We start from the raw sequence: 72,089 nt of genomic DNA on the forward strand, positions 1-72,089 counted from the left end.
GGAAATGGTTTTTACAATGGAAACGTGTTAGAATAAGGGGAAATGAAAAGGGATGGGGCCCTTGGAATCAAGAAGGGGAAAAACATTAGGGAATGAACAGTAATGAAGGGGTAATGAAGGGAAATTAATAAAGTAGACATGTAGGGGGTTTAGTGAAATGAGGGAAAATGAGTGAATGAGCTTTAGTATTTAGGCCCAAAATTATATAGAACTTTTTAGGGTAAATACTCAAAGTAATATATGACTTTTGTGAATGTCCTTTTTCTTTGATAATTCCTCCTGCACATGAAACATAGGATTACGCATAATGAAGGTGCATTTGAGCTTGCAACCTTGTGCTCTCCAAAACCTCTTCTACCTACCCTTTATTTACCCTAGCATTTTCTCTTCATTTATTGGGTGAATTTGAGCTTGATGACCCTTTATTTCTTTTTCTTTGATAAGAAAACTATCTAATTCTAATCTTATAACTTCCAATGGCTCAGATTAAACTAATGAGCATATTATTATTTTCTACCTAACTACTAATCTGCCAAGATTAAACAGTTTGGCTAGATCTTTATTCTCTATCTATCAACATGAAATTTAAAGCATGAATGAATCAAGATTAAACTATTTGACCATCATGGATTGTGGCATTTTTGACAAGCTGCACACAATCTTATTTTTGCAAGGCAAAGTAAAAAGTAGTGGCATTTGAATTTGCATCACTTTCAGAATCTATTTTTTTAATCTCTTGGTGGGGTTCATATTTTATTTTCTTTTTTGATCCTTTTCTTTTATTCCTTTGATTTTTCTTTTAGGACTTACCCTCTTTACATTTTTTATTTTTAATATGGGAAAACATTTTGCAGAAAGAAAAAGTATGTACAATATTACAAGACTAATCATAGCCAATTCAAAATTATGAATCCTATTATTATAGGACCCTAACACCTGCGATTTGCGATAAAGCGAGAATGCCTAGTCACAAGGTGACTTGGTTTGATATCTTAAGTTTATCAAGGGTTTTATTCTGAATGGTTTCAAAAGGCAAGATATTATTTGCTAATTTTTTTGAAGGGTCCCCATTTATTAATACAATACTAACTATTTATATAATAAATGGGGGGGTTGTTGAACATTACAACACATCCATGGCTAGTTTGTTGTAGGATTTATGGAATCTTGTACTTTTTATTAATGTTGGTTTTCAGAATCAGTTGAATCTTGAGTTTCCATTTCTTAAATTTTTCTTTCTGCTTAAAGAAAATGTGAGTCGAAATCAGTTAAATAACCATTTACTTGCATGGTTGCATTGGGTTTTTGACTCCACTTGATTGGGAAGATAGTTTTAGTAGGTTAGAGTAGGAAATCACATGCAATAAGTGTGGTTTTTCAACAGTGGGTTTTTCAATTTCCATTTTCAGTATACAGTGTGCAATAGGTGTGGATGAATTTTCTAGAGGACTTGAAGCCCGAAGCGAAGGCCCTAAGTTTATGCTGATATTCATCAGAAAAATAAGAGTTTTTTTAGAAACAATTGTATTTTCTAATTTCAAGTTCAGAGTTTGTAAAATGATCTCTTAAAAATATGAAGTTATATTTCTCAGTCAATTTTTGTTTTAGCAAAATTTTGTAATGGTTGAGGCAACTAGTATATGGAAGGTTCTTGCTGTCATCATTGATCAACAACATCCTTTTGGAGCTAGATATTATCACAATAAACATTGTACATGTTTTTAATTTTTTTGGAAAATGCTGACAGTTGTAGTGTTAGTATTTCAAATTGTAATATATAGGGAAAATTTCTTGATAGCAGGGCTGTCAACATTTTTTGGAAATCCGAGTAAATAAATAGAGAAGTTTGCAATCATTTTCCAAGCAGCAGAAGGACTCAAAGTCTACATCAGATGCTCTCCATTGGAAAGTGTTTTGAAAAATGGACTCCTGAATCAAAAGGTATGACCTATTGACGTTTAAGGGTTTGAATCCTTTGAACAGAAGGAATATTAGATGTCCAAAGCATATCTAAAATCGACAAATTGATGATCAAATATAGGGGGTCTAGGGCACATCGACAATTTCATGTCAGAAGGTCCTACATATCGTAGCATTAAGCATATTGGCAATCGCGTATCGGCACATCGAAGGTCTAGGGCATATCGACAATCGATGCGTTGGAGGTCCAGGGTATATTGACAATTAGTGATTGGTGAATCGACGAATTAGAGAATGTGACACCCTTAAGAAATTGCAATATGAAAATGCCGATAGTTTTAAAACCGCCAGGGAACGCCGATAGTGTTAAAACCGTCAGGGAATGCCAATAGTGTTAAAACCACTGAGGAATGCCGATATAGGTTAACAAAGTATTTCATCACAAAACCAAAGGAGGACGAGCCCTTTTCTCTCTCCTCTTGCAGGATGCATGACAGCATATGATTGGTTATGATAAGAGATACATGGCGTGATATGATTGGTTCCAATAAAGCTACAATTGCATCTGACGTTAGCATGATGTGGAGGTACGAAAGGACATGTGGCATGCAGTTTTGGCATTTTGAGGGGGGCTAAGGGGGCAAATAGGGTGACATGTGTCACCACTCATGAGGTGCCATGTGGACTGGTGACATCATATCAAAGATCGCATATCGGAGGTTGATGAATATCGTAGCTCTAAAGTAAATCTTCTGATTGAAAAGTTCCGATGAGAGGGGATCCGTTATTGGGGTTGGAACATGGTCATAAGAGTTTAAAGAACCTCAGGCGCTAAAGAAATTAACAAAGGAAAATAGCCCCCGACAACAAACAAAACTCCTTAGTGCCTTAAGACTAAGCGACAGGCCACGATGCCTAGTCTTATGGGTTACACTTTTCAAGGGGCTAAACAAAAGGGGACAAGGAACATCGAAACTTTGTTTCCATAATGTTTTAAGAATAAAATTCCCAATGAGTGTAGGCTCCGATAGTGTAACATGGAAGTGTTAACAGATGAATGGGTCGACAACTGCGAGATTAAGCGCCAAGGACTGAGAAGTATCGAGGCATTGCAACGATGCAGAAATTCTCCGATAAGACAATAGAAAGAGTTAACTATGGATGAGTCGGCAACTGTTGAATCGCAGGAAGAGGGGATGGTAGTTTGAAAGGGAAACTAACACTTTTTTTCGAAAACAACTTCAAGCACTCCAAATTCAAAAGGTAGAGGATCAAAATTAATGAAACAATTTCCAGATTTGAAGGCTAAAGATTTTCAAGCCAAATTGAAGAAGAATGAAGGAGAAGTTTTGATGGATTGTTGCAGAGGGACCTGTTATGCTAGCAGAGATGTTAAACTACAGTTTAGGGACCTGTTCTACTTTCAAGGGAGGCAGTTGACCAAATAGTTCTTTTTGCCTAAATACAAGCATATTTTCCTATAGTTATTCTAGGAAAGACATAATATTTTTAAGTTTATCTTTGCATACATGAACTTGAAATATATTTAAAATATCTCAGTTTCTGTAATCATGTGATGACTATTATTTTGCAAACTATTATGTAAAGCACCATATAAACAGTTTATGAATAATGAAACAGAGTGAGCTTTGATTGGAAAAACACTTGTAGTCTAAATATATTTGAGAAAATCTTAAATGTATTCACAGTGTTTAATGAGAAGTTAGTAGGAAATTCATGTGCTGCTTCTCCATGTTAGTATATTCTATGTTATATAATTGTCTTCTTCCATGCCTGAGAATGTTAGTTTATGAGATTGGATTTCATTGATGCTCCTCTCTTAAATTATCAGCGATTAATATTTTTTATTCTAGTAATCTATAAACTATTGTTTCCTTCAGTTCCCTTTCTTCCAAATCTCCCAAATAGTCAAATGACTTATGACTTTCATGATTTGTATAAATTTCTCATTGGAGCTATGATCTCATTTTTTAAGAGTTGGACTCCATGCCCAATCATTCTGAAGATCACTCAACCAATTTCATCCATAGATCTAAATCTGGACACCTAAACTCAATTGAAAAACCTTTTACTATAATGACCATAGGCTAGTTGAGTTTTTATGGAGAGATCCCTCTCAGGGTTGAAGGGCTAGCTTCAACATAAAACAGGTTTTGAGGTTACCTCAGTTATTTCCTTCTACAACCAGGGAAAATTTTGAGTGATAAAAACCAACACAAATATGCATAAATTATCGCGGATCACATGGTTCATGTAAGGCTGGAAGGTCATTGGTGCATTGGTTAGTCCAAAGGGCATCACCAAAAACTAATAGTCCCCGTAGTGGCATCTGAACATAGTCTTCAAGATATCCTTCTCTCTCACTCGAATCTGATGGTATCTCGAGCGCAAGTCTATCTTAGAGAAGTACTTGGATCTTCTAAGCTCATCCATTAGTTGATTAATGAACGAAATTGGGTACTAGTTCTTCAGTGTCTTATTGTTCAATTCCCTATAGTCTATGCACATGCGTAGTGTCCCATCCTTCTTTTTCACTAGCATAACTGAAGAAGCAAAGGCATTGGCACTGGGCCTAATGTGCCCCATTGGCAACAGTTCCTGAATGGACCTTTCAATCTCATCCCGATATTTCTTGGGATGCCTGTAGGGAGTGGTAATGATTGCATTCACTTGCTACAAATCAATAGTGTGCTCAAAACCCCTATTTGGTGGATGACCTGGTGCTTCTCCAATAATTCCAAAAAATCTGCATGTGGTGGTTGCTCCTTTCCTCAATCTGAAATGCATAACTCTACTGCCCATGCTATATCTCCATGTCTTAAACCAACTTCCATCTTGTGAGCTAACACTATCTGTGGTGGGTATGAATGGATGCCTCTGAGTACTACGAACTTCCCATCATGTCCAATGAACTCCATCTCTAGTTTCTTCCAATTTGTAGTGACACGTCCCAGAGAATATAACCATTGGACACCCATCACCACATTGGTGTCCAAAATATCAACACAAAAAAATGGTTTGTCACAGAGTAATTCCACATGGTCAGGGTCATACTGGGGACATATCTCATGTACTGCATGGTCCTCTCTCCCAACACTAATACTAAAAATCCCTCAAAAGCCTCTGTGTGTATGCATTTATGCTCCACCAACTGCGCATCAATGAAATTGTAGGTAGACCCACTTTCCACTGACACTGACCATCGATGCCCCTATACTGTGCCCTTCATCCTCAATGTTAGATACTTCAGAACTCCTCAAAGCAAAGTAATAACCCATCCTATAGGTATTGGTGGTCGTCCTCCTCCAGATGGTGGGGGTGGTCCTCCTCCCATAGTCTGTGGGCCGAATCTCCCCCATCTATCTCTGTATCATCCATATCCTCTGGCTCACTGTCAAAAAATACCTTTATGTAATGGGACTTTCCCTTAGTGCATTAGTGCTTTGGTGTCCATGGCTCCTGGAAAGTAAAGCCTAGTTTCCTCCTCTAAAGGTCTCTCCTAGTCTCATCATCCAACTGTCCTCACCCTGTCGACTCCTTTTGAGGAGGTCTCACTTCCTTACCTTTCTTGGGAAAGTTTGTTGGGTCCCTATAATACTAGTGATTACCCCATTACTATTGTAGTTATACCCCTTATTTATATTGTTGTGCCCCCATTGCCCCCATATTGTTATTAATGTGCCCATAGAATCCCTCTATTGTTATTTTTGTGGCTTTATATTATTATTGTTAGGTCGGCTGGATTATATTGTGACTCCTTAGATTCCTATATATAGAAAGGAGGTTTTGTCATTTGAATCATCAGAGAATTGTTCATTTATGTAATGTAAAGGAGGTTGCCCCCTTGAAGAGGTTGAATTCTAAGGCGTTGATCTATCTTTTCTATCTTTTCTTGAGCTGGTTTCATAATATTTGGTATCAGAGCTTTGGATTCTAGGGTTTCGCTGCTCCAAACAGGTCATCGTGGAATTTTCGCTATAACTTTTTTTTTCTGTGAAGTTTCAGAAGTCGCAAAAAAAACCCATTTGAGAAGAAATTGCACTGAACCTTGGGTCCAAATTTTAGAGATTTTCATGCGATATTTTCGGAGATATGATCTGAGGAAGTTGGTCTTTTTGCAGACTCCTGAATTACATTCAAAACAGGTGACCTGGGGAAAATCATCATAACTTTCTCTCTGAGGATCGGATTGAAATTTCATAAGAAGGTACAGAAAGAGGACGGACTTTAGTTTCTTCTATGCATTTTTATGATCCATAGGTGGAAACAATGACTTGTGGCACGTCGTACAAGTTTGCTCTACTGAACTAGTCTATAAGCAAGTCACTGTGGGAGATTTCGCATAACTCTTCCTTGGAGAAACCAATTTGGGTCAGACTTGTGGCATTGGAAAGAGGACTTAGAAGGCTACTATAGGTCAAAATTTCAGAACTGGATGATCCGAAATTACAAAGATACATCAGATTCAATATCAGGCTTCTACAAAGTGAAAAAAGGTGTGTAGTTTTTTTTTAAATTTTTGCATAAGCTTGGTTTGAAGGAATTCAAAGGGCATAGTAAAGCATTATTATCGGTAATTGATGCCCCGAGGAAAGAAAATGCAAACACCTAGTAAGGAACCTGAAAGCTCTAGCATGACTCATGAAGAAGAGGAAGAAATGCCACATGATATATCAAAATTACAAGAACAAGTGCAACAAATGTCACGCTCACAAAAGCTAACAGAAGCTAAGATAAATGGCGTGGAATCTAAGATAAATGGTGTGGAATCTAAGATAAAGGGCATGCAAGCTAAGATGGATGATTTGAAGACAGATTTGACAAATTTTCTACAAGAAATACTTACTAATGGTGAAAAGGTTGTAAAGTAAACTCATGATGTGAAGAAAGGAAATGTTAATCATGATTCCATAGACTCTAATGTTGGATCGAAGACCAACCATATTCCAAAAATCGATATGAGGAAGTTTGATGGCAAGGATCCCGCCACATGGATATTACAGATGGAGCAGTTCTTCGATCTCAATAATGTCCAAAACACACAAAAGGTACGTATGGAAACTTTATATTGGAACCAAATCAGTTTGTATGGTATCAATGGCTTTGCTATCGTAAACAATTTATCACTTGGGCAATTTTTACGGAAGAATTGATAGCACATTATGAGGATACAAAAAACAACACTTTTTTTAGCCAATTGATAAGTCTCAAACAAAAAGGGTTCAATAATGGAGCACATTGAGGAGTTCCAAAAATTGAATATAAGGGTAAAAGATATTCCAGAGGAGCATAGGATTGATGTTTTCATAGGGTCTTTAAATGATAATATCCAACATGATGTTTGCCTTTGGGAACCTGATTCATTAGAGAAGGCATTCAGGTTAGCAAGAAAAATGGAAAGCAAAATTATGGCAACAAGGAAGCATACCACTCACAACTATAAAGACGGAAGTGCAGTTTCCCCTAGTCTTCCACAACCTATTAGGCTGACATCACAACAATTGGAAGAAAAAAGAGCAAAAGGGCTTTGTTACAGTTGTGATAGAAAATACACTAAAGGTCATAAGTGTGCTGAGAAGAAATTATTCTACATAGATTGCGAAGAGGAAGAAGAAAAGGAGCAAGAAAGGTCAAAAGAAGAGGATATGCTCCAGGAACAAAGCCTAGATGAAGAACAAATAAATCCGACCATATCTTGTAATGCATTGGCGGGAATTACCACTCCTCAAACCATCAAGATAGAAGGACAAATCTAGAAGAAAAAGGTAATAGTGTTGATTGATTCAGGAAGCACCCACAATTTTATTCACTGTAGGGTAGCAAAAGAATTGAATTGCTTCCTATATCCAGCACCAGAGTGTCAAGTGATGATTGCAAATGGAGGAACAATAAATTGCTCTGGAAAGTGCCATAATATCAAGCTATCCATGGGAGAATATGTATTGACTAGCCCAATGCTTTCCATTCCAATGGGAGGTGCTGATGTTGTACTAGGAGTCCAATGCTACAATCCTTGGGTACAATAGATTTTAATTTTCAAGAACTTTTCATCAAATTTTCTACGGAAGGAAAGGAAGTTGAATTAAGGGGTATTGCAGGGAAACCAGGAAAGATAATTAGCTCTAATGGTATGACAAAGCTTCTAAAAAAGGAGCAAAGGGGTGTAATTGCACAATTATGTTCGCTAGATGTTTCCACATTAGAATCATCTATTTCTCCAGATCTCCAAAAAGTCCTGGACAATCATTCCAAGGTATTTGAGACTCCCAAAGGTCTCCCACCTATGCATGATCATGATCATGCTATTCATCTGATTCCAGGAAGTGTTCCTCCAAACATCAGGCCGTATAGATATCCCTATGTCCAAAAAAGTGAAATTGAACGTATGGTTGCAGAAATGCTAGAGGCTGGTATAATTCAACCGAGTCAAAGTTCTTTCTCTGCTCCAGTAGTATTGGTGCACAAGAAGGATGGATCATGGCGCATGTGTCCGGATTATAGGGAGCTCAAAAGCTCACTATTAAAGATAAGTTCCCCATTCCTGTCATTGATGAATTACTGGATGAATTGCATGGATCAATTTACTTCACCAAGTTGGATCTTCATTCAGGATATCATCAAATCAGAATGAAGATTGAAGACATTCCGAAAACGGCATTTATAACTCATGAGGGTCATTATGAATTTTTGGTCATGCCTTTTGGCCTTACCAATGCACCTTCAACATTTCAAGGTTTGATGAATTCAATTTTCAAACCATTCCTTAGAAAATTTGTGTTAGTATTTTTTGATGATATACTTATCTACAACAAGTCTTGGAAGGATCATGTTGAACATGTTGACAGGGTGCTACAACTATTGGAGGAGAAACAATTATATGAAAAAAGATCCAAATGTTTCTTTGGAGTCCAGGAGGTGGAATATTTGGGTCATATTGTATCTCATGGAGGAGTTAAGGTAGACCCTAGAAAAATTAAAGCCATTAAGGAATGGAAAATCCCCACATCCATAAAGCATCTGCGTGGATTTCTTGGGTTGACAAGGTATTATCGCAAGTTTGTTAAGAATTATGGGAGAATAGCAGCACCTCTAATGACATTATTGAAGAAATATGCATTTTCATGGACTCCGGAAGCAACAAAGGCCTTTGACCATCTTAAAGGGGCAATGTGCCATGCACCGGTCTTAGCTACACCGGACTTCACAAAAACCTTTATTGTGGAATGTGATGCTTCAGGAAATGGAATTGGTGCTGTTCTAATGCAAGATGAAAGACCCATTGCTTTTGAAAGTCGTCCAATCAAGGGAAAGTTTTTAAGCAAAGCTATTTATGAGAAGGAAATGTTGGCAATACTCCATGCACTTAAGAAATGGCGACCCTACCTAATGGGAAGACACTTCAAGGTAAAAACGGATCATGATAGCCTTAAATACTTTTTAGAACAAAGATTATCCTCTGAAGAGCAACAAAAGTGGGTCACAAAGATGTTGGGTTATGACTTTGAAATCATCTACAAAAAAGGGAAGCAAAATGTGGTGGCAGATGCACTCTCAAGAAAGGATGAGGATGTGGAAGCATTGTTGTGCGCTATTTCTATCATCCAACCAGATTGGATAAATGAAGCAAGGGAGGAATGGAAGAATGACGAAGAAGTGTGGGCACTTATTCGAAAGCTACAACAAGATTCCAGTACGTCTGATACATTTAGCTGGAAAAATGATTTGTTATGGTACAAAGATCGCTTATACCTCTGTAAGAATTCCCAGCTAAAACAAAAGATTCTTATGGAATTGAACAATTCTCCCTTAGGAGGGCACTCACGCTTTTTAAAAACTTACCATAGGGTTAAGAAGGAATTTTTTTGGGATGGCCTTAAATCATATATTCAAAAGTTTGTGGTGGAATGTTTGGTTTGCCAACAAAATAAAGTTGAAACAATTAAGACACCGGGTCTATTACAACCTTTATCTGTTCCAAGCCAGAGTTGGGAGGAGGTATCAATGGATTTTATCACAGGTTTACCCAAGTCTGAGGGAAAAAGTGTCATTATGGTGGTAGTTGACAGACTTACCAAGTATGCACACTTTTGTGCATTATCACATCCATTTAAAGCCAGTACAGTTTATACTGCATTTATGGAAACAATTCAAAAGCTACATGGAAACCCAAAGATTATTGTAAGTGACAGAGATCCCATTTTCACTGGAAATTTTTGGACAGAATTATTTTCTTGTCTTGGTACTCAGTTATCTCATAGATCATCTTATCATCCTCAATCTGATGGGCAAACTGAGATAGTAAACAAATGTTTGGAAGGATATCTTCGTTGCTTTGTATCTGATAAACAGACACAATGGGTCAAATGGTTGCCTTTGGCTGAATGGTGGTATAACACTTCCTTTCATACAGCAACAAAAATGACCCCATTTATGGCACTTTATGGGTATCAACCACCATCCATCACATCATATTTAAGAGAAAATTATAAGGTTCAGGCAGTGGAACATCACATTGAACATCAACAACAAGTCCTCCAACTCTTAAAGGATAACCTCGTGTTGGCACAGAATAGAATGAAAAAACTGGCAGATCAACATCACAGTGAAAGAAGTTTTGATGTAGGTGATTGGGTATTCCTACGGCTACAACCATATAAGCAAATGTCCCTCAAGCAAGCTAAGAAGGATAATAAATTATCACCAAAGTATTATGGTTTGTACAAGGTGTTGCAAAAGATTGGTACTATGGCATACAAATTGGAGCTTCCTGCAGCTTCTCGATTGCACCCAGTTTTCCATGTTTCATGCTTAAAGAAGGTTATAGGTGACAAGCTCCCAGTTCAAACAATATTTCCAGAACTTGACGAGGAAGGAAAAATTATATTGGAACCAGAAGCATTTATAGAAACAAGAACTCGACAGCTACGAAATCGATCAATTTCAGAGTACCTTATCAAGTGGAAGAACTTATCCGCTGAAGATTCCACATGGGAGGATGAGAATTTTATGCAGAAGTATCCAGAACTACTCAAGCGTTGAGGACAACACTTTTTTGAAGGCGAGGGGCATGTTGGGTCCCTATAATACTAGTGATTACCCCATTACTATTGTAGTTATACCCCTTATTTATATTGTTGTGAACCCATTGCCCCCATATTGTTATTAATGTGCCCATAGAATCCATCTATTGTTATTTTTGTGGCTTTATATTATTATTGTTAGGTCGGCTGGATTATATTGTGACTCCTTAGACTCCTATATATAGAAAGGAGGTTTTGTCATTTGAATCATCGAAGAATTGTTCATTTATGTAATGTAAAGGAGGTTGCCCCCTCGAAGAGGCTGAATTCTAAGGCGCTGATCTATCTTTTCTATCTTTTCTTGAGCTGGTTTCATAACAAAGTTAGGACTAGAAGGTATAGACGTCCTGGTCTTTGGAATGACATCAAGCATGTCTTGGGTTTGGTTAATCACGCCTTACAATGATATTGGCCTAGAATTTCACACCCATCCACGTAGTGGCTCTATAAGGCCCTCAATGAATATGATAACCTCGTCTCTGATACGTCAGAGACCATAAACAATAGCCTCTAGAACTCCACCATGTATGCCTTAGCACTGCATGTCTGCTTCAAGTTAGCTAGTTCCCTAAATTGTAACTTGAGGTCCTTCCTATCAAATATTTCCACCAATCTCCTCGTCAACGCAATGTATGATGTGATCGATGCATGCCCCAATGTGACCAACCCATGATATCACCACTCTTGCACATCTCCCTCCAAGCGAAGTGTGGAAAATTTGATCGCATCTGTCCCCCTCGTAGGATTCAGGTGGAAATATGTATCTAACTTCTAAATCCATCCCCGGTTGAGCTCCTCGCTGATCCATCAAAATAGGGTAGCATTACCTTCCCTTCCATCTTCTAAGTATCGTGGTTCTTCTTGTGTTTTCCTCCTCTGAAAGGTACTATTGTCCCAAATTTATACTTTTCCTTAAGGTGGCAATAGCCCCAAAAGGATAAAACTCTTTGGACCCAAGGATCCAATGCCTCATACTCATCAAATCCATCGGTAACATATCTTATTAGCTAAAAAAATGCATCCGGTTCCCTCTCTCTCTGGCTCCTCAAGGAAGCGATGCATTGTGGGTTTCACTGTATGGCCATAGGTATGGGTACTATGTTGGTTTGTGCATGCATACACATGACTACTCTCTCCGGTCTGGGACACTCCTCTATGATTGGCCCCTCCTTGTATGTTCTGCAACTTCAATCCAATCATCTGCCTCATCATGTCTATGACCTGCTAATTATGTTCTATCATTTACTGGTTTGATCTCACTAACTCCCCAAACAAAGGGTCTCTATCATTCTGCCTGGGCTACTAATTGCCCTCTTTGTCACCCATATTTTCTCTGACTTTGTCAAGCTCTGTCAGAAAAAGGACCGAGTGCTTCTTCTTCTCTACCACGATAGACCGCTCCACCAAAAGGTCATGTAATCACCTGCTCTTGTGCCCACAACTAACCAAGAACATGTTATGATACCACTGTAATGTTCCTAATTAGGAATTAACAGTGAATATCAAATACATGCAATAGCTACAACAAAAAATAAAATTATGCTAACACAATAACAATCAGTAAACACAAAAAATGGAGCCAAAAGTTTGAGCCATTGTATTAATTTGGAAATGAGAACATTAGAGCTAGAAAATGGAACTTGAGCTTGCAAATGAAAGCATGCAAACACACAGGTGAATAATGTGAAAATCCCAATTGAAAATGGCTCAATATGATAATATGCTATGCCCATAAATTTCTACTGCTGCTGCAGCTGGATGTGAATGGTGATTTTGCCCCTCAAATATGATCCAAAAATTCTGAAAAATTAGTTGTAGGATCCTCACACCCAAACCAACAAAACCCATAAATCTTTTCGACCAATTTCAACTGACCTGGAATGCCATAAAAAGTGAAAATTTCCACAGCTACCCAATATTTTGCCTAACCAGAGAGGATTTGACAAGAAATGGTAAAATCCTCCTGCAAATAGTTGAGAATTTGTGCACAAAATATCCTTCGGAAAATAACAATCTTCCCCAGCTAAAAACCCAAGAAATCTCCAGCTCCAAACCCCTGCAGAAATTTATATCTGTTAACCCCTATACAAGCCCTAGAAATAGAAATACAACCCAACAATAAGATACTGGATCAACTCTGAAAAATGGTTCCAAACTCCTCCTCCTAGCAAGATAAAATCATCTGCAAAAGCCCAGATTCTGCAATGGAAAGAAGTTGCTCCAAATGCACTTTGTATTTCTTCTTGTGTGCCCAGGAAGAGTGAAATTCTGAGATGAATAACTACAATAAACCCCAATGGAATTCCTGTAATAGACTCCCCAAATCCTCACTCGGGAGACACTTGAAGTTCTTTGAATTGAGCTTGAGTTTCACCTAAAACTCTTAAGCTAAATAACCCTACTCCTCTTGTGCTAAATAACTTCCAAGAGAGAGTTTGATCTCCATAAATTAGATTAGAAAAATATGAAAAAATGAATCCCCAATATGATATTTATAGACATTGCCCCCTTTCTCTTGGTGGGTCCCTCCTTTATCCAGAAGTTCAAACTCCGTCCCTTTCTTCTCTTTCTCCTAGTGCAAATTCCTCGAGGGGGTCGATTTCCCTTTTTTATGGACCCCACATTCCACAAAAATATTTCCTTTTTCTCTAAAGTTGATTTTCTCCTTTCTCCAAAATAAAGTGAGCAACTAATAAACCCACTTTTCCTAAGTTTTATTTGTCAAATTTTTTTATAACTCCAAAATTTCAAAAATGAGGATGAGGATTTCAATTACCAAAATTATTTATTGGGGACATGAAAAAGGTACTCATGATTTGCTTCATTCTTCTAGCTCTTCCTTCGTCTTCTACTAAGGCCTAGATGTCCCTTGTCATCAACTTGAAATCTTCACTAGGAGGCCATGAAAGAACAATTATAACTACGTAAAGTATACAAAGACACGAGACTAGCTAAAAGACAATAATAGTAAAAATAAAAGAAAAGAGAGAAAAACCACTTATCTTTTGAGTATTATGCCAGCTACCCCTTGATCTTGGATTCACTATATCCAATGTGCAATTTCATCATTTTCATCTTCAGCATCAACATGATGTCACTGCTTGCTAGGGTTAGGGTTTTTCTTTTAGCAGAAACATCAACCTCCAAATTCTAGATCTAGGGTTCAATTTTCAAACCCTAGGGTGTTCTTATCCTAACCCTTGCTAGGGGTTACAAATCCGATCCTTCTAAACACTAGACTCAACATTTTTTATGGATGCACAAAATTCTATTCTTTTAAAGGATGTCATAATTAGGGATCTTGAGATGACAGGTTCAACACTATCTGGTTCATCAATCCAAGAGTTTTTGCTTCACCCAGTTTTGCAACTTCACCCTTGAGGAGGAACTTGGCCTCAAGCTAAAGACGTTCTTATTAAGATGAGAAGGGTCTCTTTTTCACTGATAAATAGTAGCAATAGATGCACCCCTTTTATCATTCCTCTAAAAGAGGTAACTCGACATAAAATCAATTCCGTGAAGTTTCCTTCAAATTTGTAGTCAACAATCTCCTTAATTTCCTTTACATATTGGTACCAAAAATCCATACAAAGGTTTAATTCAAATTATCTACAAAATATCCAATATTCTGTTCATCTTGTTTTTTACAACACCTAATGTGATTCCTTCATAACACAATAGATATCATTCAAACTTCAGATTTAATCTCCTTTTTTACATATTGTAGAGGGTGAGGGGTGTTCTTTATTGTCCTCATTTTCTTCCTTTGAATACGATTCCAAATAAAAGTTTCTTCATGCTGCTTCAAAGAGGTATTAGGTATGTTTCTTATAATGTATCGAATAGTTTAAACTTCTCCAATGAACTTGTCTTAATTTTGATTTTTGGTTGTCTTCAAAGATAACTTGTTATTCAAAGATAAGCCTTGCATTAGCTATATAAATTGGTTATTAATTGATTATTCAGACTTGGATCATATGATGCTCAAACTTCCTATATATGGATCATTACATTAAGACTCAAACTTGTCTCTTTCCACACAGATAAAAAAACTTGATCTTGACTCCTTGCACAGGTTCAGGATTTGTCTAAAACAAGATTACAAATTTGAGATTGTTTATGATGCAAACCAACCTTAATTTGGGATTCCTTATTATAAGTAACATTTGAAACTTAATCAAATATGTTCCTTCATAATTTACTCATATTTAGATATCTTGGATGTCATGTAGTTTTAATTCATAGATGAATTTTGAGATTGGCACACTTAATTTGTTCATTTCAGATCAACTTTCTATAAGTTCATACTTTTGTTTACAGAGATGCCACAAAGAATTTAATTCCGTCTTCACAGAGTATAAATCACAATATACTTGCCCCTGAACACATATTAAGCCACATAAAATATAGTTTGGATACCATAAAATTATGGTGCCACAGTGAGTTCAGACCTATCCACAAAGACAATGACATAAGGATCTCGATCCCTTTCCATGAGCAGGTTTGGGCTGTCATAAAAGTATTTTGGACCTGCAATGTCACAAAAGAAACTCAGACTTGTCCTACTTAGACTTGATCACAAAGAGCTTATCACAAGAAAACTCAAACAACCTTCAACCTTCAAGAATCTCAGACTAGAAAACTTTATCTTTATTCATTAGAGAACAAAAGTATAGCCTATGTTCCAAAGCGAACCATAGGAAAATCCAATAACGACTCACATAAATAATTCATACCTTAACATAGAGGTTATTCAAACTTCATTTCAGACTGCTTTCTCGAAACTAGCTCTGATACCATGTTTAAATTCATTTGCAAACAATAATTTCTAATCATGATAATTACTTGTGACTGTTCATATATGTTTTTCATTTAGTATTTACTTCATTCATTAGGTCATCAAGCAATTATAAAAGTACAATGCACAAAAAGACGACACACTAGAAATGAGGCCAGAGGCCAGGGCAAAACCCACATGGGGAAATAAAACAATCCTTTCCTTATATAATCTTTAGTCAACATGAGAAATGAAAGTCATAGATAAACTGACCAATAATATTTCCGAAGTGCCAAGCCAGCCCTCCACAGATCTGTTCACAATATGTCACGAACTCGTCCTTTAGATGCCACATACCATAGAGATAAGATGCCTCATATTGTCTATAATCTCATGGCCTCAAAGAGCTCACATTATCACAGTGGTGTGCCTCAGGAAGTTCATATGTCACATAGAAATGTACCATAAATGGCTCAAATAACCACATGAATGTAGTGCCATAGAAAGCTCATCTACCACAGCAAAATATGTCTCAGATATCCAACTTTTTCTTCCATAGATGAAGTTAGAATTGGCTACCAAGTGATGTAGTATAGTTACCAATATATAGTTGTTTGTTTATGTGAAGAGACATGTCCTTTGGGCTAGATGACTTGTTTCCTGGAGGGACGACTTGGTCAACTTGGAGACACAAATAACCTTTTCTGTTGACTAAAATACATTCTTTTTTACTTTTTACAATATCATAATTATGAAGACGGAACCTAATTACAATTTTTAATAGGAAAAAGAGAAAAAAAAAGAGTAAATGAGGAGGCCCCTAATGAGGCACTACTTAAGTTGGTTGGTGTGCCATTGAGTATTATGGAGAATCCGAATAATGTTAATTCAAAGAGTGACATCCCCATGAATGATACTTACTCCTTTGTGTAGTTGATGGGTGCAAAGACCAATTGGTACATTTCCTTGAGGAATGATGCTTACGTTTCACTTGCCTAGTTCTTAGGTTAATGATATTAAGACTCTGATCTATGTTTCACCAATTTGAAAATATGATGAGAAATACAATGGTCATAATAACTTGTTAATCATGATTATATAATTATTATGTTATTTTTGCATCATCACATGTATAATTTATGTTTTATTATGTTACGTATAATACAATTATACATATTATTGGCGTATTCTTATATTTCACATTTCAATGAATTACGTTTCAATTTTCATAATTTTTAATTTTAAATTTTTAAGTATTTTAGGTGAGCTCCCTATGTTGGAGTCCTAGATGTCTCATATGAAGTTCTTCAAAATCTAGGGTGTATGTCCACACACCTTTTGGATTCCCTTCTTCACCTTGCATCCCATGTCTTAGAAACTAAGTGGAACATTTTATGAAATATCTGTAGTCTTTGTAAATGCATTGCTTAACTATAACAATTTGTTTTGGGTCAGAAAATAATTTGTTCAATTTTTACATGCAATCCTCATTCAAGTTAAATTATAAAATCTTTTCATGAGAAAATGTTTATGGAGCAAGCCAAATAATTTTCACACATTGAAATTTTCCTCTTAATCCCATCAAAGTGAATTAAAAGGTCGTAGAATGCAGAGTGTTACAAAAAACCTGCCAAACCTTTTCATTTTCTTATAATCCACTTTATGTTTTTTCCTTAATAAATAAATCATGTTAATTGTATATGATATGATTTTTGATTTGATCATTTCTATATTTACATAAGAAGCACTAATCATTTTAAAAAAAAAATACAAAATTTCACATGTTAAATCAATTTATAAATAAACAATAATAAAGCCTTGAATATCAAGCAAATCAAATATACAATAAATAAGCTAAATAACATGTGAGTACATTAAGTTAGGTAGTGTATAAGGCAAACGCTAATTATTTCATTTGAAAGATATTTAGCAAATAAAACCATTGACATCAATGCATCTAGAGAAAATATTGAGGAAATTTCTTCATAGGGACCATATTGGATTGGTATGAAGTTGACTACAATCACACATCTTAACTTTAAAAGATAATATTAGAAAAATAATGAAAATAAAACAAACCATGCAAATTTTCTCCTCAAGCCTTTGTCTCCACTTCCATTTCTATAAAAGTCAAAGGAAGGAATGGATTCTATTCCCATCAATCATTAACGAATGAGACTTCAACTATATTTAGAGAGACATCATGAATGCTTTTGTCTGAGCCAAAATAGTTTTTCATGACCAACGTTTCTTCACATATGGATTCTATATTAATCATTCCATTCATCCACATTGCATAAGTCATTTGAATATGGATACAGATGAAGTGGGCATATCTGTGAAATGGACATGGGAAAATGAAGAGGAGGGGAAAGGTTGTCGCCTAGACATAGCTATTATAGGTTTTTGTGAATGTAGGTTGTTTCATTGGTTGTTTTCTTACCCATCATGGACCATCACTTATGCTACTAGAAATTGTAAAAATAAGGTGTTGAAACCTCTATCTATAGATGAGGCATAAGTTTGAGCTTTGGCGTTAGCTCTAACTGCCAAAAAATGAGGCCACTCATCAGATTTATTTGCTTAAATACATATTTTGTGCTTCATTGGAAAATGTGTTGATGGAGGTAGAGGCCAAGAATGTGTTGAGGCCTCGAAAATTTCTGCTTCAACACAAGGGGAAAAACACCCGGTCCGGACCTTAAGACAACTCCTTTTCCATTTAAGTAGTGGCTCTGACTGGGGATAATGGGACTAGTTTCCCAATGAAATATGATTGAATGAATGTGTAATGCTTATAGTGGAGTGAAATAGATGGATTTGTAGCAATGAATCAAATGGAAAAATAATTGCATTAATCTATTCTATAACCCGGGATTGTTTAACTTTTATCTAGATGTGATCTATAATGATTTTCCTTAGTAAATGACAATATAGATTGCTCAAACACTAATGGAAATGAAACTTATTTCAAGATGATTAGTTTGATTAAGTAGTTAATCAAAATAATGTGTAAACTCATATCACATTTAGAATATCACAACAAATTGCTTAACATGTATAAAAATATCAATGGCAGCATGATTAGTAGTGAATACATGTAACATTGTTCTTTAAATATCAAGTAATAAGCAGTTTGAAAAGATAAATTTACTATTTACTTATGAACAAAATAGAGGTACAATGATAGAAATACCAGATATACTTCGCTTAGCTCATAAAAGAAATAGCAGCAGTTTATTCCTTCTCACAAAGATGATTCCAGGAGTACAGTAATGCAACTTCTAAAAATTCTTTATGAAAATTCGAAAAACAATGTTCCAGTCGTTTTATTGGGAAAAGTATGAAAGTAAAATAGTGCGAGCTTTCGTAAGCCTTTCTTCATAAAATTCAGGACCCTTATTTACTACAACAACTAAACTTAAATAGTAGAAAACAATTCTAATCTATTGTGTAGAGTGTTGAGGGCATTAAACAAATCCCTTCAACAATGCTTAAAGGAAAACAATATTTTGGTATAAGTTTTTGAAAATGGTCTGTTGTCATCATTAGCTTCATTTGTTCCATCAAATTATTTGGATGTCTGTCTCTCTGTTTGAACTGATCTACCACTGATTAGCACAGTTGTACTACGCGAATCAATCAACACTATAACCTTTTTCTTCTTAATATGTCCTTCTATATTGAGAGTTTGAGGAGTGGTAATTCCTGTTCTTCCTCCTCTTCACAATATATGTAAAATAATTTCTTCTTAGCACACTTATGACCTTTAGTGTATTTGCTATCACAATTGTAGAAAAGCCCTTTTGCTATTTTTTCTTCCAATTTTTGTGGTGTCAACCTTGTAGGTTGTGGAAGATTAAGGGAAAAAACATTTCCCTATTTATAGTGTGAGTGTTTTGTAGGCTCAAAATTTCCGCGTCAACATCGGGGAATAGTGGCTCCAACTGGAAATTATGGGACCAATTTCCCTTGATATAAATTATGAAAATGGATGGAGTATATAGGTGTAAGGCTATGATGTAATTAAAACTGAACATAAAGAATATAAATATTTATCTATCCCAGGAAATATTATCTATATATGTGATTTAAACGGATCTCACAAGCAACATGACAATATAGATTATCAAGTTATTATGAGGTTAAAGCAGATAATGATAACTAATTTAATTAAATAGTTAATTAAATTAGTTGATGAATTTGTTACACATATAAGATTTCATTTTTTATGCATATAATATATTATTTCAATCAAACATATCAATAGTGAAAAATTTATGATTTCTTGCAACACATACATGATAAACGTAATGAAACAACCATTTAACTCTTAAGAAAGAAAATAATAGACAAATAGTAGTACCCGATATATTGTAACTCTGATCATGAGAAAATAGTAGTGGTTCAACTATATATTAATATAACTTGAGTCACAATAATGCAAACAAAAGCTTTCCTTCCAAAATTCAGAACCCCTTCTTATAAAAAAATTAAGGGGATTTATAGTTTCAAAATGAAATACAAATATAGCAAAGTAGAGTAAAAGCATGAAGCGGTTTTAACAAACAATGCTTAAAATAAAATAATAAGACAATTTTAGAATTTGTTGTAACAAATTGACTAAGTCTGTGAAGAGGACTGCCCTCCCATACGATGTTTCAATTCGTAAATATCTGTCATGGGATTCAATTCAGGTGGAGAATTTGGCTGAATCCGCATTTGACTGGTAAATATGGAATCCCTCAATGCTGGAAGCATGTGAGTGGTTGTGTTGGATAGGAAAATGAGAATTAGCCATTGGCTGTGAGGCTTGACTAAGAAATTCCAATGGAATTCTAAGTCAATTTTAGATAGCTTCTCAATTGTTTCAACCTTTTTCTTGGACAATTCCCACCACGTTTTGGTTAGCAGTTTGATATCTGGTAGATTTCCCTCAGGGTAGTCAAAAATAAGATTCGCCTGAAATAGATTATCGCTAATGGTTTTAATGAGGTCATTGGAGATATCTTTTGTATTGAATATTGATGTCTCTGCATGCTTGAGGCAAATCTCCCATTCTCTGAAGACTATTTCTTTGCGTGATTCCTCTATCCTAGGGAGATTAGATAATCTCCCTTCAGCGTTGGCTTTCCACGTTATGAGACCTGTAATATTTTCTTCAATATCATCAAAGTATGTTCTAAGGTCGGATAATTGATCCACCAAGGAACTGGTTGTGTAACACAAATCATGAATGTGACTTCTAACAGAATATGAACTCTTTTTTAGCAAGGACAGTATTTAATTCTCCTTCTTTCTTTTTAAACTCTTCTAATTCAAGACTAACTTTCAACTGTTCAATCTTGTTTTGTAATTCCTGAATTTGAGCAGCTCGGACCCGCAAATCAGAGTTATGTTGAAATTTAAAGGTGTTGAAAGAGTTCTAGAGCTCAACAAGACGTCCTTACCAATGATTAAAAATATTTTTCTTCTCACTCTCAAGACTTTGTTCCAACTGCATAATTTTGTCCTCCTTTTCCTTCAAAAGCTATTGTATCTCAAAGGCTTTGTCCATAGTCGCGGAAGCATATTCTCCTGTGAACTAAGTGAGTTTTACCAATTTATCTGGAGGAGCGGACAATGAACCCTTCCATACTACTTCGAAAGAGGTGTTTCCAGGGACTAAGGCCTGGGACTGGTCAATCTTCCTTTTCTTTCTTTGCCTTTTAACAATGGCCTTATGTTCAGGACTGTAGAATATGTCAAGGGGAGGAATCTCTTCGACCCTTAATATGACCTCAGAGGTCAGGAATGCTAGTATAATTTCCATGTCTTCAGTCTCTATAGGCTTATCAAAGGTATTAATTGTAATCAAAGTCTTCTCTAAAATTTCAGAAGTGTCTTTCAAAATGTCAGGTCTCTTTCCTTTCAAAACTTGGCTACATTGTTCCCATATCTCCTCAAGCTTAGAACTTGGAAAATGACCTTCAGTTTGAGTAGAAGAAGAAGCCCCTGTCTCTTTTGGTTTAAGGGTATCAGTAACCTGTGTAGAAGGAACAAATGTAACCTTTTCTTGAGCTAAGTTTTCCCGGGGAAGATTTAACGCATCTAAAGGTAAATAGGATAGCCTTGCTTCCGTGTATTGGGAAAATGAGTGATTTCCTGTACTGGAGTTAGATGCTCTTCAATCTGTTTAGAAAATATTGAATAGGTGGCAGCTTTTTCAAAGAAGTCATCAAACTGATCTGGTTCATGAGAGAATTTCCTGATGCTTGACTATGTAGTAACCTTCTTGATAGTTCCATGAGGATCGTATTGTCTGTTAGGGATAGTAGGAAACTTAAAGTCTAAGATATATTTAATCTCACCAACTGAATGTTTAAAATTCTCTAATGTATATATTCCACAATGAAAAGGAAAGTTAAGCCATACTTTCTTTTTAGATTCTTTCAATAATTTATAAATTCCATTACCTATGGTTTGGTATGCTATCTCTCGAGCCAACAATTTTTCAGGGACATACAGGGGCAAGGCACGAGGATTAGCAAGATTACCAAAGATCCAAATGTAGGTAAATAACTCCTCACCAAACCAGTTCCCAACTAGGAGAAAGTATGTTTAGGCTTCCAGGGAAACCCTAAGAGTTATCTTATTAAAGACAATTTGATAAATCTGCAACATAACACCTTGGAATATTTTATGAAAATGAGGTTAATACTTGAGGTCCAAAAGGATATTATGGTATGTATGAAGAGGATTCGGGTCCTCTAAGGTCCATTTCCATCCCATGGAGGTAAAATCCATAGTGAATCATAGGGCATCCATAACATAGGCTCTCATATAGAAAGGAGGAATTATACTCTGAACCTGTATGCTTCCTCCTAAAATTCAGAATGTGAGTGACTAAGTTATTAGACAATATGTTTCCCCAATCTAATATATATCATTCTGAGGAAACATCAATTAGTGGAGTCCATTGATCTGAGAATTTATGAGTATTAGGATAAGAAAAATGTCTACATACCTGTTGATAGTGCTGGACCCGCCAACATGTTAGGGGATCTCCCCGATTAGAAGTCCCAACTAGACCTCAGACTGTTTGGTGTAGGACTTCGAGAAGTGGGTTGTACGGTATCGCCTTGACCACGATTGCACGTAGAGGTAAGTGAGATTTCCTTGTTGGTAGCAAGGGTGTGACATGCGCAACAAGCCAAGGAAGGTGCATGAATGGTTCTAACACACGGAAGGTGGAATGAGTGCGCCCCTTGGAAACCTATGTAAACACGTAGCTTGGAAGGGAACAAATGAGAAGATGCATCACAAACTGGAAGGAAGGTGAACCAAAAATCAAAAGTGATGGTTAAAATGACAACACATTTCAGTAATATCCATACATGCATATACAAAAAGAGTCTATACATACATGCGTAAGCAAACAAATACATATATCGTTAGATTAAACAAGTTAACTGAAATACAATAACAACATATGCATGAAACGTGCTAGATCTATTATATTAAGAAGTGAAAGTTCCAATCATACAGTATAACCATGACCAACCACTAGTCTCGATAACAGAATGTTACAGTTACTGTCACCTGCTCCTCCAAAGAGATGTACTAGCTCTGCACTATGGAGAAGCCAAGGATCGTTACAATACTCTCCAATATTTCTCTAAGATACTCCTATCAAAAGCTTGGCTGACAAAAAGCCTGTACAATGAGTTATGAGGTACTATAAATATCAAAGGGTGGGGTGACCCTTGACATTCCCCTTTGTGGTTGTTCACCTACCCTCATGACTCTTATGGCTGTTACATTCAACTATCGACACTTGAACTTCCACTTTACAAGATGTTACGTACAATCTGCACATGTACCCATGTGAGACAAAATAGGCTTGAGAAAGCCATGCAAGACATCACTATGACTCAGACAACTGTGGGAAGACCAACTCTTCAACATCCTCATGATGGTTGACGGTGGCGAACTGATGCCAAACTTGGTAGTCTGCGATGGTGTTTGTGTACTCTGTGGTGACATCTTTCTGGAAATGAACTCTTGCCTCTGTTGCATCTGGGCACAATGATTTGGATCCTCTATCGAACTCATCTGATAACATGTGCATCATTGTCTTGAGTCCTGCCAGACTAGTGACATATTTATGCATAGTGTCTGCACTGATCGTCAAGTTTGCGCTTGTGGCTATGCGCATCAACTAATCAAAGTACGAGTCCAACTCCAGTCGGACTTGATTCTTTTTCTTGGCCTCGGTGAGTGTCCCAATAGATGGGATCACATGCACGCGCACAACAACATCCATGATTCTAAACACCTGTGCATGGGAAGCCTGCAAACTAGTGATGAGCTGCAGGAGTTCCTCATAGTTCTAGATCTAACTCCAGATGCGTGCGTTTAACTCAACTGCCATAGGCTTCATCATCTTGGGCAAGTGTAACAGGGCTTCCTTATATCTCATTGTCCATGTTTTCATGCGATCAACAACAGTATGCAAGTTTGACAAGATATGTGCTCTCCTAGCATAGCGCTACTGCCAACCATTGAGATGGACAATTGCCTTATACACGGTAGAAAATATGGAATACAACGTCTGCATGAATATATCAAGGGACAATACTTCATCTAGTATCAATTTCTTCAACCCTGCTTTAGAGTATGTTGTAACCAATTCTCCTCCCTGCTTGGCCTTCTGTAACACCTTAGCCATTTGCTTGTTCTCTACTATCAAGAAGTGAACATTCGAGCTAGTGGCTTCGGCATATGCTCTGGTAGCATCGACCAATACTGCTGGATGCTTGCGCACATCAGATACGATCACTCGTTCCTCAAACTGTGTAGGAGATGTGTGGACATCCTGAGTAGATACTCTATGTTATTTCACAACTCTATGTTGCGTCTCGTCGAATGATATATTGTGCATCTCTTCTTCCGGATTGTATCCAAGGATCTTAGTATCTCCTTGGTTTCTTAGGAATTGCTCTGCTTCTAGATCGAGTGAAGTTGGTGGGTCAACTTCTTGGTGGTAAGGCATGAGGTCGATGTCTTTCTCTAACTCTGGTTGCTCCATCTCCGTATCCATCTGCTTAAGTACTTGTTCAATCTCTTGAGCGAAGTCCTGCTCCTGCGACTGCTCACCCTGTCTTCTTTGTGCCAGCTTCTCGGATGAGTCTACTACTTGTATGGGCGCAGTGTCATCAATCTATGCATGTTGCACCCCTTGCTGTTTCTATCCCTGCTGCACTTCCTTCTCCTATTTGCGCAGCTCCTGCTCTTTCCAGAGTTGCTCCTTCAACTGTTGCAACTCCTTCACTGTTTCCTCCATCCTCTGTTTATCTCTCAGCCTTTGCGTGGTCCTCTTGTTGTGTTGTCACCTCTTCCCCTCTATCCCCAAAGCTTATTTCTCCACAAGTTGGTCTTCTCTGAACTTGCAACTGTGTTCTACCTCTGTGTTGTCAACAATCTTTCTCTTTCCTTTGTCATGCATAGGTATGTTACCCTCTGCTGCTGCTACTACTAGTGCTCTCCTAGATGCTGCTTCGCTAACCATTCCACAACAATGCCGACCGGTTCATTGGGCCTAGAGAAGTTGTGACTCTCCATGGGTCTTCCTCAACCCAATGATACGTCCCATGGATCCAAGGAAATTGCACTCTCACGCGGTGATCCTTCACAAAGTAGTGCAGGTCGTACGGATTGAATCTTCTCGTACCGAAAGTAAATCTTTTGAAATCTTATGTCTTGAAATCCACATGCTTGAGATTGTGTATCTCGTACAACCCGATCCGCAACAAAAGAGTGGGCCAGGGTGCCTTATTCTTCTGATGCAGTCTAGCTGACAATCCTGCTGAGATGTGGTATGACACTTCTTGCATGACGAGCTTGTCCATGGAAAACTTTGGTAAAACATGCGGAGGCTTCTCTACACTATACATCCGTATGAAGGTGCCAAAATTTTAGGCATACCAATCTTCTATGTCGATCAATGCCTCCATTGCTGTCTTCAACATGCAAGGTGGATCCTGCTCAAATATCATCTTGTACACTGAGGTGAAAAAATGGTCTAACAACTGTGTGATGACTCTGCGGAAGTTGCATTCAGAAAACAGTTTTCAATAAGTGTTCACAGAGGTTTCTGCTGATGTCCATGCCCACTTCAAGCGTGGGAACTTCTTGTTGAACCTCAAACCTGCACTTCTTTACACATCCTCTCAGCCTCCTTTTCCTATTCATTTCCTTCTTTTGCCACTCATTCCCTCCATCAAATTGCTCAAATCATTGTATAGGACTTTTTACATGGTTTGTTAATTATGCTAATGACTGTGTTGTTGGATTAGAATTTTGGTTCAAGTGCTGCGCTTTCTGCAGCTCACACAGGGTTTCCGCAGCTGATCCCGGTTTCCGCAACCAACCCCGGATTCCGCAGCTGTTTTATTAAACGGCATGTTCCAGGTGTCCTCCGGGTAGAAGAGCCACATGGGCAAGTTCATGGAACCAAGGACATGGTGTGTGTCCTTCCAGCTCAGCCAAACCAGTCATAAAAACCCATGGTCAACGAAGGGGCAACTACGGTCAACAGAGGTCATTGGCGGTGGCACGGCTCTGCGTGTTCGGTTTTAGAGCACGTGAAGAACAGTTGGCCTCTTCCTCAGCCACGAAGATGATGGGAAACAAAAATCCAACAGAAGATTTAATGCCCACCACGACCGTTGCCTAAATCCGAGGACGCTGCCAGATTACGTGTTTTTACACAGCTGATAGAATAGCGTAGTTTGTGTTAAGTTAGTTTTGTTTTCTCTGCTATAAATAAATCGTCTCTGAACGCTGGATAGTTAGCGGCTGATATGTAACTTTGAATCCCACTGTACTTTCTATTTTGATACATAATATATGAGAAGACTGTTCTCCATTTGAGCGTGTAATTGATCTTTGAGCTGGCTGGAGTAGGCAGAGGGCCCCTGTTTACTTAAGGCCTGTACAATGCTTTTAATTTCCTGCATTTCTTTTTATCATTTTATGTATAATAGTTGTACAGAATGCCTTTGATTGCTGTGTTTTGATCATGTACAATAGCTGTATATAACTTTGAATTCCGCTTATCTATATTTCTGCACTTTTGTTCATGACTGATCAGTGTGTTTTTGCAGATTTCTTAGGTGCCCGGGACAGTTTTCTTTCTTCTCTTTTTACAGCTAGTGGCATTTGTGATCATCTTATCTAGACTGCTGATCTTTATTTTCGATTTCCATTAGTATCATTGCTTTAGTTTACACTTTACTTTCTGCTCATAGCTTATCAAGTTGTTCCTCTTTTGATGGCTCTTTTTATCATAATCAACTAACTTTAGTGGAGCCAGAATATCACTTAGTGCAGCTTGGTTTATTATGTTAAAAGAGTCACATTGCTAACTTGCTCATAACTCTTTCTTATATGATCAATCCAGCTGAAGGCAGAAAGGTTAAGGGAAAATTAAGTAGTGTGATTTGTCACCTAGATTTTACATTGCTTAAGATTTAATTGAAGAGTTAAAGTAGTTGTTCTTATTTCTTTAATTGAGTTAATGTAGATGTCATTTTCAATTTCATTTTCATCAGCAGTAGAGGTACTGGGCCGATGCCATTGGTCTTTATTTGATGCCTTCATTTTCCTTTAAGAGTTGATTTCATTTCAGTTGTTGTTCAAAGCTTTCTTGTAGATTACTTTTAAATCATCACAATCACACACACTTCACTCACTTCATTTCATTTCCATCACATCATTGTAGGAGAAATATATTTGGAAACAAACTTAAAAAGTTAAAAACGACAAAAACTTAAGAAACAGTTGCCTAAGTACATACAGTACACATCACTTCATCAGCTTACGAGCCCCGGGTTGACATTTAAAAGTTGCAATTTAGACATCACTAAATTGACCAAACATTTTGGCGCCGTTGCCGGGGAAGTGAAATTAGGTAGCCAATTCTTAAAAAAAAAAAAAAAACAAGAAAATTTCAAGGAAGGAAAATTAATAACCTCTCAAAGTATGCTCTCCTCTTGCACCTAGAGTGATCTGGAGGATCAGAAAAGAGAAAGTTATTGGTTTAATAGTTTCTTGAGTATGCTCTCTTCTTGCACCTAGAGTGACCTAGAAGATCAGAAAGAGAATTATTAGCCTGACTTGAAGGAAAATAAAAAAATGACATGCATAGAGCAAGAGATTCTAGGGGAAGGTTTTTAGCTAGAGCCAAGAGTTCGATTTTTACAAGTCCATCTACTTCAAGGAATAGACAAGAGACACCTCCATCATCTCCAACTCACACTCCTAGCCCTAGGATTCCTGGAATTCAAGAGGCAATAGTTGACTCTCCCACACCATCCATTGAATCTGAACAAGAAAGAGACCCTTTTCTTCCTTCCATAGGGGGACAAATTTTAATTGAAGAAGTAGAAACATTTGAAGAAGAGGGAGAAATTCCTTCTCGTTCACCCTTAGTAGAGGAACCGGAAAACTCTGAAGTCTCCGGGGAAACTACCATGACAGAAGAAGGAGCACCTGGATTTGGTAGGGGTAGAGGTAGAGGAGGAGGAGGAGGAAACAATGGAGGAGGTAGAGGTAACATTGGAGGAAATAGGGATGGAGATAACTCATTCGGGTTTCCTATAGTCGATGAGGACTCCCGAGCCACCATGAAAAACATCTCACCATCTGTCCTCCCAAACTTCCATGGGTTAAGGAATGAGGACCCTGAAACATTTCTATTTGAGTTTGAAGTCGTATGTCGAACTTATGATTATCTGGATGACTCTCAAAACTTCAAATTGTTTCCTTCAACATTGAAAGGACAAGCTTTGAAATGGTTCATGGGATTACTCACTCAATCCATTAGCTCTTGGAATGATATGAAACAAACATTTTTGGATAGGTACCTGGACTATTGTATGCCCACCAATCACAAGGATGAGGTATTCAAAATGGTACAAAAGGAAGATGAAAATTTGGAGGATTTGCTTGAAAGATTTCAATACAATTTGAAAAGAGAAAAAATGAACAACTTAGATGAGGAGACCTTGAAAGCCCTTTTGTTAAAAGCCATTAGAGATGAATGGATAGACATTTTGAACATGATGGGGAAGGGAGATATATCTCAACTTTCACTCAATGATATAGCAGAACTATGTGTCCATCTCTCAAGGGGGAAATCTAAAACTCAAAAAGGGCCTAGAGATCCTTCTCTCCTCAAAGCAAACAAATCTGCAACTGGATCAGTAAGTAGGGCTGAGATTGGCAATATGCTTGATGAATTTAAAACTGACATCTTAGGGAGTCTTAGTGAACAACTAGACACTCTTAAGATTCACAATAAGCAGAAAGCAGAAGCTGAGGCTTTGGCCATCTTTTGCCCAAAGTGTAGAAAGAAACATGCTTTAAGGGAATGTCCCTTGGAAGAAAAAGTTGTAGAGACATGTGTAATTTGTTCAGAGAATCATGAGACCAAGGATTGTCCTTCAATGCCTGGGCTCAAAGCTGTTTTTCAAGAAGATCCAAGTACACTTGAATCTCTCTGTTTTGTTGCAAGGAGACCTTGGAAGGGGCAACAAAATCAAGGGTTTAACAACTCTATGAATTTTCAACCTCCACCAAATTGGAATCCTTGGCAACAACCTTGGCCCCAACCTCAAAATCCTTTTCAAGCATGGGTACAAGGTATGCAGAATCCTTATGGGAGATTTGCTCAATTCTACCAATATCCTCCATCTTTTCAAAATCAACAAGCTCCACAACTTCCAAATCAAAATCCACAACTATCATTACCATTTCCACAACAACAACAACCTTCTCAACAGAATCCCAATTCTCAACTCTTGCTTCCATTCCAACAGAAGTCAAATCAACTTCCTTCTCAGCCATTGCCAAACCCCAATAATAAAAATCCTCAAAATGCTTACATGATGGAAGGACAACCTTTTCCTACCTATATGATTGTTCCTCTCAACGAAGTACAACTCAGATCAGGTAGAGTTTTAGACAAACCTTCTATAAAAGCTCAAGAGCAAAGCATTTTTGAGGAAGAATCTCTTGAAGCCAATAAGGGTTCTGAAGCATCTCTTCAAAACCCAAACACTCAAAAAGAAAAAGAAAAAGAATTAACCCCCACAACTCCCATAGTTGAGCAACCTACATCTCTATCCACACCTCCTTTTCCTGAAATATTACAAATTGACAAAGGAGTGGAAAAACAAATTTGGTTGCCTGACTATAATTTCCTAGATGAATTGAAAAATGTCTGTATCAAGATTCCCTTGTTACAAGCCATTAAGGAAATTCCTATTCTAGCAAAAACAATAAAGGAGTTGAGCCTTAAAAGACCAGGAAGGAAACCAAGAGATACCAGAAGGATCCACCTGGTAGGAAAAATTGCAGACATCATGATGGGAAAGATTACTATGCAGAAATATGTAGATCCCGGTAGTCCAATTGTCAAAACACATATCAATGGGGTAGAAATACCAAATACTTTGATTGATTTAGGGGTTGCTATTAACATTATGAGTTGACAGACTATGGGACAACTAAAATTTCCTAATCTTCTTTTTACACCTACTTTATTGCAACTTGCAGATCGATCAATTATTAAACCAGATGGTGTATTAGAAGACATTCCTGTCTCCTTAGATTCTTGGGAATATCTAGTGGATTTCATGATTTTAACTCCCAAAAGTAATCTAGGAGGACATCCTCTTATTTTAGGAAGACCTTGGCTACCCACAGCTGATGCTTTCATAAGTTGTAGGTCTGGGGATATGTACATTTCTGATGGTAATTCAACAAAGAAGTTCAATCTGTATCCTCCAGCAAAAGCAATCACAGAAATAGGAGATAATGAGTGGGTTGATGATGAAGATACTATACAACCTGTCTTTACCATTTCTGAGATTAGTGAAGATAGTCAAATTCTGAATACATTAGAAAAATTTGAACCATCTTCAGAATATGACTCCACACAATTTCAGTTGGATTCTGACATAGAGTGTCTATCATCTAGACAAATGTCTCTTTTCTCTATGGAAGAATTTGGTAGTTCTGCCATTGAGATCTTTCCAGGAAAAACACTAAACATCAACAGAAACTTGGAAAAATCACAACAGGAAGAGCTAACCAAAATCTTGCAAAGACATTCTACTGCATTTGCATGGGAGTATACCGATATGAAAGGTATTGATCCTAAGACTTGTATTCATCACATCTACATTGAGGAAAACAGTAGACCAATCAGACAACCTCAAAGAAGGATGAATCCAAACCTTAGGGAGATAGTGAAAGAAGAGCTCCAAAAGTTACTTAATGTAAACTTCATTTACCCTATTTCAGATAGCCGGTGGGTTTCCCCTTCGGTTATAGTACCTAAAAAGAATGGTAAATGGAGGGTTTGCATTGATTACAGAGAATTGAACAAAGCAACCTTGAAGGATCACTTTCCTTTACCCTTTATTGATCAAGTATTAGATACTCTAGCAGGTAAAAAGTATTTCTCATTTTTGGATGGTTTTAGTGGTTATAATCAAATTCAGGTAGCACCTGAAGACCAGGACAAGACCACATTTACCTGTCCATGGGGAACTTTTGTTTACCGAGTACTTCCTTTTGGATTATGTAATGCACCCGCAATATTTCAAAGGGCAGTATTAGGAATCTTTTCTGATCTAATTCATGATTGTGTAGAGGTCTATATGGATGAATTTACAGTTTATGGTAATTCATTTGAAGAGGCATTAGAAAATTTGGAAAAAGTCCTTATAAGATGTAAAGAAACAAATATTTCATTAAGTTATGAAAAATGTTTTATGATGTTTACTGAAGGGATTGTTTTAGGACATCATATTTCGGGAGATGGGATTAAGGTTGATAGATCAAAAGTTGAAGTCATCTCCAAGTTACCTATTCCAAATTGTCAAAGGGATGTTAGAAGTTTTCTTGGGTTTACTGGGTATTATAGAAGATTTATTGAAAACTTCACCAAGATAGCATCTCCACTCTTCAAATTACTTACCAAAGACTGTGAATTCAAGTGGGATCCTGACTGTCAATCTGCATTTGAAACTTTAAAAACTAGAATATCTGAAGCACCCATTTTGAGAGGGCCAAATTGGAAACTCCCTTTCCACATTTCTACAGATGCTTCAGATATAGCTCTAGGAGCTGTGTTGGGTCAAAAGGATTTAGTTCCTTATGCCATTTATTACACCAGTAAAAATTTGACTCCCACTGAGTTAAATTATACTGTGACTGAAAAAGAGTTCTTAGCCGTTGTTCATGCAATCAACAAGTTTAGACACTATATAACTGGCTATGAAACTTTTGTCCATACTGATCATTCTGCAATTAGATATCTCATGAACAAACCTGTTACTAATGGCAGAGTTACAAGATGGCTTTTACTTCTACAAGAATTCAATATTACTGTGTTAGATAGACCAGGAAAACAAAATACAGTAGCTGATTTCTTGTCTAGAATCCAAAATACTAACGAAGATTCTCCCGTAGAGGATAAGTTTCCAGATGAATATCTGTTTGCAGTAACTACTAAAACTCCTTGGTATGCAGATATTGCTAACTATTTGGTTACAGGGAAGCTACCTCCACACTTATTTCCTAATGAGAAAAGGAAAATCATTCAGGAGAGCTCAAAGTATTCTTGGATTTCTAATGAATTGTTCAAAACAGGGCTAGATTGTGTGATCAGAAGATGTGTTCGGGAAGATGAAATGCCTGACATCCTTAAGGCATGTCATGATGAATCGTGTGGTGGACACTTTGCTGACAAGAGGACAACCTATAAAATCCTTTCTTTAGGATATTATTAGCCTTCTTTCTTCAAAGATGTAAAGCAATATGTTAGAAGGTGTGACAACTGTCAAAGGGTTGGGAGACCAACTCTTTCAAATGAAATGCCATTACAGCCACAGGTACTCATCGAACCCTTTGAAAAATGGGCTTTAGATTTCGTTGGACCTATTAATCCACCATCTAAACAAAAGAAGTATATATTGGTTTGCACTGATTATGTTACTAAATGGGTAGAAGCCAAGGCATTGCCTTCTGCCACTGAAAATTCAGTTGTTCAATTTCTTTTTGAGGATATTTTTACTCGTTTTGGTGTCCCAAGAGAAATTGTGACAGATCAGGGAAGTCAATTTACATCTAAATTGATGGAGAAGCTGATGGAGGAATACAAAATCAAGCATAGAAAATCTACTCCATACCATCCGCAAGCAAATGGTCAAGTGGAATCTACAAACAAAGTTCTTGAGAGCATCATCACCAAGACTGTTCATCTCCACAGAAGAGATTGGGCAGAAAGGCTTCCTGAAGCCTTATGGGCCTATAGAACTACATGGAGAAACACAACAGGACATTCTCCCTATGAACTTGTTTATGGGAAAGAAGTCTTGCTCCCCATTGAGTTTCAAATCAAGACCTTCAAGATGGCAGTTCAGGTTGGGATGAGTCTATCAGAAGCCCAAAAGCACAGAATGGAGCAGTTGAATGAGCTAGATGAAATAAGACAAGATGCAATTTTAAGGACCGATCTAGTTCAGCACCAAAGAACTAAGTGGCATGACCGATATATCAAAGAGAAGAAGTTTCAAAAGGGAGATTGGGCACTATTGTTTGATTCCAAGTTTAAGGACTTCAAAGGAAAATTTCAAACTCATTGGCTTGGACCATATGAGATTGATGAAGTCTTTAGCAATGGAGCAGTTCGAGTAAAGACCATTGATGAGTTTCAGACTCCTCTCATTGTGAATGGCCACCGATTGAAAGTCTACTACAAGCCACTCTCAAAGGAGGAATTTGTTAAAATGTTCCAAGAAGATTCTGCAATGAGGCTGGTGGAGAATAATTCTTCTCCTCCATCAGCATAGTCTTTGTTTCTTTCAGTTGAAAAAAAAAAAAAAAAATCTCTTGTATAAGCCTGAAAACCAATCTTGAATTGGCAGTCTTATACAGAAAATATAAGGTGAAAATCAGGGGCACCTGACACTTTGTATTTTCCAAAAAATCTCTCTCTCTTTTTCCATCTCATTCGCCATTTCAGTTCATCCACTTCACTTCCATCTCCATCTCCATTCCACTTCATTTTCATTCCATTTCATTCATCTCATTTCATTTTCACCAGCAAAGTCCCTCTCAGGACTATTTCATTTAGTTAAGTCTTCTCTAACTACTTTTTGGTATAGACAGAAGGGTGTTGTTTCAGTTTCCGCAGCTGAGAACTGTTTCCGCAGCTCGCACCAAGTTTCCACAGCTCGCACTTGTTTCCGCAGCCAGCACCACTCTGTCTCTATAGCTAGCAGCACTCTGTTTTAAAAAGATTAACATCATCATCATCACCAAAGGCAACAAGGATATGAGGCACCTGTAGGATCAAAAAGCAATCATGGATCAGCAACCTTAATCAACAAATGGCAAACCCATGAAGGTATGATCAAAATATTTTCCAAACAACCATTTAAATGTCATTTTATGCATAATTATTAAATCGTGGACAGAGCCACTAAATGCAATGATTCGGCAAGATCATCCCACTTCTTCTCAACGATAATCCTTCATCCACCTCATACCCTCCTAACGGTCTCATAATCACTCTTAGTTCAAACTCAAATCGAGACTGCGCTTTCATTAATTAGCCGTACAAGGAAGAAGAGACCTATCGTACTACGTCTCTTCTCCACCACGATCTCCGCAGCCAATGCTGAAACATGTGCATAAGCCGCCCGACTCCAAGGGATTTGGCCGTTATTCCATTCTCTTATCACCCCATTTCCGCACGCATTTGAACTCATTCTCGTGTTTTTCTTCTACTCCCTCGCACTCACACCATTTCCACTCTCATTTTCGCTGCAAACTCCACGGCTCTGTTTCAAACCCCGCAGCTCTGTTTCAAACTCCACAGTTCTGTTTCAAACCCGTATTGCCTTGCATTACATTGCGGCTATTCCACTTACAGCCGTAGTCCATCTGTTTTTCCCGTGAGCATCCTCCTTGAGCATCCATACACAGTCAAAGCTTCAGCCGAAGTTGAGAGCCGAAGATGGGGAAACTGCTTAGAGCTGAACCTGAAGGTTCAAAGTATCTAGAAGGATACCCACAGACGAAGGAAGCATTAAAGAAGGAAAAATGGTTGAAGTTTATTCAAAAATTCAGAGGATATGATAAGGAGGTAACGAAAGCATTTGCTCGATCCTTCAATGGACACACTGTGGAAGTAGGGGACCTGAAATTCACAATTACAGAGAACTCCATAGCAACAGCAACCAGTCTACCTCAGGTGGGAGACCGATGGTTTAAGAACAGAACAGTGGAAGACCAAGGATGGAAAGATATGCTTAAGAACCCAGGTATGGACACTTCAATATTCATCAAAGGGATTCCTGTACATGTAATTAAGGAAGAATGGACTGCATTGTTATTACTTGTTCAAAAGTTTGTTACATGTGAGGGCCGCTTTGGCACTATGTATATGTACCATGCAAGAATTATGATGAACTTCATGGAAGGCCATGCCATCAATTTACCCTACTTTCTGTTAAGAAGCCTAATGAAAATGAGTTCCACTGTCCAAAAGAATATAGGCCATATTGAACCTCACTTGTATCATCACGGGTTCATTAAAATTCTCATAGAGGATCAATTGAAAAATAACAAGGATACATGGGAAAAGTTTTTAGTCAGGAATCATTTTCAAGAGGTAACTGAAGCTTCTGCTAGTAGTTCTCCTAGAGTCCCAAAAAGAAGTAGGAGAAGGAAAAGAGATGTTGCAGCCCAAGATCCTCCTATTGTAGAAACTCAGGAAACTACTCAAGAAGAAGAGGAAGAGAGAGATAAAACTAAGAAACGGAAAAAGGATAAAGGGAAAACAATTGTTCAAGAATCATATCCATCACCTGAACCTTTAGTAGAAGAAGACTCTCAAACCTTGGCTGATAGACTCTCACAACTTCAAGCTGCTGCCCTCTCAAAGAAGAAACAGAAAGAAAAACAGAGTGCCCAGCAAAAGAGCACTAGTACACAAGTGAGAAGAAGCAGTAGACTTAAAGAAAGAATGAGTGTGACTAAAGAAAAACAATCACATTTCATTGATTTATTGCGACATGCATGGCAATAAATCTGTTAGATGAAAACAAAGCAAACTTGAGGACTAACATGCAACATACCCGGGAGACTGAAGGTTTCATGTACCTTTATCTTTGTTAATACCTATTATTGGAAACCTTTTCTTGGTGTCTTGACCTTGGATTATTCCAAATCCCAACATATCAATCAAACCCTTGGTTTTTCATTGCCTCAATTTTGCCTCTACTTGGAAATTGAATTGCCCCTTCTTCATTGTTGGATCCTTGTACCTAAATTGTGCCTTTCCCTTACAAGCCTCTTAGTCATCTTACAACTTTAAGAACAGAAAATATCTTAGGTAACATACCTACCAAGACTCCTCCCACTGGTCAAAATCCATAAAGAGCAGAGGGTTGTAGTTGTGGTGACAGTGGACTACTACTTTATTGTTTCACTTGGTTTAGCGATTTCCTTATAGGGAACCCCTCTATAAGGCCTGCTAGATTTTGTGGCAACAAGGCCTTAAGGTTATAGGAAGGACACTATTATGGAGTAGTGTGTCTATGATATTCATACCAATTTCCATATTTCCCCATTATTCATCTCCATTCTTTAGGTTGGTGTTCATTGGTCATTGACATTAACACCTTTCATCCTCATCCTTGAGTCTGTTATCACCTGGATTAAACCTCGGGTTGAAGGAAGGCAGTACCAGGGTAACCACAAACCACGCTTAGCCAAGTAGCTAGCCCTACTAGGCCGAGAAAGGGCTCTCTCCGTAAGGATCTGTTGTGGCCAGCAACAACCCCCCCTTGTTCATTTAAGTGTTGTCCAAAATACTAAATGAATGGGGACCCTTAGTTAAATTTTGAAGGAAAAAGCAAGAGTTTCCTTTCTTCAAAATAAGGTTACCATCGTAAGCTTAGAAAGGTCTTTTGAATATTTTTAACCTAAGTCTACGATAATGGAAATGTCTTTAAAAGTCACGTTGCAAAAAGATAAGAAATACCTCCATTGCTCTATAATATCAGTATGCACAGGACCCTCATGTTAAGCATAACATCGCATCGCAATAAAGTAATACTCATAAGGGAAAAAATTAAAAGATTTATCGATCTGCGATAACACCGATCGCAAGATCGCATATCGCAGAAATAAGCTGGCAAGATTTGGCAAACATCAAACTTCTGCGACCTGCGATGTTGCGATCGCTGCGATATTATATTCTCGCGATCTGCGATGGTACGATTTGCGATGGCGCGATCTGCGATGTTACGTAAGCAAATCATAAATCACTTCATCATGAATCCTTCGGGCACGCCATTCAAAGAAAAGCCACTTACCATAATCTGACTCAAGATCATGCGCTTTTAATGATAGTAAATGAACCAGTTGTCAGTTATTAAATGAAGTAAAGACGCGTGCCTTTGTAAAGAATTACTTCACGTAAGGTGGCATATTTAATATATCTGTTGCATTTAAAACTCTCCCATCACCTTTCTGGATCAATCATTTCCATTTCACTCGTAATCTGCAGGAACGAAGAGCTAATACGATTCAAAGCCAAACACAGGAAGAAATGGGAAAGAAAAATAAAGCTCAAGGCTCTGAGGCGAAAGAAAGGACGAAGGAGATGGCGCCTTTGTATACAGACACAGCCTGTAATAGAGATGTAGGGATATCGACATGGGAAAGCATGTACAGGCTGCTTGAAGAAGAAAATCCTAGAATAATGAAGGTTGCTGCTGTCGCGGGCTCACAATGCTCTTCCGAGGCGTCCTTAGAGGAGCTAGCATGTTCATTTCTTCACCGGATAGCAGCAAGGCCCAAAATTCTACCATATACGGATATGATCAAGTGGATACTTGACAATGCAGAGATGAACAACAGACAATTCAAGGTTCAAGGACACGGGCTCATCGGATCATTCGCTGCACAAGATTTAAAGCTTATGTATCATCTTCCTGAACCGCAGGCGACTTACAATGCACAATTCGTTAAGAAATTTGTGGCAGAGAACCCAAACCTAGCAGAGACCACCAAAGATTGGTCCAGAAAAGAGGAGCCGCTCAAAAAGGACAAAAATGGTATGTACAGCACTGGTTCCCTCACCTCTCCGTATTGTTTTGCTGCGGCCATGCTTTGTAGATTGTTTGGGATGCCGGATATCAATAAGTTTTCGTCTGAATGGCTACCATTAATAGATGCTGCCACAAATTCCGATATTATGGATTGGGCCAAGATCTTTTCTGATAATCTATACACGACTGTTATCAATTACCGGTCTAAAAGATCCTTGTCTCAAAGGATCTATCCTCCTTTTTATCTGTCTGCATATGTTATGGATTCTATTTGTTATGTGTCTAAATTTCCCACTATGGGTTGGAAATGGACTACCCAGGACCCATTACCTATCCATGTTTATCATAAGGTGTTATGGGATTCTCAGTTCGTCCCACACTTCTACCAGATTTGCCATGGGCTTATCTTGCCCTTGTATAGAATAATGTATGATGAAGACCCCCCCGAGGTGCTCACCCGAGGCAGAAATAGACATCATCCCCATCGCAAGATGGTTCGGGGAAGAATGGTTTACCTATATTAGAGTGTTTGGAAGCACTGTACCTCCACATGTCCTACCTCTATATATCCCCGATAAACTTTTGGCTCGGGAAATTGCTTATCAAACCTGTTCAAAAGGCGGCCTGACCAAAGACCTAAAGGACAAAAAGAAGGCCATATGGCCTCAATTTCCTGTAGCTTGTGGGGCCTTCTCATTGTTCGATGTAGGAAATGCTTTCACCGAAGTGGAGAATGTGACGTGTCTACAATTATTTAAATTCCCAGCAAGGTCATTTGACCCAAATGATGTTGCCTAAGATTTCACAACGAACGTCAAAATAAAAGTATTTGTTGGAAAGAAAGATTTGTTTGATGATTTGTTTCAGATTAGAAGCTCACTCCAAGAAATTTTGCAGGAAGCTCGGTCGAGGTTGTCTCCAGATGACCTCCAAAGATTCATGTTATAAGGGAAAGAAGGATGGCCAGTGTTCCTCTAGAGAAGCTGCGACTGCCTGCCAGAGAACCAACTCCAAGCGTTAGCCTCAGTGGAAACTCTAGCACTTCCAGATCTAAATCCAACACTGCGCAAGGAGTACCTGAACATTCTAAAGTGTCTGGAAGTGACCAAGGAAAAAATGAAGAAACAGCTAAACATATAGCTCAGTCAAGTGCAATGTCGCAACAACAAGCTATCGCCTCCCCGCCAAGAGATGTCCCCCCTCCTGTCATCGAAGCACCACTCGTCACAACAGAACTGGACAAAGAATGGGAAACCTTCAATGAAATGATCAATCTTGAAGGGAAAGCCCCGAAAACACCCGTGAACAATACACAGGTAGCGAAAGAAGTGGTTTCGACCATAGTCAGCAGTGTCACAGAAACGGAGCACATTCCTATCGCTCCACCTTCTGAGCTTCTACTTAATGTAGAAGAAATTCCCCCACTGGATGTATTCTATAGTCCCTAACATAAAGTAGTTGTAAGGAGACAGAGGAAGAAAAGAAAACTAGAAAATACACTGTCACAAGATGCTGAACATTTGGACGTCTTATGGAAAGACCCCAACAATAACCCGACTGAAAATCTCACTAAGTTGTCTCAGATCGCAGGAGCATATGCTTCTGCAACTATTGACAAGGCATCGGAAGTTCAGCAACTGTTGAAAGAACAAGAAGATCAAATACAGCTACTACAACGACAGTTGCAACAAGGCAATGCTAATATTGAAGCTTCCAAACAGCTCGAGAAGCTGCAGGAAGACTTTCAGTAGATGCAGATAGGCTATCAAAGAAGTCTAGACGAGGAAGGAAAACAATTGCAAACTTTACAGGAAATGCATAAAGATGAGCCTAAGCTGGCGGAATTTATTTCCGAATCTATTGGCTTAAATGAGCAACTACTGCAGCAATAGGAAGAGTTGGGACGTAAAATATCACAGTGGAGTCACTATTGCGAGATGAGCGATAAAATCACCAATCAAGTGGTAGACTTGCGGAGTGACTATGATCAGAGTGACAGACGAGTGACGAAATACCTAACTTGGCAAGATGAAGATGAAGGGAAAAGAGCAGGTGCACCCAGAATAAACGAGAATCATAAAGAATTGCTCTTTAATAAATGGGACGATCAAATCAGGCAGGCGGAACGAGCAGCAGAGACAGCGGCCACAAAAGCAAGAATTCTTATCGACTGTGTAAATGATAATTTACACAGGGCCAATTTAATCGCAGAGACCACCCCGGGGTACCTACCAAATAAGCTACAAATGGAAGCATAATGGAAGCAGAAGGCGCAGGCAAAGGGAAAAGCGATCCAAGCATTAAACAATTTGAATTGGGAATGTTACTGGGCATACTTGGTCAAGCCGCATAGTCAATGGATGACTGTGAAATGCATCACAAACGCGGCCGAAAAAGTAGTGCCAGCTCTCATAGATGCTGTTTTCACAGCCCAGCTCAGCGCAGAAGTCAGTCAGCCGACTCTCCTCAAGCCCATGATGAACACTTGCAGCTTTAAAGACCAAATTCAGAAGTAGCCTTATTTTAGAATGTTGTTTTTTCTTTTAAATTAGATTAGAAAAAGGACGGTCATTTGAAAACTGCATCCTAAATTTTGTAAAAACACTATTATTAGAATTAGGAAGTAGTATTTTAACCCTTCTCATGCATTTAGAGAAGGGTCCAGAAATTTGTCAAAAACTTGTCCTCGGAACATGCACTTCTGCACCCTCAGAGGAGGTTTTGATGAATGGATGGATCGAGATTTATTAATGTTTGAATCTGATGTCTGCTACTGATGTTGCACTTTTGTACTCTTAGTAGATGTTAGAACAAGTAGAGATAAATCGTTTTTGCTTGAAGCTTATGAGTAGGATTAGTCATAAATGGTACTTTTATCTCTTGACCATTTCTGCTTATATTCTTAAAGTAATATACAGTTTTCAGTTGTTTATATGTTACTGCATGAATGTATGAGTTATCATTTGGCACTTTTGTACGGTGGAGTCATTTATTTATGTCTGATATATGAATAACTTATTATGCGATATGCTGTTCACAACTGTTTTGCTTAACTTTTTATGCAAAGTGGTTTATCTTAATTTATTTCTATTCTTATGATAGCTGAATGATCTTTATTACCAGTTATTGTTTGAAATCTCTTTAGATCGCATAATAGAAGAAATGCATCCCGGGTTAGCGTAGATTAGATGTGTTGTTTCTCATTAGATTACAATAGCATAGAGTTAGTTTAGAAGTTTGAATTAAATTAGCTCTAAGTACTCTTAGATCAACATCATCCAACTCTACACACACACACACCCTTAAATTGGGAAACTGGTCCCATTATCCCCAGTCGGACCCGCTATACCAAACGGATAAGGAGCTGCCAACCAAGGTCCGGACCGGGTGGGTATCCCCTTTGTTGTCGACCCGATTTTCGGGGCTTCAACATATTTGGCGCTAGAAGGAGGGCCTGAACATAGTGTCTGTTGGAATGATTTTCAATTGTAACATTTGAATCAGGATGGCTGCTCGCAAAATTCCCATTTGGAGTTGCATCCATGTTCCTACCTCTTCCAACACTCCACCTGAAGTGGTAAGACTCTTGTCTCAGGTAACTTTCAATGGTAAGAATAAATTTTCTGCTTTTAATCATGCTCTTCAATTTATTCAAAGAGTTTCAAGTTCTGATATTCAAAGAATTGATGAAGGCGTTTTATGCAGAATTTTTACTCTTACATTCACGGCGGAAGCTACAAAATGGTGCAGAACCCTCCCAGTTGCATCAATTCATAGCTGGGACCAATTCGTCAAGACTTTCATTTTTGAATTTGATTGTTATGACTATGACCAGGTATATGATGAAATTGATTATCTACGGAAACAAGATGAATCTGTTAGGGATTTTAATATGCGATTTCATCTTAATTGTCTAAAGTATGATCTTGAAAGTGAACTCATGGATGAAGAATCTTCGGATTATGCTGAGTATTCCCTGCCTCCTATGTCTGATCAAGCAGAAATTAGTTCAAGCTTTGTCTCATTTTCTTCTAATGTGAATGAGAATTCCAATTTGAATATACAAATCAGCCATGATGAAGAAAGTCCCCAAAGCCTAGGAGACATGCATGCTCTAATGCAAGAAGATAAAAGCGAGAATGCTGGAGGAAGGCCTACCTTGGAACCAAGAGATGACTTTGATACAAGGTCAGATAATATCGTTGCAAATCAACAAATGTAGATGCCAAGGTTAGAACAACAAACTATTTCCCTTTCAAAAAGTATCAGTACACAAAGGTATGATCTAAAGCCCGATGTCTATGATGAATCTGATGAACAAAGACTTTTCCATGATGATATTTTCAAATGCATTGTTCCAGAATCGCATTTTTCTCTTTATCCTGATGTTTTTAGTGATGATAATTTTTCCCCTCTCAATATTAAAGATATCTCAAAAAGCACAGAGGATTATTCAAATGAGTCATCATTAGGTTTTCAAGATAAAAAGACAGCTATAGAACATCCTTTGACCATTTTCAAACAAGAACCACTTGACCTTCCTTGTCTGAAAATATATGACGAAAAAGAGAAATCTAGGGAAACCTGTAAAATCATTTATGATAGTTACTTTGACAACGATGATGTTGTTGATTTATCCCAAGTAACTCAACAAAGCTCAGATAATGAGAGATATTCTAATTCAGGAATCATATCAGTCAATCCTCATTTCAAAGTAAAAGATCATTTGCATGATTTTACTATCCAAGACAATACCCCGATCTATGATTCATATCATGAGGAAACCCCCATCCTTGTTCACAATCATAACTTGTCTTCTGATTCACAAGACGGAATTCGAAATTGCTCGGATCCCATAATTCTGGCCAGTTCTTGTGAAAAGCAAGATATTCCAAGTCAATCCCAGTTGTGCTGTAACATTATTTGTACAGATAATCATCTCTTTCTTTCTCACTTGCACTCATTTTGTACAAAATCGGATTGTGTGTTAAATTTTCAAACTTTTGATAGATTACTGTGGTATGTTGAGCACCTTATCAAAAAACATTCGAAAGGTGTGCTACCATTTTGGAAAGCTAAATTGTGTCAAGGAAGTATAGAACTTTTTCAATTCCAAGATCAATCAATATCAGGCTTCCTTAGAAAACTTATTTGGCATCCAAAACATCATCAACGAAGGAAAGTACCTTTCGAAACTTGTCGGCAATTCGCGCCAAGTGATAAGCATCTTTCTAGAAATTTCCATCTATTCTGCATTGATTTATTTAGTGATTTATATATGGAAACTTTCCTTTTGCAAGAAATCGCTAAAAGCTCGACTTTAACGCACAGTAGGTTACAAGCCATTGAAACTGAAAAATCATATTCACAACCTGGCTTGTCATCTTTCCTATTACGAGATCATCAATCCATAACAGAAATTCATCCTGATTTTTATGATCCAATAGGTATCCAGTTGGAAAGAAGTTGTCATGAGAAAGAAATACCAGACAGAATTTCAACTGAAGTTACACATTCTTATTCCACATCCAACATTAACAGTCCAGGAAAAGTTTTGTTCTTAACGCTAATATTTGAAAGTTACATATGGGTAGGAATAAAAATGAAAAGATGGTTCCACTGGAAATACCATTTCACCTAGTTAATTTTCTGTATATAGTTAGGATAGGAGTAGGAGTAATTTAGCCAGGTTATTAGGTTTTAGGTTTACTTTTAATAGTTGGTAGGTAAAATAAGAGAAGAGATTATCCCTATTCTGTACATAATCCTAGGGAATATCTACCTCTCATTTCGTTAAATATTTCTCCCTATAATAAAATTTGCTATGGTTAACAACATTTGACATTTACTAAAGACACCTTTTCTCTATCAAGATTTTGAACTTCTGCTTCTATAAATAGCAAATCTTTTGGAAATTTGATCTTTATTATCAATAGAACTTTAACTCAGATATGATACTAGTTTCAACTCCAAAAAATTTGAAGAAAGTAATCTTAGTGAAGAAATTGTTTTATGTCAGTACAATGAAAGGCATCAATAACAAAATAAGGATTCCCTGTAGAAACAACCATTTCCAAAAAGCTCTATTTTGTCGTCCAGAACTTTCTTAAGGAAAAATTTGATTTCCTCCCTGCTAAAGGAAATCGCAACATTCAGAGGAACAATCCGAGAAAACACTATATCTCAAAGAATAAGAGGTCTCATCACGAGTCGGCTTATCATGATCACAGGTATTATAACTTGCTGACTTTGCCAATACTGTCCACCAAAACAGGGCAACGACTCAAGATTGTCGCAATCAAAAGACAAGGGGTCTCATCACGAGCCAGCTTGTTCAGCAAAAGTGTAAATCAAGTGAATGACTGTGTCATAATTTGGCCACCAAACCAAGACATTGTTCTTTAGAGGATAAAAAAAAAAAAGAAGGAAAAAAGTATCAAAATGGGTTTTTCTCTGAAAAGTTGTAAATAACCTTAAGCAGGATAAAGGATCATTACTGGATAATAGGTAACCCTGTCGAGGCTATGGACGCCTGCTGGCAGCAGAGGCTCTACTTGCGACAAAGGAGCATATTTAAAAAGCTGCAACACAGGGAAGACTTTGTTTTTTTTTTTTTTACAAGACCAAGTAATGGCTGATGTAAATGCAAGGACAAGCTGAGGATACAAGTAATTAAAATAGAAAGAGGTTGAAACAAAATATCATTGACAGTTTGAAGTATAATATGCTTTATCTTTTTATAATAAAGTTTAAATTTTCTGAGAAATTTTTTGTTTCGGAAGTTTAAAAAACGTCAATAGAAGATCAGAGATAACTGGTTCTCCCAAGTGAATTGCCAATTGTTGTGGCCAGCAACAACCCCCCCTTGTTCATTTAAGTGTTGTCAAAAATACTAAATGAATGGGGACCCTAGTTAAATTTTGAAGAAAAAAGCAAGAGTTTCCTTTCTTCAAAATAAGGTTACCATCGTAAGCTTAGAAAGGTCTTTTGAATATTTTTAACCTAAGTCTATGATAAGGGAAATGTCTTTAAAAGCCACGTTGAAAAAAGATAATAAATACCTCCATTGCTCTATAATATCAGTATGCACAGGACCCTCGTGTTAAGCATAACATCGCATCGCAATAAAGTAATACTTATAAGGAAAAAACTTAAAAGATTTACCGATCTGCGATAACACCGATCGCAAGATCGCATATCGCAGAAATAAGCTGGCAAGATTTGGAAAACATCAAACTTCTGCGACCTGCGATGTTGCGATCGCTGCGATATTATATTCTTGCGATCTGCGATGGTGCGATTTGCGATGGCGCAATCTGCGATGTTACGTAAGCAAATCATAAATCACTTCATCACGAATCCTTCGGGCACGTCATTCAAAGAAAAGCCACTTACCATAATCTGACTCAAGATCATGCGCTTTTAATGATAGTAAAGGAACCAGTTGTCAGTTATTAAATGAAGTAAAGACGCGTGCCTTTGTAAAGAATTACTTCACGTAAGGTGGCATATTTGATATATCTGTTGCATTTAAAACTCTCCCATCACCTTTCTGGATCAGTCATTTCCATTTCACTCATAATCTGCAGGAACGAAGAGCTAAGACAATTCAAAGCCAAACACAGGAAGAAATGGGAAAGAAAAATAAAGCTCAAGGCTCTGAGGCGAAAGAAAGGACAAAGGAGATGGCGCCTTTGTATACAGACACAGCCTGTAATAGAGACACAGGGATATCGACATGGGAAAGCATGTACAAGTTGCTTGAAGAAGAAAATCCTAGAATAATGAAGGTTGCTGATGTTGCGGGCTCACAACGCTCTTCCGAGGTGTCCTTAGAGGAGCTAGCATGTTCATTTCTTCACCGGATAGCAGCAAGGCCCAAAATTCTACCATATACAGATATGATCAAGTGGATACTTGACAATGCAGAGATGAACAACAGACAATTCAAGGTTCAAGGACACGAGCTCATCGGATCATTCGCTGCGCAAGATTTAAAACTTATGTATCATCTTCCTGAACCGCAGGCAACTTACAATGCACAATTCGTTAAGAAATTTGTGGCAGAGAACCCAAACCTAGCAGAGGCCACCAAAGATTGGTCCAGAAAAGAGGAGCCGCTCAAAAAGGACAAAAACGGTATGTACAGCACTGGTTCCCTCACCTCTCCGTATTGTTTTGCTGCGGCCATGCTTTGTAGATTGTTTGGGATGGCGAATATCAATAAGTTTTCATCTGAATGGCTACCATTAATAGATGCTGCCACAAATGCCGATATTATGGATTGGGCCAAGATCTTTTCTGATAATCTATACACGGCTGTTATCAATTACCGGTCTAAAAGATCCTTGTCTCAAAGGATCTATCCTCCTTTTTATCTGTCTGCATATGTTATGGATTCTATTTGTTATGTGTCTAAATTTCCCACTATGGGTTGGAAATGGACTACCCAGGACCCATTACCTTTCCATGTTTATCATAAGGTGTTATGGGATTCTCAGTTCGTCCCACACTTCTACCAGATTTGCCACGGGCTTATCTTGCCCTTGTATAGAATAATGTATGATGAAGACCCCCCGAGGTGCTCACCCGAGGCACAAATAGACATCATCCCCATCGCAAGATGGTTCGGGGAAGAATGGTTTACCTATATTAGAGTGTTTGGAAGCACTGTACCTCCACATGTCCTACTCTATATATCCCCGATAAACTTTTGGCTCAGGAAATTGCTTATCAAACTTGTTCAGAAGGTGGCCTGACCAAAGACCTAAAGGACAAAAAGAAGGCCATATGGCCTCAATTTCCTGTAGCTTGTGGGGCCTTCTCATTGTTCGATGTAGGACACACTTTCACCGAAGTGGAGAATGTGACGTGTCTACAATTATTTAAATTCCCAGCAAGGCCATTTGACCCAAATGATGTTGCCCAAGATTTCACAACGAACGTCAAAATAAAAGTATTCGTTGGAAAGAAAGATTTGTTTGATGATTTGTTTCAGAGTAGAAGCTCACTCCAAGAAATTTTGCGGGAAGCTCGGTTGAGGTTGTCTCCAGATGACCTCCAAAGATTCATGTTATACAGGGAAAGAAGGTTGGCCAGTGTTCCTCTAGAGAAGCTGCGACTGCCTGCCAGAGAACCAACTCCAAGCGTTAGCCTCAGTGGAAACTCTAGCACTTCCAGATCTAAATCCAACACTGCGCAAGGAGTACCTGAACATTCTAAAGGGTCTGGAAGCGACCAAGGAAAAAATGAAGAAACAACTAAAGATACAACTCAATCAAGTGAAATGTCGCAACAACAAGTTATCGCCTCCCCGCCAAGAGATGTCCCCCCTCCTGTCATTGAAGCACCACTCGTCACAACAGAACTGGACAAAGAATGGGAAACCTTCAATGAACTGATCAATCTTGAAGGGCAAGCCCCGAAAACACCTGTGAACAATACACAGGTAGCGCAAGAAGTGGTTTCATCCATAGTCAGCAGTGTCACAGAAACGGAGCACATTCCTATCGCTCCACCTTCTGAGCTTCTACTTAATGTAGAAGAAATTCCCCCACTGGATGTATTCTATAGTCCCTAACATAAAGCAGTTGTAAGGAGACAAAGGAAGAAAAGAAAACTAGAAAATACACTATCACAAGATGCTAAACATTTGGACGTCTTATGGAAAGACCCCAACAATAACCCAACTGAAAATCTCACTAAGTTGTCTCAGATCGCAAGAGCATATGCTTCTGCAACTATTGACAAGGCATCGGAAGTTCAACAACTGTTGAAAGAACAATAAGATCAAATACAGCTACTACAATGACAGTTGCAACAAGCCAATGCTAATATTGAAGCTTCCAAACAGCTCGAGAAGCTGCAGGAAGACTTTCAGCAGATGCAGATAGGCTATCAAAGAAGTCTAGACGAGGAAGGAAAACAATTGCAAACTTTACAGGAAATGCATAAAGATGAGCCTAAGCTGGCGGAATTTATTTCCGAATCTATTGGCTTAAATGAGCAACTACTGCAGCAATAGGAAGAGTTGGGACGTAAAATATCACAGTGGAGTCACTATTGCGAGCTGAGCGATAAAATCACCAATCAAGTGGTAGAATTGCGGAGTGACTATGATCAGAGTGACAGATGAGTGACGGAATACCTAACTTGGCAGGATGAAGATGAAGGGAAAAGAGAAGGTGCACCCAGAATAAACGAGAATCATAAAGAATTGCTCTTTAATAAATGGGACGATCAAATTAGGCAGGCGGAACGAGCAACAGAGACAGCGGCAACACAAGCAAGCATTCTTATCGACTGTGTAAATGAGAATTTACACAGGGCCAATTTAATCGCAGAGACCACCCCGGGGTACCTACCAAATAAGCTACAACTGGAAGCATAATGGAAGCAGAAGGCGCAGGCAAAGGGAAAAGCGATCCAAGCATTAAACAATTTGAATTGGGAATGTTACTGGGCATACTTGGTCAAGCTGCATAGTCAATGGATGACTGTGAAATGCATCACAAACGCGCCCGAAAAAGTAGTGCCAGCTCTCATAGATTCTGTTTTCGCAGCCCAGCTCAACGCAGAAGTCAGTCAGCCGACTCTCCTCAAGCCCATGATGAACACTTGCAACTTTAAAGACCAAATTCAGAAGTAGCCTTATTTTAGAATGTTGTTTTTTCTTTTAAATTAGATTAGAAAAAGGATGGTCATTTGAAAACCGCATCCTAAATTTTGTAAAAACACTATTATTAGAATTAGGAAGTAGTATTTTAACCCTTCTCATGCATTTAGAGAAGGGTCCAGAAATTTGTCAAAAACTTGTCCTCGGAACATGCACTTCTGCACCCTCAGAGGAGGTTTTGATGAATGGATGGATCGAGATTTATTAATGTTTGCATCTGATGTCTGCTACTGATGTTGCACTTTTGTACTCTTAGTAGATGTTAGAACAAGTAGAGATAAATCGTTTTTGCTTGAAGCTTATGAGTAGGATTAGTCATAAATGGTACGTTTATCTCTTAACCATTTCTGCTTATATTCTTAAAGTAATATACAGTTTTCAGTTGTTTATATGTTACTGCATGAATGTATGAGTTATCATTTGGCACTTTTGTACGGTGGAGTCATTTATTTATGTCTGATATATGAATAACTTATTATGTGATATGTTGTTCACAACTGTTTTGCTTAACTTTTTATGCAAAGTGGTTTATCTTAATTGATTTCTATTCTTATGATAGCTGAATGATCTTTATTACCAGTTATTGTTTGAAATCTCTTTAGATCGCATAATAGAAGAAATGCATCCCGGGTTAGCGTAGATTAGATGTGTTGTTTCTCATTAGATTACAATAGCATAGAGTTAGTTTAGAAGTTTCAATTAAATTAGCTCTAAGTACTCTTAGATCAGCATCATCCAACTCTACACACACACACACCCTTAAATTGGGAAACTGGTCCCATTATCCCCAGTCGGACCCGCTATACCAAACGGATAAGGAGCTGCCAACCAAGGTCTGGACCGGGTGGGTATCCCCCTTGTTGTCGACCTGATTTTCGGGGCTTCAACAGGATCTCAGCCAAGATGACTGGATCAGGTAAAGGGTATTAGGCTAGGTATAGTAGCACGAAGTTTTGATTGGATTTTGAAAGGGTTTTGCTAGATCAAGAGGAGCTGGGCAATTTAGGTCTAGGAAACTAGGTCATAATTGCAAGGTGTTCAATGGGGCAAGGTAGGCATAGGCTTTAGCACTCTAGGGATTTATGGGGTGAGATTTTTAAGACTGGTGAGAATCTAAGAAGAGCATGTGAAAACCATGGATCCTTCCTAGACTGCAGAAAACATGAAATGGTGAATGGTTTCCCAAGGCAGAGCACTGATGTAATGAATTCTGCCTATCAACTTGAAAACATTCAACTAGAAGCAATGAAATGATTAAAAAAGTATACAAAACACATTAACATATACTCATAGAAGAATAAACTGTACTAAAACTCCATACCACATGGATCCCATAAAAATAGTTGCAATTCTTATTAATCTCCTGCTAAACTGCAGCAAAATGGTGTACAATCAAGGTCTGAGCATTCAGCTGAGTCCAACCCTCTACAAAGAGAAAGAAGAAGAAGATATAGAAATGTATTCAACCTCCTCCCATCCTCAGGGGTCAAATCACTAATATGAGGAGATAATCTAACTAATACTGAACAAGAAACAGGAATATAGGCATCTCAACAACTTGCCTCTAAAAGTGAAAAACTGATTCATTTGAGCTCAATCTTACTTCTAAAACAATGAATCTACACTCTATTACTATTTATCTATCATAGTTACATGCCAATTCATCATTTACAAAGTTAAATCATTCTCCATGAGAGAAAATCCATGAACACATTCAAAAACTGTAATAATAGCCATCCTGAGCAAAAACTGCCCTACGTGCAGCGCCACTGGCCCAACGCGCAGCGCCACTTTCAGATCCCTTTTGGAGGCCTTCCTGACATCCCAATTGAGCTCATGATAGCTCATTGGAAAGGTCTTCAAATATAATTTCGAAAACACCTAGAATATCTGCATTTGAAACTCATTTGACCCCTCAAAACGGGATTCTCCCAAGACTGCTTCTGTGTGTCCAAAAAGTGGCAGAAAGGTCATTTTTAGGGTGTTTTTTGACCTTTTGGTGGACCAGTTCTGCCCCAAAAACTTTGAAACTCTCTAGGGCCCATGTCCTCATCACTTCGAATCCAAAATGCAAACCATTTCTTCATTGGGTTCCCCTAGGAAAAGCGCAGTGCCGGTGGCGCTGCGTGTCTAGGCAGTTTTTCTGTGTGTAAAATTCCAAAATTTGCAAATGACAAAATTTCTTCTAAACTTGCCCAAAATTGGTGAGAAGCACCATCATAAAGTGCCTTGATGAGCCAAGGAAGCTTCAGCAAGCATCCTAAGCCTATCCTCCTCCTTTTTGCCTTTCAAAGCCCACCTTAGCCTAGCTTTCATCTTTTTGACCCTCATGTTGCAAATCTTGTTTCGGGTCTTGTAATGATAGGCCATGTGTCTGATCATCTGATTGTCTCTATTGGCCTTCTATAGCAGCTTCTCAAGGTGCAAGTTGACTCTCTCAAGCCAAGTTTCTCTATCATCTTCAATCTCTTTCTCAATAGGAGTCAAAGTGGCAGGTGCCTCTTTGTCACTTTGTCATTTTACCCTGAGCATTTCCAGCGCCATGAGGACTTGTTTTTCACTCAACTACTTGTTTTCTTGCTCCAAATATGTGATGACATACTTGGCCCTCTCCAAATTGTCCATCAGAGCCTGTACTTGAGCCTCCTTTTCTCGTATGATGATGTCCTTTATTGTTTCTTTATCTTGGGCCTCTATGTCAACTATTTCCATGCCATGATGAGAGTAATGCTGCTCCGGCTCATCATGCTCTGTCAAATCAAAGTCCCTCTCTTTCTCCTCTTCATCATCCATCATATTTTCCTTCCCTTTGTGCAGATGTTGCACCTGTACGAGTTGTGTCGATGAAGAAGGCAAGGTCCCTTCCACATCTTGTGGAGCTAGCATTTGCCTATGAGCTGATGAAGAAGGCAAGGTCCCTTCCACAACCCATGGAGCAAACACTTGCCTATCGTCTGCAAATAATCTCCTTGTGCCCCTCTGATATGTCATGTAAACGGGCACCTCAGTAGTTCTAGTCTCCTTGGCTTCCTCATCTATTTTCACTTGAGCACTGCTAGAAGGTCCCCCTGCTTCTTGAGACACTGGTGGAGGAATTTGAGGACCCCTGAAGATGTCATGAGAAATAAAGGTCTCCCAAGAGATGTTGAGGAGACTGAGATGATGAAGCACAATGATCTTGATTAGGGAGTAATGATAGAGACTTCTCATATGCTGAGGGTATGGCTTCTTCTAGACAAAATGAGCCATCTTCTCAATATTCCTGAATAAGAAGTAAGGGAGGTTCAACATCCTCACCCTGGTGAAATGCATGATAATCCCGATGTGATAGGTGTACAGCCTGGAAAATCTGCCCTCACAAGTGAAATACTTCATGATTATTTTAATCATGGGTACATACTTGTTTTCAAGAAATCTAAAAGGAAAAAGTCTCTTCACCTCATTTCTGTACCAATGTTTGATACAAGGCTCATAATAGTGCTCATCCAAGTCCTGGGCCTTGTACCACTTCTCCCCTACATTTGGAATCCTGATTGCATATGAAATGATGGAAGGTGAGACGGTGAATGTTACCCCAGCAAGAGTCACCCTGTTGTCCTGAAGATGAACTACAAAAGGTCTAGTGAGCTCAGGGTGGTGTTGAACTCTCTCTACCTACTCACAGAACTCATAGTAGCCAAGATATCTGAAACATGTGACAACCAACTGAGAGGCCTGCAATTCCCTAAGGTTTGATGGCTCTTCTCTGATAATCCTGCCTCCCTTGTGTGGTTTTCTTTGCTGCCTAGCTCTATCTGTTGAGGTGTCACTACCTGTGTTTTCCTCCTCATTGATCTGAAAATGGGGCTCTTAGGATTCTTGTATAACTTACAAGAACCTCTCCCACTTCCAAATCTTTAAATTTTCCCAAGTCTTAATGATTAACCAATGTGGAATTAATAAATTCTTGAAAATAAGGTGTATGCTTGTATTTGTTTTCAGCTGATTATTTACTTTAAAATCTGTTGTTTGCGCTATTATGGGAAGGTGCTTAAACTGATATATAAATGCATATAATGGTAGTTAGAGCAGCAGTAAAAACAAACACATAAGACAACAATATAATATGGAGTTCACCCTGGTATCTTGGGCTACGTCTCCTTGAGCTCTAATCAACTCGATTAGGCTCTCTGGGATTATGGCAACAGTTCTTTTACAAGTTCCACACTCAACTCCAATGTTTTACACAGGAACATTGGGCTTAGAAAAGCATCTTATCCCTTGGCTCTTGTAGCTCTTCGGCTTTCTAGCTTTGGCTTGGCTTTGGCTCTAGCTCTTGCTCTAGCTCTTGCCTCTAACTCTGGCTCTGGCTCTTTGGCTCGGGCTCTAGTTCTGGCTCTCAGCTTTGGCTTCTAGCGCTCGCTCTGGCTCTTGGCTCTGGTTGTGGCTCGCGGCTCTCTGTTCTGGCTTCTCTAAGCTCTTTCTCTCGGCCTTTGCATGCCTCTGTGAGTCACTCGACCTCCAAGCAACTTCAACAACAATATGCTACTATCAATTGATCCCTCTGGATTTTCACTCAACCTCCAAGTGACTCCAAAGACTCTCGGCGCATTCAGCTTTTCTCGCTGTTCGCTCTCCTCTCTGCGCATTCCGCTTTTCTATCTCTGTCAGTCAGTGGCTTTAAGCCATATGTTTCCTGACTATTCGTTTCCGCTTTCAGCTCTCTCATTCCCTGTCTCTGTCCATTTGAATCCCTTCTTTCGGCTGTTACAGTCACTGCATCATACCTCACAAGCAAGTGGCCACCTATTCCCGGATAAGTGTCAGGTTCATCGGAAACACTCGATCGTTTGAAACGACCGTTATTTCCGTTTACTCCAAGAATGCCCGCGAAACACGAATCTTTGCCAACTCATCGTCCACGTCGGACTTCAAATCTTTATGCGTCGTAGCTTATTTCTCCCTCCAAATCTGGTCTCCCATCGGGTGCATTCTCCGTCGTTAGATCTGGGGCCTCCAGATCCTACGGTTATCGCTCTTATCGCACGGTTGACTTGCTCGACTGTTAGCCCACGATGAGAGTGGTTTTTCTCTCTCATCCACCAGACACGCGTCATTCAATGTATGGCATCGCTGGGTCTTTGGCCAAATCCACTGACCGCCCAAAATGCCTTCGATATTCCGCTAGTTTTGGAGCACAGGACCCGCCTGTCGGTTTTAGCGCTTTTCCCACGGTTTTATCTGTTTTTCACATGACTGGGTGCCAGGGCTTTTTCCTTCTCGAGGGCTTTTTCCTTCGCTAATCGCACATCAGAAATAGCCTCCGTTTATGGGTTTGAGCCTCCCAACTGCTATTTTTGTGCCATGCACAGTCTCCATGGGCCAACAGTCAAGCGCTTTGACCAAAGGTCCTCGTTGCTCCGTGTTGGCTACAAAATTACCATTATTCAAAGGTTATTTTTGATAGCTTCGACATCCACAAGACTTTAAACTTCGGCATGAGTTTCTTTATAGAGTTTGGGTAACTTTAAGAGAGTTTAAGGATCCAATTTCGGATCACGCCTTCCCACTAAAAGAACTTTTGGTCCACCAAAAGACTGATATACTGATTTGAGCAGTAATGAGAGTAACAACACCCTCTTCTTTCAGCCTCCCTACACTTGCCTTTGCATAGTGCCTCTGAACCACAATCTCTAACCACTTCCCTTCTTGGATGGGTTGGTCGTCTTGGGAAGAACTGTTTTCCTCCTTGACTTCATGCAGAACTTCTGCTGTGAAGTTTACAGAAGGTAGTTTGAACTTCTTTGCCTTGATCCTTGATCTAAGGTGGCTCAAACAAATGTGAAGTACATCTGCTCCACAAAACTTTCATTTGTACTTATTTGAAAAGCTGCCAACAACAACTGTTAACAACAACAGGCATACAGACAAAAATTGCATGGGTTAACTCTTGCTTCAACAAAGAAATAGATTTCACATCTTGTGAACCCTTCCATTTCTTATATCTGCATACAAATGATTGACTAGATAACAAGCCAATAAAACATGCCTTTACAACAAATGACCCTTCAAGTCAAGTATGTAGGAAAAAGACCTTTAGGACTCTTTTCCAAAAGATGAAACACTTCATCATTATCTCCATTTTGGAGACCAGGTTAACTTCTTCCAAGCCAACATGGCATCACATGCATGTCAAAGCAATCAACCCTGCAAGTTAATTACACATACATGTTCAAAAACAAGGAAATCATCAGCATCCCTGTGTTCATGCACATCATTCTCATGCATGCATTTCATCCTTCAACTTTCTCTTAAGCACACTGTACTTTCGAAGCTGAGATGAAATATATTGTTGCAGCAATAAAGTGAGTTTCCTACTCAACCTCTTTCCATTTACCATTTTGGTAAGATCCTGCAACTTGCATTTATTCCACAAAGAAATGAAAACAGATGCATCACTAGACATGCAGCCTTAATTGGATTAGAATTCTAACCATTTCTTACCAATCCATTTCAAATGTCCCTCCTTTGTTTGCACATCAACATCAATATGTGAATCATTCTGAAACACATCAATCATGGAATCTTTATTTCCATCCCTGCCATTTTCTTTTTCCACCTTCTCCTTCAACTTTGGTGGGAGCAGTGCTGGATTCAGAGTCCAACACCCTTCAACAAGATGCCCTTGCTTATGGAAGTAAGTGCAACACGTGTGCATCCTTTTGACAGCATGATTTGCCTTTTCCTGTGGACTTTTGGCTGCTTGCTTCTTTTCCTTCAAAAGTTTCCTGTATGTAGCCATCCTCTTCCAACATCTAGAAACATAATGGTTATCCAAACCACAAAAGGAACATGCAATTCTTTTTCCATGCTTTACAAAATCAAAAGGAATGTGTTTAGAACCAGATTTATACTTGCCTTTTTCACCTTTATTGCCTTCATGAGTAGGTGAAGCAAATGAAGGAGTGGCTCCCTTTGGAAACCCGTCACTTTCTTCAAGGCTGTCAAAGTTTCCACAACCCTCTAGTTCAAGTATGTGCTTCTGAACACCTACATCATGTGAATGATGTTTCAAGCTATTGCAATCCTCTTAAATACAATCCTCACACTTCTGAGGTAGAGGACCTGCAATGAAACTTCCTTTGGGAACTGTTTCAATGGCCTTCATGGAAGCTTTAGAACTCTCTCCATAAGACTCTTCTTCAAGCTAATACTTGGCCAAGGCTTCTTTTGCAAAAAAGAGTTGTGAATCCAACTCTTGCATTCTTTTCAGGTTCATACTTGCAGTATGAAGTTGCCTCTCCATTTCCTGCAATTTGCCAGAAAGCATCTGCTTCTCTTCCTCCACGGAATTCGACTTCTCTCTAAGTATGCTGCTCTTCCTTCCATCCTCATACATTTCTCTCACCATTTCATCATGGTGGAGAAGTCTTGCTTCATGTCTCCATCAAAGGAACTTGGAGAGCAAGAAGAATTTGAGAACTCACTTGTAGAAGTTGTCATTTTCAAAATGCACAAAAAAACTTCAAACAAGATTATTAAAGAGCTTACTCAAGCAACCTTTTGCAAAAAACCTCTGGTGCTTCAAGGGTTGCTTTGAGGTCCTTTGGGATAGAAGAATGCCTTCAACCCTTCTTCCTTCTGGTCCTTCCTAGACTGAGCTATCAATAGAATTCCCTTCACCTCTGCAAACTCAAACAATAGTCAGTATGCAACCAAGCATACAATCGATGAGGTAATCAATCCTTGAGTGTCAAAACACCTTTTAGACAAGCAATCTTTGCCTTGTCAATCAAGCATTCTGATACAACCTTCTTTGAAGGTGGGGTTAATCAATCTTAAGCTCTGATACCACCTGATCTGAAAATGGGGCTCTTAGGATTCTTTTCTAACTTACAAGAACCTCTCCCACTTCCAAAGCTTTAAATTTTCCCAAGTCTTAATGATTAACCAATGTGGAATTAAGAAATTCTTGAAAATAAGGTGTATGCTTGTATTTGTTTTCAGCTGATTATTTACTTTAAAATCTGTTGTTTGTGCTGATATGGGAAGGTACTTAAACTGATATATAAATGCATATAACAGTAGTTAGAGCAGCAGTAAAAACAAACACATAAGACAACAATATAATATGGAGTTCACCCTGATATCTTGGGCTACGTCTCCTTGAGCTCTAATCAACTCGATTAGGCTCTCTGGGATTATGGCAACAATTCTTTTACAAGTTCCACACTCAACTCCAATGTTTTACACAGGAACATTGGGCTCAGAACACCATCTTATCCCTTGGCTCTTGGAGCTCTTCGGCTTTCTAGCTCTGGCTCTTGCTCTGGCTCTTGGCTCTTGGCTCTGACTTTGGCTCTGGATCTTAGGCTTGGGCTCTGGTTCTGGCTCTCAGCTCTCACTTCTGGTGCTCACTCTGGCTCTTAGCTCTGGCTGTGGCTTGTGGCTCTCTGCTCTGGCTTCTCTAAGCTCTTTCTCTTGGCCTTTGCATGCCTCTGTGAGTCGCTCGACCTCCAAGAAACTTCAACAACAATATGTTGCTGTCAATTGAGCTCTCTGGCTTTTCACTCGACCTCCGAGTGACTCCAAAGACTCTCAACGCATTCATCTTTTCTTGCTATTTTCTCTCCTCTCTGCGTATTTCAATTTTCTATCTCTATCATTCTATGGCTTTAAGTCATCTGTTTCCTGACTATTCATTTCTGCTTTCAGCTCTCTCGTTCCCTGCTTCTGTCCATTTGAATCCCTTCTTTCGACTGTTACAGTCACTGCATCATACCTCACAGGGAAGCGGCCACCTATTCCGTAACAGATAAGTTTCAGGTTCACCGGAAACACTCGATCATTTGAAACGGTCGTTATTTCCATTTACTCCAAGAATGCCCACGAAACAAGAATCTCTGCCAACTCATCGTCCACGTCGGACTTCAAATCTTTATGCACTGTAGCTTATTTCTCCCTCCAAATCCAGTCTCCCATCGAGTGCATTCTCTGTCGTTAGATCTAGGGCCTCCAGATCCTACAGTTATCTCTCTTATCGCACAGTTGAATTGCTCGACCGTTAGCCCACGATGAGAGTGGTTTTTCTCTCTCATCCGCCAAACACACGTCATGCAATGTATGGCATCACTGGGTCTTCGGCCAAATCCACTTACCACCCAAAACACCTCCGATATTCCACCAGTTTTGGAGTGCAGGACCCGCCTATCGGTTTTAGCACTTTTCCCACGGTTTTATCTGTTTTTCACATGACCGGGTGACAAGGCTTTTTCCTTCTCGAGGGGTTTTAGCCCAGTGATGCCACAGCCTCCGTTTCTGGGTTTGAGCCTCCCAACTACTATTTTTGTGCCATGCACAATCTCCATGGGCCAATGGTCAAGCACTTTGACTGAAGGTCCTCATTGATCCATGTTGGATGCAAAATTACCATTATTCAGAGGTTATTTTTGATAGCTTCGACATCCACAAGACTTTAAATTTCGGCATGAGTTTCTTTATAGAGTTTGGGTAACTTTAAGAGAGTTTAAGGATCCAATTTCGGATCACGCCTTCCCACTAAAAGAACTTTTGGTCCACAAAAAGACTGATATACTGATCTGAGCAATAGTGAGAGTAACATCACCCTCTTCTTTCAGCCTCCCTACACTTGCCTTTGCATAGTGCCTCTAAACCACAATCTCTAACCACTTCCCTTCTTTGATGGGTTGGTCATCTTGGGAAGAACTGTTTTCCTCCTTGACTTCATGCAAAACTTATGCTGTGAAGTTTACAGAAGGCAGTTTGAACTTCTTTGCCTTGATCCTTGATCTAAGGTGGCTCAAACAAATGTGAAGCACATCTGCTCCACAAAACTTTCATTTGTACCTGTTTGAAAAGCTGCCAACAACAACTGTTAACAACAGCAGGCATACAGACAACAATTGCATGGGCTAACTCCTACTTCAACAAAGAAACAGATTTCACATCTTCTGAACCCTTCCATGTCTTATATCTGCATACACATGATTGACTAGATAACAAGCCAATAAAACATGCCTTTACAACAAATGACCCTATAAGTCAAGTATGTAGGAAAAAGAGCTTTAGGACTCTTTTCCAAAAGATGAAACACTTCATCATTATCTCCATTTTGGAGACCAGGTTAACTTCTTCCAAGCCAACATGGCATCACATGCATGTCAATGCAATCAACCCTGCAAGTTAATTACACATACATGTTCAAAAACAAGGAAATCATCAACATCCCTGTGTTCATGCACATCATTCTCATGCATGCATTTTGTCCTTCAACTTTCGCTTAAGAAAACTGTACTTTCGAAGCTGAGATGAAATATATTGTTGCAGCAATAAAGTGAGTTTCCTACTCAACCTCTTTACATTTACCATTTTGGTAAGATCCTGCAACTTTCATTTATTCCACAAAGAAATGCAAACAGATGCATCACTAGACATTCAGCCTTAATTGGATAAGAATTCTAACCATTTCTTACCCATCCATTTCAAAGGTCCCTCTGTTTTCACATCAACATCAATATGTGAATCATTCTAAAACATATCAATCATGGAATCTTTATTTCCATCCCTGCCATTTTCTTTTTCCACCTTCTCCTTCAGCTTTGGTGGGAGCAGTGTTGGATTCAAAGTCCAACACCCTTCAACAAGATGCCCTTGCTTATGGCAGTAAGTGCAACACATGTGCATCCTTTGGACAACATGATTTGCCTTGTCCTGTGAACTTTTGGTTGCTTGCTTCTTTTCCTTCAAAATTTTTCTGTATGTGGCCATCCTCTTCCAACATCTAGAAACATAATGGTTATCCAAACCACAAAAGGAACATGCAATTCTTTTTCCATGCTTTACAAAATCAAAAGGAATGTGTTTAGAACCAGATTTATACTTGCCTTTTTCACCTTTATTGCCTTCATGAGTAGAGATGATTATCACTCTATTCAATTGCATACCAAATTTTTTGTTACCCATTCTAGAGAGTGTATGACCATGTTAATTTAGTGTTGTCCGCCCAAGGCAAATCATGCCATGAATAATGCTAATTTTATTTTGAAATTTTGCACCATTATATTCTCTAAAATTGTTCTCTTTAAACCTATAAGGAAACTCTAACTGTGCATTCCTTATATTTAATTTCTTCCCTCACAAGGAAGATAGTTAGGGTTTTAAAATTGGATGCTCTAGTAATTCCCCTTTTCATGGAATTTTAGCCCTACAAGACTCCTTTAAGCATGTTGTACCCATTTTTTCACAAGTCCAAGGAAGCAGTGTAATTTTTTTTTTGCAAAGATCAGAATCATCATCCATCTATATGTTGTACCATTATAAACCCAATTTCTGCAAGTTGTAATGTAAATGATGCTAGTATGAATGTTTAATTTTGCAACAACACATAGGTAAGATTTTTATTTTGGCGACAAATTTCATCGTAGGAGGTTTTTTAACCTCACTGAATTATGTGTGTTTCTAAACATGGATAATCGACAGAGTTTTTCATCCAGCTCAAACCCCAAAGCTAGGGTGAGATTCATTGACAAGGTCTTAGGTTAGTCCTAGTGTTATATCGAGTCTTTGTAAAAGTGGTTTGGGAATAATTTAAGCTATTTGGATAAATTATTTTATTACAGATCACTTGGTCTGTACTAGATCATATTATGTCACAGATTTAGGTAATTATTTTGAGGGTATGTAATGTAAAGGTGTATTCCCCCTTCGAGAGTTGAATTATTTGTAATATATTATGTACAATATTTTAATGCACGATCCCTAATATTTAAACACCATGGCTAAATTATTTGAGGGTGGAAAAAATATTAATCCCGTGTAGTGTCAATTAATTAATTTTTCTGGCTAAAATTAAATTAAATCTTAAGTCGTCCACGGGGTCTTAGATAAATGATGATCAGGTGATTTGTTAACGCACTCGATGTGAAGTCACCGGTTCAATTCTCAACCCCGATCGGAGTGATGTATTGGACATGTTGAAGTTGTAGTCCTGCCAAGCTTACTATATATATATATATATATATATATATATATATATATATATATATATATAGTTATAGTTATAGTTATAGTTATATATATAGATATAGATATAGATATAGATAGAGTCAAAAAATAATTATAGGGCAATTAATTTTTCTCCAAGTGGGAAATAGTAACAAAATTTGTGGGTCAATAAGAAGCCAAATTTGAAGATCCTCCACCAAGAAAAAAATGGATATTTTAAGAAAAATTGAACCCTTGGACATTGGTTGTTAAGTCAAACTCAAAATTTTGAGGAAATCAATCCAAAATATTAATTTTTGGATTAATAAAAAATGGGTTTCAAGTGAAATTCGAAATTTTCCTCAAAATAAATATTTTCGATAGCAGAGATTAAAAGATGATCAAATTATTATCAACGGTCAATATTATTTCGATGGGGGCCAAACCAACTAGCTATTATTTACCACTTGGAGGATTTCTCTATAAATAGAATCCATTTTGCTTCTCAAGTCATTCTGATTTTGGGCTATCTCCGGATGATGTAAATTTGTAACGTTGGTATTGAGCCATTGATCAATCGAGAACATTTTAATATCATAATAAAAATACTTTGGGGTTTAGTTCATGGTGTTCTTGTTCCATTGATCTTTCGTATGTGCTAGTTATGTGTTTTCCTATATTGTGCTAAAATTTTATGAGCTTGTTATTTCATTTGTCAGTGATAGGAACATTCTATTGGTAAATTTTGGTTTTATCTTAGGTGATCTAATTCACCACATGATATAACATGTCTACTTGAGAAAATATATATATATTTGCAGGTACACTAACCCTTGGGCTCCAAGTTCACAGACTTTGGGAAATAACAGACATTGTTTGGGCTCTAGGAATTTTTATATGTTATTCTAACTTTGCAAAAGGATGTGGGAAATATTCTAACTTTCGAAAAATGCATTTTTCCATTGCCATTATTCAGAATTAATTTCTCAAAAAAAATTTTTTTACAAGCATTGTATATTTGTAAATATTTTGTATATAATTTTTTTTTAATAATTTTGTAAATTATTTCTAACCCTTGTTTTGCAGTTTTTGGGGTTTATTATATATATATATAATGGGGTTTTGGGAAATTTTATTTCATTTGTGCAGGTGAGATTCAATCTGATCAAGATTATTTTATTGGCGTTTGGAGCTAGATCTAGGCCCTTGAGGGTAAGATCTAGTCTCCATTTAATTTGCAGGGCCAACATCCAACAATTTTGCAGTGAATTTGGGATTTTTTTAGCAAAGTACAGGGTTCAGAAAATTTTGTGCCCCTTGGTCCTAGCCATCCAACCCTTTCTCTTAGTCGTCTTCCCTCTTGGATCCTTCTATTCCCCTCGACCTCCCTCCAAATTGAGCCGCTATTCCTCTAAGGGCTAGTCGCAAGCCTTAGATGCCTTTTAGGGCCTCAACCCTCTTCCTTGGCCTAGCCACAAGCCTCCAAAGTACTTGACCTACCTCTATCTCCCTTGCCGTAGGATTGGGGAGCCCTTTTGGGCCCTCGATCCCCCTTCATACTGTTAATTTTTCTTAGGGATATATTTGTCTTTGCTTTGATAATTGCATTTCATTATTTCCATATTTAAATTCACCCCATGGCATCACATCATTATTCAGCAACATATGCAACTATGTAGAAAAACAATATCATCATCCATGCAGCGAAACATAAAGGAACAATAGAAGAAAATCATCCACACATATACACATCAGTATTGGTCGGAGACCAAGGAAAAACCCACTATGGGTAAAACCCTTTCAAATTCTTCTTCTTATTAGATTGACATTGAAGGATTCAGCAAAGAGAGAGTACAATGATCCATCTCTTAAACCATAAACCTATCTAGAAAAAATAAACTAAATAAAATCCATGAGATGAACCCAACCATGCCAATAATTAAAACCTTGATTCAACAGCCTATAATCAACTATGTTTGTCTGCGGTCAACTGTCAAACTATGTGCTTAACTGGCGAAAACTTTGGTCAACTGAAAAATCAAACTTTAGATTCCAGTTGCATGGAGGAAGAGACTTGTGTGTGACTGAGAGATTCCAGTCACTACCTTGATCCTGCAAGATTGCGACTACAGTCGAAAATTACCTTTGACAAGCCTGCGACTGTGACCCAAAACCCTAGAAACATGTGCGAGCCTTAAACCCTGTAATCTTAGACCTAAGCCAACAAATTTCTCCAAACATTCCTCAAACCTGTGCAAGCCAAACCAAGGAAGAGAATAGAAGAATGTCTCATGATGATGCTAAATGAGGTTGAGGTCACTTGTATTTATAGCTTTCCAAGGGTGTCCAATTTGCTTTAGGGCCAACCTGATCAAATGTGAACATGTGGGATTTAATTCAAAAATACACTTTCCCTTGTCCAAATTGAGCGCTTCAATAGTCAAAATTGGTCCTCTCGAAATGAGGAAGATCATCCCATGGTTGGAATTAACACTCCCTCTCAACTAAGGAGAAATTCCAACTGCATCATGTAATCATCGCAAATATCATGTCATCAAATCAAATTCAATCTCAAGTATCTCATCATCAAATTGTTGGTTGTGTGTTATATTCTCTCCACGACTAGTCGCACATGCAGGGGGGTCACAGGGGGGAAGCATCCCCCCCTGTTCATTGCGTTGGGCATAGTGGGGGGTCACAGGGGGGGCATAGTCCCCCCCCCCACCCCCCATGTCGAGGGGTTTTAGGGGGGTGGTTTACCGCCTGTACAGGGTTTGGGGCAGCCCCCTGGGAAAAACAAATTGGGCCTTATATTATGTGGGCGAACCTATATATGGTTTTGTGCATGGATTTTGCACATGGTTTTGGGCATGATGGTTTCCTTCCCATGGTATTTTGTAGATCCGGTCAAGGGAATTATGGTTATATTCTAATATACGGTTAATGATTTGGGGTTTATGAATGCTTCAGCATGTATATATATGTATTGTAACATTTAAAGGAACATAATGAAAAATCAATTTGGTAGTCCCGGTTTTGGGATCCAGGCGAAATATCTATGTATTTGTTTTATATTATTGTCATTATTTATTTTATGTTTTTAGAATTCGTATGCAAGTAATTTCTGTACAGGGTTAAAATCTACATTTGGTATTAGAGATGTTTCAGCTTCAAGGGGACTCCTTTACTACTGAGGGGTTTTGCTTGGGCCTGTGGTAGACCATATTCAGTGGGAGATCTATGGGATCGATTATTGTGGTGAAATAAGATGGCGAGCAGTGGAAAGATAGAGATCGATAGATTTAATGGTCAGAGTTTTGAGTTGTGGAAACTCAATATGGAGGATATGTTGGTGGATAAAGATCAATGCATTGCGATAGATCTGGGTATCAAACCAACAAAAATGTCAAATGAATATTGGGTGAAGTTGGGTCGGAAAGAAAGGAGAACAATATAGTTGTGTATCTTAGATTCAGTATTGTTGGATGTATCAGGAGAAGCTATGGCAAAGGATTTGTGGGAAAAGTTAGGGACTTTGTACCAATTTAAGTCTTTGGTGAACAAATTTTTCCTATGGAAAAAGTCGTATAACCTGAGGACGAAGGACGAAGACTCAGTGACAGAGCATCTAAACGCCTTTAATATGGTGGTAAGCTAGTTTTTATCTATTGATATTAAAATTCTAGATGAAGATAAGTGCATTAGTTTGTTTTTTTCTCTACCATATTTGTGGGATATTCTTGTTGTTGCAATAGGTAGCAATACAACTACCTTGAATTTTGATGAAATAGTCTCATCCTTGTTGTTGGAGGAGATGAGAAGGAAAAATATGGAGGGACGGAATGGATATGTCTTGTATGTACAAGGACGGTCCCAGAACATAAATAAAAATAATTCCTCGAATGGGAGATATAAATCTAGAGGTGGATCTAAATCTCCAAGAAAACCTGTAAAGGTGTTTTGGAAATGCAGAAAGGAAGAGCACTTCAAAAAGGATTGTAGATCTAGAGCTCCTGAGAAAGGAAAGGGATCTCATGATGCTCCTTCTGCATAGGTGAAAACCACCTCAAATGAAGGTGGGGATGTGTACTTGCCTTCTTCTTCAAGTACACATGTAGATCATGAGGCATGGTTGATTTACTCAAGGTATCCTTTCACTTCACTCCCCATAGGGAGTGATTATGCAAATATGAGAAATATGATGGTGGTGATACCTTCTTAGGGGATGATAGGAAGGTTAGAATTATCAGATGCAGAAAATTCAACCTGAAGTTGCAAGGAGGAAGGATTAGAACACTTTCAGGTATTCTTCATATTTGAACATTGGCTAGAAATATGATTTCTATAAGCAAGATGGATGATGCAGGTGGAAAAACAATGTTCGACAAAGATACATGCAAGATGGTTCAGGTAGCATTGGTATTGATGTGGGGAGTTTGAATTGGAACTCTGTACAAGCTCCTGGGTAGCACTGTTATTAATGTGAGCAACAGTTCTGTGGTTCCTGAAAGTGGAGCAAAAAATCTAGTGGTCTTTAGAGAAAAGACCATGTTATGGCATCAAAGGCTTAGACATATTGGAGAGAAAAGCCTTCGAATACTTCATGGTAATAGTATGGTAGAAGGTATGTCTAATTTCTCTCTGGATTTCGATTTCTGTGAACCTTGTGTATACGGGAAGCAAAATCGGGTGAGTTTCTCCTCTAGTGATAAGAGGGTGAAAGGGATATTAGAGCTTGTGCACAGTGATGTGTTTGGACCTGTGTAGGTTCCATCACTAGGTAAGTATGTGTACTATGTATCCTGTATATATGAATTCTCAAGGAATACATGGATATATTTCCTCAAGAAGAAATCTGAAGTCTTTGACAAGATTAAAGAATTTAAGGCTCTAGTGTAAAACCAAACAGAGAAGAGGATAAAGGTGTTGAGGATAGATAATGGTGGACAGTTCTGCAAGAAGGAATTTGAAGAGTTTTGTAAGAAGTGTGGTATAGCATGGTAGAAGACTATTCCATACACACCTCATAAAAACAGAGTTGCAGAAAGAATGAACAAGACATTGATGTAAAAGGCAAGAAGCATGCTCAGTGGTGTCTAGTTAGGAGAAGAATTATGGGAAGAGGCGGCGGAGATTGCATGTTACCTGGTTAATAGATCACTTTCATCAATGTTTGAGGATAAGTCTCCACATGAGGTATGGACTGGTAATAAATCCTCTCTTTCACATATGGCGGTATTTGGTTGTGATGCATATGTACATGTTACAAAGGATAAAATAACCAAGTTGGATAGTAAATTTGAAAGGTGTATCTTTATTGGGTATAAGGATGGTTTAAAAGGTTATAAGATTTGGAACCTAGAAACAAGGAATTTTGTGTACAATCGAGATGTGGTATTTAGAGAGGTGAAATATGTTATTAAACATGAATTCCTACCAAAGGAACCTAGGAATATAGAGTTTGAGCTAAAGGAGGAAGAATCAAACTCTACAACAGAACAGGAAATAGAAGATGAAGAGCCACAAACTCTAGCTGTGAGAAGATCACTTCGAGAAAGAAGGTAGCCAGAAAGGTATAGCCCATATACTTTATGTTCAAATTTTTCTTTATCTATTACTGATGATGATCCCATAACTATCAAGGAGGTAGTAGATTCATAGGATGGAAAACTCTGGAAAGAGGCCATGGTTGATGAAATGGCATCTTAGGACAAAAATGAGGCTTGGGATCTGGTGGAGTTTTTAGCTAGAAGGAAACCCATTGGAAGAAAATGGGTGTTTAAAAAGAAGATGAATGCAGAAGGAAAGGTGGAGAAATACAAAGCTTGGTTGGTAGAAAAAGGTTATTCCTAGGTGCAAGGAATAGATTTTGGTGATATTTTTTCTCATTTTGCCAAGGTAGCTTCTATTAGATTAATTTATATGTTGTTGTTTCTTTTTATTTTGAGGTAGAACAGATGGATGTGAAGACAAAATTTCTTCATGGGGATCTAGAAGAAGAGATCTACATGAAGCAACGATAAAGGGAAATAAAGAACTAGTATGCAGGTTAAAAAAGTATTTGTATGGGTTAAAACAGTTACCAAGGATGTGGTTCAGAAATTTGATACATATATATTGGGTGATTGCCTTCACCAAAAGCAAATCAGATCACTGTGTGTATTTTAAATTAATTGGTTACCGTGTTATTCATTTGGTCATGTATGTGGATGATATGTTGTGGATTGGAAATAACAAAGAAATTATCCAGGATTTGAAGACCCAATTGTCCTCCAAATTCGACATGAAGGATCTTGATGTTGCAAACCATATTTTGGAGATGAAAATTAAATGATATATGGAAAAGAGGAAGCCATGGTTAAACCAGAGGAAGTATGTCCAGACAATACTGTAGAGGTTTAATATGCAGGATAATAAACGGGTGAAGGTTCCTATTCTTGTAGGTGTAAAGTTATGTGTTGAACAATGTCCCAAGACATAAGAAGAGTAAGAGGACATGTCTCGTGTTCCATACGCAAGTGTAGTCAATATCCTAATGTATGAAATGGTCTATAATAGACCAGACATTGCACACACAGTGGGAGTATTGAGCAGGTTTATGTCAAAACAAGGAAAGGAGCATTGGACAACATTGAAGCAGGTTTTCAAGTATTTTTGTGACACTAGTGATTATGGTTTGTGCTACCAAGGAAGATTGGGATTAGACAAATTTTTGGACATTCATCACTTTGTTGGTGCAGACTGGGCTCAAGATATGGATCAGATAAGATCTACAAGTGGTTATGTGTTTAACCTATTTGGAGGCACATTCAGTTAGATGACCAAGAGATAGTATGTAGTGGCACTTTCAACTACAGAGGCATAATACATGGCATCCACTCATGCAAGCAAGGAAGCGTTTTGGTTGCATAGATAGTGTTCAATTATGGGTTTAGTACACTGATTTATAGGATAGATTGTGACAGCCAAAGTGCAATTTTCTTAGCAAAGAACCCTTCTTATCATTAAAATACAAAGCACGTTGATGTTTAGTATCACTTTGTGAGGGATATGGTTGAGGACAAAAAGGTGTTGCTGGTAAAGGTGGACACTTTGAAGAATGCAACAGATGCATTGATGAAGTCTGTGAGCATTGAGAAGTTTTTTTGGTGTAAAGAAATAATGGGCATTGTAAAGGCTAGACCAATGACTAAGCTCTCTTGTGAACCCCTATGTGGAAAAGAAAACAACAAGTGGGAGAATGTTGGGTGTGTGTTATATTCTTTCCACACCTAGTCACACACGTGAGGGGGGGCCCTGTTCGTTGCGTCGGGCAAAGTAGGGGGGCACATCCCCCCCTGTCGAGAGGTTTCAAGGTGGTGGTAGCCCCCCTATATGGGATTCGAGGTAGCACCGGGGAAAAAAAATTGGACCCTATATTAGGTGGGCAAACCTACCTATGGTTTTGTGCATGGGTCTTCCACGTGGTTTTGGGCATGATGGTTTCCTGTCCATGGTATTTTGTATATCCATTCAAGGGAACTACGATTATGTTTTAATCCAGGGTTAATGGATTGGGTTTTATGAATGCTTAGGCATGTATATATATGTATTGTAACATTTAAAGGAACATAATGAAAAATCAATCTGGTAGTCCTGAATTTGGAATCCAAGGGAAATCTCTGTGTATTTGTTTTATATTCTCGTCATTGTTTATTTTCTATTTTTAGAATTCGTATGCAGGTAATTTTTGTACAGGGTTCAAACCTAAACAAATTTCGTCACTTCTCATCTCTACGCATCTCTTTTCTATTTTATATTCTCATCTCTTGATTATCCCTGCTCATATGTTGAACATTCTCAAATCTAAAAGAAGAAGAATTTGATATGGAAGGGGAGCTCATTCTAAAACCCTTTATTCATTGGGGAGCCACTGCTACCACCCAGAATCACTTCCAGCAGGGAACCCAATGCCACTACCCAGGTAACACAGTGGGGAGTCAATTATATGACTTGCATCAACATCAGAGAGCCTAGCTCAATCCGTAACAACATCAGGGAGCACATCTCAACCTGAAACCACATCAGGGAGCTTAGTCTCAACCCGGAACTAAATAAGGGAGCATAGATCAACCCAAAAATCACATCAAGGAGCATTTCTAAAATTGTAATATCATGAGGGACTTAAACATCTACAATCCCATATCGAGAAAATAGGTGATATAGGGAAGCACATCTCAACCCATCCTATTGCCCACTGATCTTCCCAACAATGACCCTCAAGAGTCATGTTGTATAACACCTGCATCATAATCATCTTGGGTTATACACCCACAATGTAACAACCTCAGGTTAAAAATCCATGTAATAAATTTAATAAAGGAAAAATAAGACCAAGCTCATGGGACATGTATTCCAATTTGAATGTTGGGAAAAAACATAGTGATGGGAATCACTTGTGATTAATTAATGGCTATGGAAATTAGCAAAGGAAATGGAAAAGGCTTTGGAAATGCATGAGGCATTTATTGGCATTGTATTTATGAAAATAATGGAAATTTGGAGAAAAAGAAGGTGAAAGGTCACAGGTTGCATGTGAGGAAAAATGAAGGAAAATAATGGAAAATGAAGAAAATAGAGGCCTCAATGATAAAAATTCTTTTGATGATCAGTTCATATTTTTTGTTAGTTTTAGCTTAGGTCTCTCTCTCTACTCTCTCTCTCTCACTATTGCACACTTAGAGTTTTCTTGGACTACCCTTGGAGCATTGTGGCATACCTTGGATTTGCAGCAAGAGGGCAAAGAAAGAGAAGGAAAGCACAAGGGAACATTGGGAAACTACAGTGGGTTTTTCTTGTAGGTACTGAGTTGCATGTATGATTTCCTTTATAGTTTTGACATGCATGGAATATGCATGTGGTTATTTGGTTATGATTTTTCATTGGCATGGAGGATTGCTTGGATCGATAGTGGTTTTACCTATCCTTGTCATTTCCTGGATAGCCATGGTGTTGTGGGTTTTACCTTTTGTTTCTAGTTGGTTCTCATGTTCCTTATGGTTGTGGGTTGAGTTATTAGTTCCTGGAGCCTTGGTTGGAAAAATGTTTTGGAAGCCTTGTAACATCTTAGGTTGAGTTACTAGTCCTGGAAGCCTTGGTTGGACAAACGCTCTAGAGCCCTTAGTGGGTTGAGTTACTAGTCTTGGAAGCCTTGGTTTGACAAATGCTCTGGATCTCGGTGACAACTGTGGGTTGAGTTATTAGTCCTAGAAGTTAGTTTAGAACAAATTCTCTTGATCCCTGGACAACTTGGATAGAGAATGATCTGGTGATGATTAGTGATGTCCGACTGTGAGGTGGAATCACTAGTTGAGCGTTGAGGTGGTTTAACCTTTGGAAGTCCTAGCTTGATTTTCTTGGTTTATTCCGTGAGATCCCACATTCATGCTTGAAATATGGCACAGGGGTGATTGGTTGAAAGAAGGATTTAGTTCAGCCCACGGGGCTTTGGATTGTCGGTGAATGGGTGCAAAGTTAAGGCACTCCTTGCGATAGGTCATTGGTTCAAATCCCCCGTGGGTGCTTACCTACCAAAAAAAAAAAAGGATTTAGTTTAGTCCAATATATAGTCGGATGGTACGTGGAAGTCCCTGACTTGGTTGGATTTGCATATGTTAATAAGAGTTTTTTTCCTCTTGTGTTCTATGTGTAAATGTACTTGTTTTTATGTGGCTATGATGACTAGCCTATTATTATTATTTATCCGGTTGTATGTTGCTTACAAACATTGTTAATGAATGATTTGAGTTATGGCTCGCATCATGTTTTGGTTAGTAGATAAATGTTAATGAATGAATTACCTAATATATGATAATGCAACTATTGTGAGAGGGAATCAAACTTTATTGATGATTCTCAGATAAGTATGAGACCCCTATGATCATATATGTAATTATGACCTGTAGATTACATGTTCATGATGTGTTTGATGATATGTGTGTCATGGATAGGCCTGGTTAGGTCAAGTTATTGTCTAAGTTTTGTGTCAAAGGCTTTGCCCTTGTGTAATTCATTGTTTTGGAAAGTTTTATGAAGTTTTGGGCAGTGGTCTGGAGACTAGCCTGAAAAGTGGCTTAAATCTCATAGTCGTTAGCAAAGAACTATGTGAAAGAGTCTACAGTCATATGGAGGCCTTGTTGTGGGAGAAACTAGAGGGTTAAAGTCACATGGAGGGCTTGTCATGGGAGTGACTAGGGGTTTAGTTCAGTTAGAAGGAAAGTTAAATAAGGCGTTGGGCACCTGGAGGGGTTGGTTAGACCTGGGGGCCTTATAGCTCCTGAGGAAGGTCAATTTGGTTTTGGTTTGTTGATTCTACTTCATTAACTGTACTTGGAAAGTTGAATCATATCATAGTAACTCTTTGTCACATATTTACCCCGGTGGACCAGTTAGCTTGAGTAATTATGGGAGGAGGGTGTTACACCCAAGTACACTCTCAAGCTACTGGCCAGATGAGGAGCGGTATTCCCAATAATCCCAGCTTGTGAGTATGGTTCCAACTAGGGTATACTCTCCATAGACCAAGATAGGGGAGCTAACATCTCCGACCCTATGGGTGACAGATAGGGGAGAAACATATACAACCCTATTGTCCAGAGATCCCTCAACCCCAGGAGCCCTTCATCTAACTTCCTCACCCTGAGAGCTCATAAAGTGTGGAAGATTTGACTCAGTGTTCTCAATAAATCTTGCTCTTTGTACATCAGAAACATATTATCATGCTCATATATGGTAATCATCATGTCTCAATAGGAGTCTCCTATTCATCTAGGTCATCAAATCAAATATAATATTAGAACATACATACATATATATATATATATATATATATATATATATATATATATATATATATATATATATATATACATATATATATATATATACATATATACATATATCACAAAAAGGATACCATATTCATCCTCCCTCTCACAGAGGCAGCAACCAAAAGCTTAAGCTTGTCTTGTACAGTAGCACTGGCTAAATGTATCTTGGGATTCTATTCCAATTGGATCCCACTCATTATTGTCACAAATTATCCCCTTCTTCAACCTGACTCGTAGATTGCCATGTCATTCATCTTCGTACTCAACCTCAGTCGTGCTTAATGTTATGGACTTTTCATAAAAAAAAATCATGGCAGATCTCATACTAAGGAAGCACCCAGATGTGCACATATTATGAATAACAATCCCAAACAACATCAATACATCCATGTAGTTGCATATCATAGGAAGAATATCTCAAACCAAAAATTGATTGTCCCATGAAAATATCTTGAAGTTTGCTCGGAGACAACTCAATGTGTATGAAGCGGGTCAATCATGGATTCACTCAGGTTGTTCTATAAGAAACATATGTATAAGGACGGGTTTTCACACGGAACATCAATGCTTCAATTAATTTTCAGTTGC

The sequence above is a fragment of the Pinus tabuliformis genome, chromosome 6 (assembly GCF_031772625.1).
Source record: "Pinus tabuliformis cultivar Carrire ecotype Pingquan chromosome 6, CPIR1, whole genome shotgun sequence".
Classification (NCBI taxonomy): Eukaryota; Viridiplantae; Streptophyta; class Pinopsida; order Pinales; family Pinaceae; genus Pinus; species Pinus tabuliformis.